We start from the raw sequence: 72089 nt of genomic DNA on the forward strand, positions 1-72089 counted from the left end.
GGGGTTCCTTAGCAATATAAGTCAAATAAGGCAACCATGAGGGGGATGGAGTACAACGAATGAACACCCGAGTTCATTAACACCTACAGGTGACGAACCTGCTAATGTTCCACAAGACTGTCTAGAAAAGTCCGTGGTCGTCATCTAAACTCCGCTAGATGATTGAATCAAAGCAACAACGAGGCCTCTCATCTGTTTATTACACACCAACTATTTACCCATGTTCTACCCAACATATTAGTAGATAAAAATATACATTTTTATACATAGTTTAAAAACCTGTATAGCATGCTTTAATCAATACATATTCCACATAACAGATGAGGCACACACACATAACACGTATTTCATAGAAAACAAATCAGATCCATGAGATAGAAGAGAGTGAATATACATTCACACATATAACACAAAATATACACATAACGCGTATTTCGTATAAAATACTTTATAATTATGCGTTAGAAGAAAGTAACCACACACTCACGCATATAAACAACAATATACTTAATATACTCGAACCATACTTGTATTATTATCGTGTTTATGAAAGGTAGTATACACTCACTTGATCAGAAGATGATCAGACAACACTACGACTTGCAGAAGTAGTAATCCTCAGCAGATCTGGAAGATCTTCACAAAAATCGAACTTCTTGCGGGCAGAGCTTCGGCTCGGGAACCGCACTTCTCGGGATCTTCGGGATCTCGGGACTTGCTTCGGGACTCGAGAATAATACCGGGGCTTCGGGGTATTTCTGGCACGCAAATCGATGCAAAACGGGAGAGAGAAGAGAGAAAAATAGCAATTGAGTCGGCTGCCCTCGCTTCCTATTTATAGGAGGCTGGAGCCTCGGAGTACGCGGGGCGTACGGCGTTACGCGGGGGGTACTGGTCCGAAATCGTCATTGCTTACGTATCCGAAGTGCTCGAGTGCGAGTGCCGACATACCTCGGTGTACGCGGGGCGTAGGCTAGTACGCGGGGCATACTTCGGATGAGTCTGATAACTCGTCTTCGGATAATACCGGATTTTCCAATTAAATTTAAATACAAATTATTTAATAAACTTCGGAAATTTATATCTTCTTCATACGAACTCCGTTTTCGACGTTCTTTATATACACGCGAAGGCGAGACTACGCTCTACAACTTTCGTTTAGACTCCGTCGGCTAATTTTAACTTTATTTTTATTATTTATTTTTAATAGGCCGGGACAGAAAAACTTCGTTATAAATTCATAACTTCTTCGTTTGACGTCCGTTCACTTCGATACCAACAACGAGATCTTCGATTCTCATTTAGATCGATTCGACTAAAAACCGCTCGATCTCAAATCGAGTATTTCAGGCTGCATACCGCTAAGCCGAACTTTGATAAATCATAACTTCCTCATACGAAGTCAGATTTGGGCGTTCTATATATATATATATTCGGAAACCTCGTTTCAACTACTACAACATTAACCAAAGATATCAAGTTTATTTTACACTTAAATTTCGACGCTTATTTTTATTCTTAATTAATCCAACCACATAATTAAGCAATTAAGCACAAAACACATAATACTCAAATAATACAATCTTATTATTTCAAAACGGGTTACAAAGGTTAACCTAGACTATTACATCGCTAAAAATGGCAAGCCCGGAAACACAGGCTTTACAAAAATCCCCTCTTGGTTAACGAGGTGTCCAAGGAACTGAACCTCTCGTAACCAAAACTCGCTCTTCGAGAACTTGGCATAAAGTCGTTCCCACCTCAAAACTCCCAGTAACTCCTGTAGATGCTCCTCATGCTACTCTCTGGTCTTGGAATATACCAAGATATCATCTATGAACTAGGGATGAAAGTGGGTCCAAACCCGAACCGGATGGACCCGGACCCGGAAAACCCGGAACCGGTTAACGGGATTTTATAGAACCGGAAACCGGACCGATATATAGGAACCGGTTCCGGTTCGGTTCTGGGTAAAGTGGCTCTAGAACCGGAAAACCTGAAAAACCGGAATTTTTTGGTAATTACTTACTACTTAGTGGGTTGAACTTTGAAAATTTTCATATTGATATCCCGACTTTGGGGGGCTATAACTTATTGAATACGAAACCACAATTAACAAAAGTAGAGTTTAAAATCATGTACAAACTCTAAAATACACTCTGGAAAAACCCGCATGTCAATCCGACTTTAAACGAATGAGATATGCTTGTGTTTATATTTTCACATAATACAAAGTACAAAAACAAATAGCTGAAAAGTTGAAAATTTTCAGTTTTGATATCCCGACTTCGGAGGACTGTAAATCATTGAATGTTAAACCAAAAATGACAAAATTATAGTCTAAACTCATGTACAAAATGTAAACTAGAAGTTGGAAAAAACCACATGTCAATCTGACTTCAAACGAATTAGATATGCATGTTTTAAAACTTTCACCGAATACAAAAAAACTAAAAAACTAAAAACTTCCAGCTTTGATATCTCGACTTTTGAGGACTGTAAGTCAATGAATATAAAACTAAAAATGAAAAATTTATAGTCTAGAATCATGTACAAACTCTAAACTACATGTTGGAAAAAACCGTATGTCAATTGGAGTTGAAACGAATAAGATATGCATCTTGTAAACGTTTCACAAAAATCGGTTCCGGCCCTAAAAGTGGTTCCGGTTCCAAAAACCGGTTCCGGATTTTAGACCCGGTTTACCCGGACCCAATGGACCCAAACCCAGATTACCCGGAACCCGGATAAAGCCAATTTTTAAACCCGAAACTGGACCCGATTCTATATATTCTGGTTCTAACAGGTCCGATTCCGGTTCGGTTCCGGTTCCGGTCCGGTTTTCCGGTTCTAAATCTCATCCCTACTATGAACACGATAATCGAGCAATCAAGCATCGACCTGCAGACCCAATTCATTAGGTCCATAAATACTAATGACGCATTGGTGAGCCCAAACGGCCTCACCACAAACTCGTAATGTCCATAACAAGTTCGAAATGCGGTCTTCTCCATGTCCTCCTCTCTAACCCTGACCTGATGGTACCCGGACCTCATGTCTATCTTGGAGAACCAAGATGCTCCCTGCAACTGATCAAGGATATCATCTATCCTCGGGAGTGGATAACGGTTCTTCACCGTCAGCTTGTTCAACTCCCGGTAATCAATGAACATCCAGTGTGAACCATCCTTCTTCCTGACGAAGAGTATCGGCGCTCCCCACAGGGAATTTATCGGACGAATGAATTGCTTGCCCAACAGTTACTGCAGCTTTGATGACAACTCTTGCATATCTGGTGGTGTAAATCGGTACGACGCCTTGGTGATAGGGGCTGCACCTAGCACTAGGTCGATCCTAAACTCGACTTACCTCCCCGGAGGCACTCCTGGAAACTCATTTAGAAATACGTCAGCAAAATCCCTGACCACTGGGACCTTTGATACTGAAACCTGATCTCTGACCCATGTATCCACCAGATACGCTAGATAACCCGCACACCCGTACTGAATGTACTGTCGAGCCCGGGCAGCTGAACAAAACCATGATCCCAGTCTGGTACCCTCGCCATAGACAATCAGTTCTCCCCCACTTGGGGTTCAAACCACCACTCGTTGACCCTTGCAGTCGATCATGACACTAAAGCGACTAAGCCAGTCCATACCCACGATCATACATACACCCCCATGGAAATCGGAATCAAGTCTATCGGGAAAGACACCCCGAAGATCTCCAACACACATCCCCAATAAACTGAAGAAGCAGAAACTCCATGTTGGTTGGCGATAGAGACTCGCAACGAACACTCTAGCCCTCCTACTGGCACACTGAACTCCTTACTAAATGTCTGAGACATAAACGACCGACTCACCCCCGAATCAAATAAAACCAATGCATGTAAGGAGTTCACTAAAAACGTACCTAATCACAAGCATAAAACATACATAATCAGTAAGATAAGGGATAGAAACATACCAGCAACCACATCTGGTGCTGCCCTAGCCTCCTTTGTTGTGAGCTGAAAGGCATGTCCCTGAGCCGTCAGGGGCTTCGCTCTAACCTGCCTCCCGTTAGTAATCCTTAGTGTAGCCGGTGCAGGAGCATGCGTCGACTTAGTGGCTAGTAGGGGACAATGGGCCTTCATATGGCCCACTTGCTCATAATGGTAACAAAGTCTGACTCCGGGAGCTGGAGTCTGCTGCCTGTAATCCCTGGCTAGATGACCCTGCTTGTCATATTTGTGGCACCCGCTCCCTGATCGGAAAATCCCCGAATAAGCCTTTCTGGACTTCCCACAAGTGTGGTCTGGATGTCCCCCAGATCTGGTATCAGCGGTCTTAGACTGCTTCGGTGCCGGCTGTGACTGTGCCAGTGCCTGTCGCTGCTCCCTCAACTGCAACTAAATCTCCAACTCACGCCGCCTAGCGGCCTCCTGTAACTCCAGCAGTGTATCACATCGCTGGGTGGAAACAAACTGACGGATGTCAGTCTTGAGCATGCTCAGATAACGTATCATCTGATCCTGCTCAGAAGCAAACTCCGGGCAAAACATCGCCCTCTCGGTAAACATGCGAGTGAGATCCATCACCGACTCCGTACCCTGACTCAAATCCAAGAATTCCTATGACAACCTCTCGCGCTCAACCCATGGGATATAGCGAGCACAGAACATTTTCCTAAACTGCTCCCAAGTAACCGCAGCTCTCTAGTCATCCGAATACGACCTATCATCAATCTCCACCAATTCTTTACCCTAGACCTCAGCAAGTTCAGGGCACATATGACCTTTTGTTCAGTAGGACATGAGCACATGAAGAAACATCCCTCCATGCCAGACAACCACCTCATGGATATTCGTTGCAGGGGGATCCGAGTGGACTTGGGAGCCCGAATCCGAGATGCGGGAGCATTACCCAGATCTATTCATTGCAGCAGACTTCGGGGATGAAGTCTAGGTCAAGTGGGGGAGAATTATAACATCCCGAAGTTTCGCAGGTACATTTCAAATCCTTCCTCTTTTATTAGCTGCCATTTGTAGTCCTTGGAGTTGGTTGAGTTGGGACATGAGAAGTATAAGTACTAAAGTTGCAACTTTAAGACAGGAAGGAGTATGTTGAGCGTACACAAGGGTACGCTGAGCGTACTAGGCGCGCCCTAGTACGCTGGGCGTACACTCATGTACGCTGGGCGTACTCATGTCAGGGGAAAACCATAATATTTAGGGTATGGGGACTATATAAACACCCTTATAGATCATTTCCTCTGATTATCCCCAGCCTCCACTGTCTACATTCGTTCTCCCTAAACCCTAGTTCTTCCTTTGTGTGTTTAAGCTTATTTGGTGTGTTTTTGAGTGATTCAAGAGGAAGACATTGCATCCAAGTGTTGGAGAAGAGGATCAAGTTTGTAGATCTAAAGTTAGTTTGTGCTCAAGAAGCTCCAGAAGGTATAAAGTTCCAAACTTTATGCATATATGCTTAGATCTCATCATTTTACTTTATTAGAAGCATTCTTGTCCCAAAAGCCGTGTAGTGTTGTGGACGAAAAGAGTTGTCCTTCCAGGCACTTGAAGGGACCTTGAGTGATAAAAACAAGGTCCCATTAGCTGTAGGTGTCCCATGCAAATAGAAATAAGGTCTTAATGGATTAATACCAAGCATTTAGAACTTTATGGACGTCCAAAGTGATAAAGTTCGAGACTTTATGAGTCCTAGGCACATTTGGTCGTTGGATCTAGAGTTTGGGCTTAAGTGCTTAAGCCATTAAGCACTTATTAGGGTTTTGGTGAAACCCTACGTACGCCCATCGTAAGGTTCTATACACCCAACGTACCGAGTCAATGACCCTGTTTTCCAGTCAACACGAGGCTCGTGTACGCCCTGCGTAGCCTTGGGGTACGCCCAGCGTACGCCTTCTGTGGACTTTTGGTAATTTGGGCTTTGGGGTAGGGCTAATTTTTGGGCTAGTAAGGTTTGGGCCTTTGCTGGACTTAGTAAATAAGATGTTTTGAGCCAGTTAGTGGTAGGGGATCATGGGGTTAGGACCAATAAGGAGGTTAGGCCCAATTTAGTAAATTGGGCCAATAGTGGACTTATATGTATGGACTTTCAAGTTAAGGACTTGGTGTGGGACCTTGACCCAACAAAAAGGGAATGGACTTAATGGGTTATGAGGACACTTAGTCAAGGGAGTAATGATGGGTATTAACTTAGTATTTATTATTATTAGGTGACAGTTCGGGATTTCCGGTGAGACAACAGTCAGAGATTTGCAGTGTCTCGGCACTACTTGCGAGGTGAGTTATCCTCACTATACTAAGGGGTCTAAGGCACCAAGGCCGGCCCATTGGATATGTGATCCTAGTAGTGTTATATGTTGAGTATGAGTTAGTGTTTCATGCTAGTGGTTATGCCAGTTAGGTAGGTATGTAGGACTACCTGTGTTGTTATATGTTTATTTGCATGTTCAGTAGTTATGTATTATGTTGATATGTTATGTGGGATGGGTTAAGGTGGTATTGCTCCGTGTGGTAGCCAACAAACCCTAGAGTATTCCAGATATGAGCTGAGGGTCCGATAGGCATTCCAGACTCATACTGAGGACTCGAGAGCATTCCAGATACGAGTTGAGGGACCCGGTAGGCATTCCAGACTCGTACTGAGGGCTCGATGGCAATCTAGATGTGAGCTGAGGGCCCAGTAGGCATTACAGACTCACACTGTGGGCCTATGGGTAATCCATTTTGTAAAGCGATGGACCCAGTACATGTTGTTATTTGGTTATGTATTATGTGCAGTGTATCGGTATTTTGGGGAACTCACTAAGCCTCGGGCTTACAGTTTCAGTTTGTTGTTTCAGGTACATTAGGAGATCGCGGCAAGGCGAAGGCGTGATCGTACAACTCCTCATATTTATTTTTATGTTTCTGGGATACTCTTATATTATACATTCTGAAAACAAGTTTTGTAATAACTAATGTTTTTGGATTGTTTGAAAAGTTTTAAATTGGCTTGAATTTTAGGTGTTACACCTACAACACTCGTCGCACATGATTATTCCTTCGAGTACGTATTACGTTCCATGCACGTGCGTCGTGTGCGACAGCGTCACGACCAAATAAATGAGTTTGATGTTTGTGCCCTTGACGAAATGATTGGTGGAGAATAGTCATTACGGTTCTCACCAATTTTTGGGTTCCTACCGGATCTAGACCCTATATATATATATATATATATATATATATATATATATATATATATATATATATATATATATATATATATATATTTGGGAAAAAGGAATGTGTGACTGTTAGGTACCTAATATTAGGCGTGGAACCCTTAAAACGTGGACGTTTTGGAATAATTAATCAAATCCCGTTTTTCCTTTTAACACTCAACTTATCCAGTCTCTCCGAATCACCCCTCCCTAAAGTTCGGATTTCTATTTTTATATATTAATATGATGATTACGATTAGCAAAAATATGATTCCTTCTTTCCCTCCAATTTCTATAGTTATCGTAATCTTGTTTTTGACTGTTCTCAATATAAGCACGTCTTATTTGGGAAAAGGGTCGATCGTCTTTGACATTCACAGCCAATCTGATTTTGTTATTAAAGTCATTCATCTCCATTGTTGTTTTATTCCTGGTAACATCTCCATTCTCTTTATTTTTATTATTGTAATCATAGGTTGTCTGTATCACATTGAGTTACGACCCACATATCTATTTCGCTGATCATTGAGAGTGTCATCTTCATCTAAAAAATTGAATGTTGCATCATACATTAGGATTTGGAGCTTAGCTATGATCATTTGTTATTTAGTTTGGATAATACTTGAAATCATTTCTCTTAAATCCGTGAATCTAACAAACAACTAACTTGTTTGTGAGTATTTAGGCTTTTTTTTTTATCACTGTTTGTAAAACTATATCTACCCTAATGGTTTGCTTTTTATTTTTATAAGTCTATGTTTTAAGTGGATTTTACATAGAAATTTAGTTAGGTAGACATACACTTTCTTAATCTTTTTCACATAGACCTCTTTGATATTTCTTTGGCTACTATTTCCTATTTTCCTTAAACAACATGCTTGTTGGTTTACTACAGACTTTTTTTTTGTGCTGCCGACAAAAGTAATGAAGCATCTTTCCCATGCGAAGCTCCACCGCTTAATGGCATGCAAATATCTTGTGATGGAGCTTGGTCAATCTAGGTTGAAGCCTTGGTCAATCGGGGTTGAAGCCTTTTCAAATTAAAAGGATGTAAATGCAATAAAAACTCCACATGAAGTTAATGTTACAAACAGTGTGTTGATATATTATCCAAGCAACAAACTTACGATTTTTTTCTATGTTATGTTTTTATTCATTTGAAATTTGGATTTTGGATTTTGATTGTTGATGATTTTTGTATTTAATTGAACATTCATATTTAAGTCATGTGTAATCTCGTAGTCATTCAATCAACATCAGAATTTGAAAAAACAAATGATGCTGACGTGAATCTTGGCAGTGATCGAGATGAAAGGCTTTACAAGACAAACATAGATATTATATGAGTTCAGATGCTTATTTTATGATGTGACTTATTTGATGGTTTCAATACAATAGAAAGGGTGGAGAATCATTGGTGTGTTCAAGATTTTTTTCTTATTAACGCATTACTTGAAGTTTTTTTTTTCTTTTTACAACGTCCTATTTTGTGCCTGATAAGGACCTACACTTGAAAAATCCATCTTTAATAAGGTGATATGAAACAAAAAAGCTTGAAAAGATAACGTTTTATAGAAAAATCGAAGTAGGATGTTATAATAAGAAAATATGAAAGTACAATTCATTAGCAAGAATTAAGCATCAAGGGACATGAAACTTGAGCAATATACATTCAGTTCCGAATAAGTGGCATAAAACTTGAACAATCCATACAGAGAAGATTGTAATTAAAAAAATACAACAAGAATGGAAGTATAAAAAATTGCAACAATAATTGAATTAAATTGCTTAAAAATTTGGTGTGCTTTGTTACTACTTCATTAATTTTTGTCTAGAACACAACATAAATTACAGAGAAAATTTTGGTCAAGAGTTACAAAATCTGAAAAAGAATACTATCTAAAAATTGCAAAAATGATCTTTTAATTACATTTTATCAAATTTTGATCAGGTGTGTATCATGGTAGTTATGCTTCACACATGTTGTCTGCCATCTTCGTTAACTGCTATGGAAACCAATTTGCACCAACTTCCATGGTTTCATGAGTCTTTTCTTTGCCTAAATAAAACACCATATCACCTAGAATTTGAGTGCCACATGTCTTTTTTGTCGATAATAATCCAAGCCCTTCCTTGTAGAACTTTTATTGTTACCCCTTTATGGATCTCATAGCACATAACTCTGTATGATGTATCCAAGTAGAAAAAATGAATTTTTTCTTAGTTAAATTAATCAACATATGCAAAGAAAAGCTTCTATAAACTTACAGTATGATCTAAGGATTCAACTTTCAGGTAATCAGTCCTATGAAGCCACGCGGAGTTAACATGATAACAAGCCTTGCTTTTATAACTTAATCAACTTACACAAAATAAATCTATAAGTTTTACAACATGTTATAAGATTTGTTGTTGTTAATAATTCTCACCCTATATACAATAAAATTGATGATAAACATCACATTCAGAATTTAGTTATAATTTGGAAAACTAGACTGCAAGCCAAAGAAAATTTGTAATGTCCCAAAAATTAAGAACAAAAATTTCGATTTTTATATTAATAAAACCATTATCCATAACAATATCATAAAACCATAGTGAAATTAGAGTATCTCAAATAACATCCGAAAACTGTAACGCCCTAAATCAGGTATGGCTTGAGACCCTCGAAGAATTCCATTTGTGTCATAAATGGTCCCTTGGAGTACGTTGGGCTTACCTATGAGTACACTTAGCGTACTTTGCATGAATGATCGCGGGGGCATTTCGCGTCCGCGGGGCGTATGTAAGGGTACACCGGACGTACGCAAGGGAAGGCCAAAACCCTAAATCCGGACTTGAACCCCTATTTAAATATCTTTTGGCCTCTTGGACCAAACCCTATCAGCCTTCTTAGCCCCATTTCGTCTACTTTCATCTAGGATAAAGTGTGAGTGAGAGTTTGAGCTTAATAAGAGGGTTTTGGTGAGCATTTTAGAATTCTTTCAAGAAAGGGAGTTGCTAGGCAAGCTTGGATCGGTTTGGTGCTTCAAGAATCTGCATTGTGGTCATCTTGCAAGACTTCTAGAGGTAAAAAGCTTGCACCTTTCCATCTAAATGCTTAGATCTAGCTAGGGTTTTCTAGGTTACCCCTTTTTGGTTGGTTTTGGACCTCTTATGGTGAGTTAAGCAACTCCATGGAGTGGGAATGACAGATCTGAGGTCCCTTAGTCATTTAGAAGCTTAAAAATGGGATATTGATGGATGTATTGGCCTCATGCATGGATTAAGGACCTTGGAAAGGTCTTAATGGAAGTGTTAGGTGTTTATGAGACATGCAAGGGCATAAGTTGGCAACTTTATGCCTTAGGATGTTTGAACAAGTCTAGATCTGACTTTTGGACGTGATGGATTCGAGTATTAAGCACTTAATGGAAAAAAGTGCTTAAGCTGTTTGTACGTTGGGCGTAACCAGCTGTACGTTGGGCGTAACCAGCTGTACGTGGCGCGTAGTGCCCAAACCTTTAGTACGCTGCGCGTACCAGGGTGGTACGTTGGGCGTACGCAACTGAATTGGACCCTAAGCTGTTTTGGGCCCTTGGGCCTTCAGGCCTCATTTGGTTGTTGGGCTTGATTGGATTCTGTGAGTTATAGGCATTTTCACCTGATTGGGCCATGGACTTATCGGTTGGGCCTTATTGGGCCAAGGGGACCATTAAGGATATTGGACTTGGACTTTGGGGCCCATTTACAAGAAAAGGGTAATTGGGCCTTGGGGGTAGAATTTGAAGATTGGGCCTTTATTTGGGTAATTTAAGGCCTTTTCATTATTGTTGTTATTCAACTCGGGAGGCTGCGAATTACTAGGAGGGCAGTATTCGTATTCATCGAACGGAGGTGAGTCTTCTCACCATACCTATGGGTCTACCGCACCAAGGTTGGCCCAATATATGTACATGTTATGTGTGTGTTATTCATTTATGAATTGTTATGTTATGTAATATTATGTTGGTATGGAAGACCCCGAGGGGAGCCCGTGGCATTGGATATAAGACCATGTGGGGTAGTCCATGACATTCCTAGGTAAAGACCATGTGGGGTAGCCCATGGCATTGGATGTAAGGCCATGTGGGGTAGCCCATGGCAATCCTAGGTAAAGACCATGTAGGGTAGCTCATGAAATTCTTGCTGGATCGTATTGCATGGTTTCTGTGGCATGTTTATAGCTTTAATTAGCTATCAGGATATGTGTATGTGTATGGTATGCTCTGGGAAACTCACTAAGCATTTCGGTTACATGTTGTTGATTTGTTTTAGGTACTTTTGAGCCCAAGGGCAAGGGCCCAACGTGATGACGTGGCACACACTCTATCTCTCTTTTTAATGTATTTGGGACCCTCTGATGTTTTAAAAAGGAAAACTAAGATGTAATGAATGTTAATTTGAAAACATATGTTTGGGAATCTATGGTTTATGAGATTGGTTTTGATTAACTCAAAGTGAAAAAAAAATCTTTGTAAAATTGGGTCGTTACAAAAACATTAGAGACATGTGAAATGCAGAACAATGTGGTGTGTGCAATGCAGTCATCCCGAGCTCTTCCCCTTTGAACCAAAAGTACCTGAAACATAAAATGAAAATCGCAATCACAAAGCTTAGTGAGTTCCCCAAAACACCACATACCATACATATCAAACATGTAATGGGCCCCCACCCAGTAAACATACAAACACATAAACACTTGCAAATATCACAAAGATAAATAACATACAATATAATCATCAGGCCCCGCACGGTAAACATATCAGAAAACATACATGCAGAGTTACACAGACAACTAGAATCCTAATCATAATAAACCATGGGCCAACATTGGTGCCTTCGACCCGCTAAACACAATGAGGAAACTCACCTTAAGCTGCTGAATCTCTCAAATAAAATCTCGGTCTGCTGATCCAAAAAATCCCCACGCCAGCACCCTCAAATAATATCCAATTAATAATCAGATCTTAACCCATATTCAAGAATATAAATTACTTGTCCAATATCCAGGGTAAAAGACCATTTTACCCTTTTCTTACTTGGCCCAAACCCAAGGCCCAACCCATTTGTTCAAAAGGACCAAATTCCTAAATAGCATCCTAAGGCCCAATATGGCCCAACTTCCTAATTGGGCCTAAAAACCCTCATGGACCTAATTCCAAGAATGCCCATAGTCTATCCATGGCCCAAAGTCAAAAAATTCAATGGCCCAAACCCTAAAATTCCAAAATATAGCCCAAACCCGTCAAAGTTAACCGATGGTCAAACTGCTGAGTACGCTGGGCGTACTCAGACTTACACTCGGCGTACTCCTTCTGCCAGTACGCTTAGCGTACGAGCTGGGTACGATCTGCATACTCCACAAACAGCCAAAACTACCCATTAAACACTTAATCGGTTAAGCCATCATGCCAAACTCTCAGACTAGATACTAAATGGTGACTTAACACGTAAAGTTGGCAACTTTACTCATGCATGTCTTAATAAGACCCAAAACTCAAAAAGAACCATAATAAGGAACCTAACACATGCATGGACCAAAATAACTCATAAAGGTTGCATTTTTATGGACAAGGGACCTCAAATGTGCTAAAATCTAACCTCCATGGCTTCTGGAGTAGACCATAATCTCAAATATGGCTTAAAAGACCCAAAAATGCATAAATAACACCCTAAGTTGGATCTAGCATAAAGAACCATCAAGATGAGAGCTTTTTACCTCAAATGGTTTGCTAAATGAAGATGACTCTGGATCTACAAGCTCAAGTCACTCCCAAGCAACCTCAAAGTGTTCTTCTTCTTCTACTTCACCAAAAACACCACAAAACTCACTTTCAAGCTTAAATCTCACAAATGACACCTAGGATTTCGACCTTAGGACATAGAGAGATGGAGGTTGTTCATTAGGAGGTCCAATGGTGTTATAAGTTGCTTAAATAGAGCATAAACCCTAAAATTTTGGGTTTGCCCCTGCATTACGTACGCCCCACATACGTGGGTGAACCCGCGATCCAACAATGAGCTAGTATGCTAAGCGTGTACTCATAGAGGAGCTAGGGACTCAAAAGATAGAAATTTTACATGAGGGTTAAAAAGGAACATACCCATAATCTTGAGAATTACAAAATTGAAGCTTCTTGGTGTCTACAGTCCTATTTCATTCCTAATATTTGTCACTAAATGAGCTCATATCACTGAATTGAGGGGGACATACGACTGTCCTGGTTCGTCTATATTTTAATTTAGAAGCACTACTCTTAAGATGGTTATGTATTTGTTGATGAAAAATAGGTTAAATATGGGCTTAATATCTTACCATTGATTATATACTACTAGCATCAAGAAAAAGTAATTATGATACCCTTAATGTAAATCCAAAGCAGGTGTATAATGTGGTGTTGCAGGGTATTTTGGTACATAATGATTCATGAAGACAATTGACATAGATATGAGCTACTAAAAATTACAATGAAACGAATTTTCTCTTAAACATTTCGTCAAATACCTTTAAGGCATTCCTAACATTATCAACTTTACTATAGTTGGTCAATGAAGAACTCCAAATTACATGAATTTGCATCAATTCCATTTGAAAGAAAAAAAAGCGTTGTACCATTTTCATCATAGGCACATATAATTTTTCTGACAATGGAAGCTAAAAGACATGGAGAAAGGCATCAATAGTTCATGAGTATAGGGAAATGCTCGATTTTTATTGCTCTATCGATCAACAATAATTAGTGATTAAATAATCGATGTAGATGAACTAAAACCGAAGATGTGGATTTGATAGCATTGGTAGGTTTGGAGGGAATGAATAAAGGAAAAAGAAAATTGATACAATAGAGTTTAGAGGATATGGATTTTTTTCAAGAAGAAAAATGGTTGCAGTTATTGAAAAGGGTTAATTACCATGAGAAAAAAACAAAAAATCTGGAAATTGATCGACATACGATTCAGTTCAGTCTATAAAATAGACAGGAATGCATAACATGAACCAAAAGAAGATATAATACCACTAAAATCAAGAAAAACATATCAATTAAGTTTCCTCCATAGCGATGATTTAAATATATGGAGAAACTTTGAATTAAAAATATGACTAAACTCTACAAAGATGGAGAAGTGAAGGAAGAGGGAAACAATTTCAGGGATTAAGAAAGGAAAAACACGACTGGGTCTAAATTTTGAAGTAAAACGACAACGTTTTTTATGGTTTTATACCTAATGTTATATATCCAACGGACACATATTTTCTATCCCTTTATTGAAATTAATATATCAATAAAACTATTTATTGAAATTAATATAATCGAGGGAGTTGTTAAATTTGACAACATATAGACAAAATATTACAATGGACTAAAAATAATAAAAATAAAATAAAGTAAGTACTTTTTTACAAATCAACTAAAGATAATGACAAAAAACGTAATTTACTATTACAGATACGTCAAACTAAAAAAATAATTATATCAATAGTTTAAAATTTTTGGTACCCTCAACAAGTTTTTCATTCTGAACACAAAAGTTCAACGAATACTTACTTCCATTTCACCTCTCGACAAACATTTGCAATTCCCAATATGCCCCCCAGAAAAATACAACAACTAAAATCTCTACCCTTTATCTTCTTTCACACCTGAAGCAACCCAAAGATTCCATAGAACGTGAGTGCGTAAAACACGGCTCTGCGCACGTTAGCATCAACACTCAATCCAGCGCCACTCGGCAGATTACCAGCGACGGTCCCCGGCGTCCCATCAGCGTTAGACGGAGGCTCAACGTAGGGAGGCGGCGGAGGCTGGCTAAGGTTTGGCGGAAGTCCGACGCCGTGACTGACGTTGATCCCGAACGCCATCCCATTCTCGCACTGAACGCCGTCACTGGCATCGGAAAAGAAGTAGTTCGGTCCCTCGATCGTCAACGGAACTGCGACGGTCAACGGCTGCCCGAACTGTTGGTTTCCTTGGCTGTACATAAAAGTGTCACTGTCTGAAGAGTTATCAACGCTACAGCTGCGGAACGTCGTCGTGTTGTAAGTCAAAACCACCGTCTGATTCGTGTTCGTGTTAAATACTACACGTGAATCACAATCAGATCAACAATAAAATCAATTCAACTAAACTAAACTCAAATGACAAATCAAAATCAATAGAAATTTTTCTCGATTCAAAATTACGCTTACTTAAGTAATCGCCGAGATCGAAGGTTTGATTGCCGGCCCAAGAAGCGTAATTTGCGGAGGAGGTGTTGGTATTGGGGTCGAAAAGCCAACCGGCGGGGCCTCCGACAGTGTGATTGGTGTATGCGGCGGCGCTAGTGATGAAAAGCGCAATTAATGTTAAATGCACCACCGGAGCCATTGGAAGCGGCTGAAATTTTTCGGTGGTCGGTGAATGGTAGCAGCGATCTGATCTCGAAATCTGTTCAATTTGTGATCGATAGCGTCATGTGATAAAGAAAGTTCACGTCGATAGAGAAAAAGTTGACCTTTTTTATACGTTTATTAAATAATATCAATGGAAATTATTATTAAATTATTAAATTATTTAGTCATTTCGTACTTTGCATCGGAGAATTCCTACGCGAAATTGCCAACAAAAATATAAAATTAAAATTTCCAAAGAATTATTTATAAAACACAATAAAAAAATAATGTTTAAAAATATATGTTGATTGGTATAATACAAAATTACACAAATGACAATTAATTAAAAAATAATAATAATAAAAATTAATATTAAAAAAGAAAATTTATAAAAGCAAATTATGTAAATAATAAAAAACATAACTTTACAATATAGTAAATACCAAAATTGTAAAATAAAATACCAATAATTTAATTTTAAAATTAAAAAAATCTCTAGTAAAATTCTAAAATTTTGATCAAATTTACGTTTTACTCTCAACTTATTTTTTTTAAGTCCTAAAAACCAATAAAACATTGCATTATGACTCTTTTCACCCGGTTAAAATCGATAACAAATTAATTTGAAACTATTTCGTAAATTTACTCAAAATAATGAGACTTTTTTAGTAAAAAAAACTAAAAAAAAAACTTTGGTATTATTATTATTATTATTGTTGTTGTTGTTGTTGTAATTTTATTAAAAACATAAATAAATATATTATTTTAAAAATTCCTTATTATTAATATTATTAAGTAAATACATGTATAAATACACATATATGAGACTACCCTACTTGGTAGAGATTTACCTCTTAAATTGGAGGTCTCGAGTTCTAATACATACGTTGATGATTTTGTGATATTATCTTCTAACCACTAATCATGCATGTAAAAAAATTTATAAATACATTTTAAATACATATTTATGTATAGAAAATATAATTATACATAAAAAATATGTAAAAAATAATAAATACATATAAAAAACATATTTATATAGTTTTATACCTTAAAAATGTTTTTAAAGTTTTTTTTTTCATTTAAATGTATTTATACGTATTATTAAATACATTATACATTTTTTTTTAAATAAATAAAGAATTTTAAAAACAAATTTGAAGGTATAAATTGTATAGATACGTTTACATGAAAAGACTGATGGGTTTTATAACTTATATTTAAAATTCATGTAGTGGAAAAACGTAACCTTTAAGTTCACATGCAACCTATTTAGATCTAAGTTTTCTCTATTGAATGTTATAATCTATGAACATCAAATAACTTTAGGAATACCTTATTATAATATAAATTCATAAAGGGTACATATCTTTTGATTATTATAGTAAATAATCAACAATTCCTTATTGGACAAACTTCAGAAAGCAAGCACTAGAAAACTCGTGTCTTTAATGGTTTGTACCCAAACCCTAGAAATAGAAGACTTGAGAGGAGAAAGGAGGGATGATGGAATTTTCGTCTTTTCTTCTTGAGAAAAGAGTAATCGAAAATTTAAGCTCAAAGGCTCCTTACATAGTTGAATTAAGAAACTCTAGAAACCCTAATTTGAATATAATACTAATATCTCAAATTAGGTAATTATCAACATTTCTAATTATCCTTAAGGATTAATCTAGAACTCAAAGAAGGCTCCATATTTTCGGCCTACCCTATATAATGCTAGAATCATTCTCTTGTTCAACTATTGAACAATTATATCGTAGGTTCTTGCACTTTTAATTAATCAAATTAATTCCAAAATTAATTCCAATTATGTAACACCCCGTTTTGAAAAATACTTTGGTTGTGGTTCCGGAGGCCTAGGGTAGTGATTCGTTCTTTTATGGGTCTTGGGATTTATTCGGAAGGTTTTAAGGCTCGAGTGTGTAGATAGGAGCGTAGGGCTTCTCGCCACACTTTCTTGGATATAAAGTTCGTCGGAAACGGACTTAGAATGAAGAAGTTATATCACTTAGAAGTTATTGGCATAAATGGTCCCTAATGGGAATGTTTGGCAAGCAAGGCCCATGCATGCAAAGGTGGAAATTAGGTGAGTATGCCCAACGTAAGTTGGTGTATACCTAACGTAGGAATGGTAAATGGTCGTGGGTGCTGGAGACGTACGCCCAGCGTACGCCCAGTGACACTAAACCCTATTTTTAGGGCCAAGCACTATATAAAGAACATTAAGGCTTGAACCCTAGCCCCTTATCAGCCTCCCCAACCTCAGAGAAACCCTAGAACGTCTCATCCCTTCTTTCTTGTGTGATTTTGACCTATAGAAGCACATCTTGGTGGTTTCAAGCTTGGAAGAAGAAAGAGGAAGTGGCAAAGAAGGACTTGGGGTAGCTTGAGCTCATAGATCTGGGAAAACATCATCTTTTGGCACCCAAAGGAGGTATAAAGGTCTTATCTTTCCTTTTTAGAAGCTTAGTTCTAGGGTTTTGGAGATTTGGACCTTTTTAGGTCCAAAGAATGGATCTTGTTCATGCAACTATGTTTTTGAGCTTAGGGTTGCCACCCTTGAAGCTCAAAGTGTTCTTTTAGCAGTAAAGTTGCAAGCTTGGAGGCCTTTATGTAGCCATGCAAGAGATTTAGCCTTTTCCATGAAAGTTTATTACTATTTCCAGTGTTGGGATCATTTGGTGGGTTGCAAGCCACCAAGTGATCGACTTTATGGATTAAGACGTTGAAAAGGACTTGGATCTGTGATTATAGCTTCTGGAATAGAGTATTAAGCACTTAATGGGAAAGTGACTTAACAAGGGAGTACGTTGAACGTACATGCAGGTACACACAGTGCACACCATTTAGCTTGTACGCTTAGTGTACATAGGAGTACTGATATTGCCATCTTTAAACATATTTTAGGCGATAATTATTTACATTTTTACTAATAATTTGGTTATTTGCATAGAATAATGGTACTTATAAGCTAAAATTATATTTTTCAGCCAAATAGAAGCATTTTCGAAGATAGGGATTGAAATTGACAAAACATGGAACTTTGGAGGCTTAAAGGAAAGAAGAATGGAAAATTCAGCAAATAACGTACTCACGACGTGAATAGTTCATGACTCATGACGTGAGTGAAGAATTTTAGAAGATATGCACCGGATGGAAGAAAAGTCCTTTCCGAATACGCTTATCTCATATTCACAACGTGAGACTTATCGGCTCACAACGTGAACGGGGAAAAATAAAAAACTATATAAACTCTTGGCCATTACGAATTGGGGACTTTTTGGCTGATAGAAGGAAGACCTGGAGACGATTTTCAGAGGAGAAGAAGTTCTGGAATAGGGTTTCAACACCAAGGGAAAAGAAGTTCATAGTTTGATTCATAGTTTGGTACACTTTTATTATGTTTTCGATTATGGATGTTATTTGCTTAGTTGCTAGTATATCCAGCTAAATCTAGCTGCTTCTGTTAGCTAAATGAAGCCGGAACTCATGGTCTTAATGCATTAGATTTGAATTTACTTGTTGGTAATATGCTTGTGTTGGATTGATTTTACCTAGTATGTTTGTTTGATAATTAATTGCTTAAAATTCTTGTTCTGTGTACTTAGTGAATACAAATCTACATGAATCTGAATACCTAATAATTTAGTGAACACTAGTTTATTAGAGCTACGATCAAACCAATCTTAGTTAAGCAACTAAATTATTAAAATTAAGTTATGCTAGAGAATTCATGATTATGACCATAATGTGTGTTTATCAAATATATCTTACTTACCTCCAATCTCATTTAATAATTGATTATGTGTTAACTATTGTGTGACCATACATAGATTTACATGGATTGATTAATGATTAGTATATTTAGAACTAAATTGTAATACTTTATTAATTGGTAACCAACAGTAATAGTCATAACTAATGTATAACCATTGATTTGAACTAACAGAAGTGTTTTGTTTATTGATTGAGTTTGTGTTAAAGAATTAAGTTCATCGAAACTTGCAAAATTAGATAAAACCCCTTTCTTTGTTAATAATTAGGTTAATTTAGTAGTAGATAAATTCATTAGTCAACACCGTTCCCTGTGATCGACACCCGACTTACCCAACTACTCTATAATTTTGACTAGGTACACTTTCTAGGTGCAATTTAGTTAGTAAGGAAGTTAGGTTATAAATATTAAAATTAGTAGGTGTAGCTATTTGCACGCATCAAGTTTTTGGCGCCGTTGCCGGGGAGCGGCTTAGTTAATTATTTATTTATTTACTTTAGATTAATCGATCCTTTCTGTGGGGTAAAACCCGCAAAAAGTTAATTTTTCCAGCATAGTTTATTTATTTTTTCTCTTTTCAGTCACAAAACTCATGACGTGAGCCTGTAGCCTCATGACGTGAATACTGTGATTTCTAGTTTTCTTTAATTTTTAGTTTGTCTTTCTTAGTTCAGTTTTACGTTTTATTTTGCAGGAGTTCATGAGCAGAGGCTCTAACACACCTTTGGTGCTACCTCTTGAAGATCTAGAGTCAGCCCTTCACAAAAAGAAAGATAAGAACGTGAAAGAAGATCAAACACCAAAAAAGACACCCTTGCAAGAACTTAAGTCAGTATTCTCAAAGATTTCGGGGAAGAAAACGGAAGAGTCGAGTTCATCTTCAAAGAACAAAAAACAAGGTTGAAAACTTAGATCAAATACCTATCCCAAACGAATCCGAATACGAATCCGAAGCCGAGTTTGGTCTTTATACAAGTGAACCCGAAGACGAACCAAGAAACGAGATGGCAAACATTGAAGAAATTTTAATGGGAGCTTACAAGAAGCGAATTAGAGACGATGTTGGTCCGGGTTTAGTACAACCAGCCATTCCTGCCACTACCACATTCGAGTTGAAAGTACATATCCTCACTACACTTAAGGATATTCCATTTTATGGGAAGGATCATGAGGATGCCTTTAAGCATCTCGATGAAGTTAATGACATTGCGGATTATTTCAATGTCCCAAATGTGAATAGAAATATTGTCTTAGTAAGGATGCTTCCCGTTACTTTTAAGGGAGCTGCAAAAGACTGGTTAAAAGCACTACCACCGGGTACAATCACTACATGGGCTCAAATGCGTGAGCATTTTTTAGATCAATTTTTCCCACCATCCAAGATAGTTAAACTCAAGAAGGCAATAGCCAACTTTGAGCAACAACCGGGGGAGTCATTATACGAGGCATGGGAGCGTTACAAAGGGTTGATAATAAATTGTCCTCAACATGATCTTAATGTTCAACAAGAGATGTCTATTTTCTATGATGGGGTCAATGTTATGACAAGGCAACTCTTTGATTCTCAAGGACCATTGACAAATAAAAATCCAAGGGAGGTCAAGGAGTTAGTTGAAGAATTCGCAAAACACTCTCGTGAGTACCACAACCCAAGACAAGATGGCACAAAAGGCAGTGGAGGCACGCAGTCTGAAGAAATAGCTGCTATAATGGCAATGCTGAATAATATGGACCGGAGGTTGACACAAATGGACCAATCAATTCATTCAATTCAAGTTGGGTGTGAACGATGTAATGGACCACACTGGACTAAAGATTGCAACTTGGATGAATATGGGAACAAGAAGGCTCAAATTTGCTACTCGAGTGGGGATAAGTATGATGAAGACTGGAGAAAACCAAAGAAAGAGTGGCTGCCTTATGATGAGTACAATAGGCAAAAAGAAGAAAAATGTAAGCAGACAGGCTGATGCTTCTACCAAAAAGAGCAACCACCAGCCCAGAAGAAAGTAGACTTAGAAAACATTTTGACCAAATTTATGGATGCTTCCGAGAAAAGGCATGATGACACCGATGCAGTGCTAAAGGAACACATGAAAATGATGAAAGAACAGCAAACAATGATGATTGACCAACAAGCTTCATTAAGAAATCATCAAGCATCAATCCATAACCTCGAAGTCCAAATTGGTCACCTAACTACTTTGGTGAGCAACAAATTATCCTCACAATTTCCCGAAAAGAACCCTCAATCCCATGTAATGATGATTAATACTGAAGAAGAGGCCATCTCTGAGTTCCTAGAATCCCTAGAAGTGGAGCCAAAGCCAAAGAAGACGAAATTCGAAAACTAAATTGTTGCTGAAAAACCAGACTCACATCATGAGCCCGCCATGCTCACGATGTGGGCTCAGTCTGAACAGAAAAATTCAGATTCCGTTCCGGTATATCGTCCGCCTCTACCGTTTCCTTCCCGAGCTGGTCTTAGTCCAGTGGATAGAGAGCATTTGGAGTTTATTAAGCACGTGAGGGGTATCCCGATTAATACTCCTTTTGACCAATCATTATCCAAAATTCCCGAATATGAAAATTTCTTAAAAGACTTGTTAGACACTTGTCAGCAACTAAAGAAGAATTCCAAGGTGATTCTAAGTGAGCAAAGCTCAAAAGCTGTATTGGGAGAGATACCTAAGAAGATGGGAGATCATGGCCACCTCACTCTTCCATGTGAGTTTGGAAACAATTTAAAGACTTATGATCTAGCTGATTCCGGGGCTAGCATAAATTTGATGCCATTTTCATTCTATCAAAAGTTGAACATTCAGAAAATGAAGGCTACAAAGATGACAATCCACATGGCCAATCGTTCGGTGACGCATCCAAGGGGAATTATAGAAGACATCCTTGTTAAAATTGGGAAGTTTGTTTTCCCAGTTGACTTTGTGATTATGGATATGAAGGAGGATGCAAATGTCCCAATCATTCTTGGTCGCCCTTTGCTAAATATTGTTGGTGCTTTAGTTGATGTTCGTGAATCTAAGCTTACATTGAGGGTTGGTGATGATAAGGAAGATTTTGGAATACAAGATGGATTTAAAGGATATGATGTTAAAGGTGAACCGTTCAATACTGATGAAGATAATGAACTTGAAGAATTAGAAAAACTCATGGAGGAAGAAATCAAGACAATTAATAAAGTTAAACGAACAAAACCAAGAGCATCAACCCCGTTTTTAGTTGAAGTCATTGCCTACATGAATCCAACTTCTTAGGTAAGTAAGGAGAGTGACGAAATATTGAGTGATGATGACAAAGACGAGGTGACTTCCAAGGAGACAAGTCCAATGGTGAAGGAAGAAAAGATTCATATGGAGTTGAAGAATAAAGAGAACTTGGAGAATAAAGGGACGAAAAGAAAGCTTGATATGGATGACGTGAAAGTTAAAAAGGAAAACTCGAAGATTCAATGTAGGAGGCACGGAGTCCGGATCACGACTTCATAAAAAAGAAGCGCTTCTCGGGAGGCAACCCGAGTTTGGTTTGGATTTTCTTTTCTATTTAGCTTTTTCATTTTTATTATTTTCCTAGGAAAATCAATCATATCATCTACAACCTTTTATGCATAATACAAGACTGAGTGTCGGTCCCAAAAATTAAGTGGTAATAATTATGAAATATAGTTAGTGAAACTTGGGATTAATTATGAAATTATATGCTTAGACAGAACTCACGACGTGAGCCTTGATGATTCATGACGCGAGTTACGGAAAACTTACGTAAATCTGTTAGTTAGCCCAATACATGCTCTAGCCCATTAAGTATAAATTAGAATGGACCAATTTCCCAGCCTAACTGATTATTAATGGAAAATTTTCAGCCCAAACGGACTCACGACGTGAGTGTGTGCAAATTCACGACGTGACTAGTGAATAACACGAGACCACAGATTAAAGACAGAATCCAATTGACCTAAATCATTTCTTTATCCCCCACGAAGTGAATGTGTTCCCTCTGGTCCCCCTTCTTCGCGATTGTGGCTGACATTCCTCATATTCTTCTTGTGCTTACGTAATTCACCATTCTAGGTAAATTAATCTTCTTCACATTGTTTATTGTTGACTTATTTACTAGATTTAGGGTTTAGGGTTTGCATTTCACTTGAATCTTAAAAATTGGTACCCTATATATGTGAAGTTTTTGTTGCATGTGTTTGTAATGAGTTTGAGATTACCCTAGGAGTAAACCCCATTGACATTGTTGGCCCAATCTGAGTTCTGATATGCCCAATTATGACTTCTGATTACGAACTCACGACGTGAATCCTTAGGGATTCACGACGTGAATCCTCGACATTCATAGTTTCATATTCTGTTTAATACTAATCTTTTGGGATGTTTTGTTGGTTTGTTTTCTGTTTATTTTTGTAGCAATGGCTCCCAGAAGAGAAGTTCCGACAGGGGTGTCAACTTTGCACCCATTCTACGTTTTTCCAACTACCATGCCATGGGATGTTTTAACACGTTGCAACAACAGGCTAGGGTGGTTGTACAACAGGGAATTTGTTGTTGCCCCTACAATTAATTGGGCAAGATTGAGGGAGGTCGGAGTCTTTGATCGTTTGTCTCCATTTCTCACGAAGATATTTTTAGGGAATATGTTTTTGTTCACGTGAAAGGGTTGGGTTAATTTATTCGGTATCCAAGAGAGGGTATATAAGGAACTATGCATGGAATTATTTGCAACTGTTGCATTCCATGAGAATGTCCAAGACCCTACGTTCCCGCAAGCCTTAGTTTTTAGACCCGGGGGTGAATTTCGTGAGTGCAGTTTGATTGAATTTTCCTGGAGAATGGGGTCATACACGGCCCAGGAAGCTATGACTCTAGAATTTGCTATGTTTTTGAGGGAGGCGGCTCGAGACTATGAAAATGGGGCCTCGGGGATCGATTTGTTGAACAACATTGCATCCGGAATATTCAATTCAGAGTGTCACCCGAGAGCAGCATAAGATCCCCCATTTATCGCTTGATACATCGATTTATCACTTTCTCCATCAATCATAAGCGCCATGGGGATAAGGTCACGAATCAAAATTTATTCTTTTTTTGGTGTATTTTGCAGCCGAGAGTGTGTTGCAACATTCCTTATTTTCTGGCCCGCTATTTAGCGGATTCTGCTGCAAGTTCCCGCCTCGAGAGCCCTATCTGTGGGGGCCATTTCATCACTCGACTGGCCCGTTCTTATGGCTTAATTGTTCCCGGCATTACCCACTCTTTGAATTGTAAGGAAGAGAGCAAGTTTACCATGGGATATATGGAAACTATGCGGGTTGATCGAAATTTTGGGTCTCATTGGGGCCTTGAGCATACTGATGATGAGGGGGATGATGGAGAGAAACCTAGTGGACAGCCTGAGCAACAACCACAGCCGAGGCCTCGGATGAGGAATGTGCGAGGACGAGGAGAGAGAGGACAGCCGGTGCATCAACCCACACCCATGGGAGGACCAAATTTTGGGGGTGATATGGCTGGATATTTCGATCAACTTTCGTTAAGTGTTAATTGGATTAGGAGGGGGGGCGGTGGAAAATCTGGTACAACATTTGCATGTGGAGCAACCTCCTCACCTGGGGTATCATTCCCAATTTGCACTCGGTGGAGTGTGTATAGAGGTCAAGGGGGAGATGGAGCCGATACAAGTGGAGCACAAGCTGAAGAAGATGATGATTGATTTCTTATTTAGTTTTTATTTTTAATTTCGTTTGGTTTTAAACTTGATTTGGTTTGTAAGACAATTTAAGTTATTATGTTACTTCTTTATTTTTTATGGTGGGAATTTTCCAGATTTGCTTATAATAAGTGGAGGGTGAATCAAGAGAGAGGATAAGTGTAGAGAAGAGTCATAAAATCATATACTAGCAACGTCTTAATCAATTAAGACATTTGTTTGAAGTTAAGAGGTGAAGACAGAACAGTTTTCTGTATGTCCAGTACTCACATCGTGACTCTCTAAAATTCACGTTGTGAGTCAAGTTTTCACATTTTTCTACTTTCCATGTTTTCACGATTTCACGTCGCGGTCCTTCTTAAAATTCATGACATGAATCATGTTGTTCCACAAGATGAAGCCCATTGATGCATTTTACTACATGGGTCACCACTTTTCTTCTTGGGATTGTTATGAAGATTACTTTGGCTCGGTTTCTTTACCATTTAATATGGCGTATGCTTTCCCACATTATTCTTCTTGTTTGGAGATTTACACCACCTTTGTTGAAGTTTGAAGTCCGGATTCCATATTTTATTGACGCTTTATATATCTCGCAATGATCAAGATCCAAGTTCCTATTTAGAAGGAGTCCATATTCAAGATGCACATTTCCTCCACACTTTTGGAGTTCGTTCATACCACTGCTATCCCAGGGGAGTCTGTTACTTTTTCTCCCTTCTATTGTTTTTGATTTACGCATACAACGAGGGCATTGTATGAAATAAGTGTGGGGTAGGGGGTCGAAAAAGTAAATTGCTAGAAATTAGTAAATTTAAATTTTTTAGAAATAGATTTGAAATAATAATCTAAATAAAAAAATTCTAGTAATAATGATAATCTAAATTGTAGTTGTTAGTATTATATGGGATGATCTGATGAGAGCTCAAATGTTTAGTTGAGCCGATACACGTTATAGTGCATTTGTGGCCTCCTTTATTCTAGTGAAATCATGGGACAAAAACATAACCTCGCTTAGTTTGAGGAATGCAATATGTTTAGCAGCCTGTACTTGAAATGTATCCAGGAAAACTAATATCCTTAACCAATAAAGGTTGAAGTTAAGCACCCCTACTTAAGCATGTAGGTTTTGAGTGGAAAAAGTGAGATATTTATAAAAAAAAAGAGAGAGAAATTACCAAAAAGTGAAAAATTGAAGAATTTTTGGAGATATAGAAGTATCAAAGTTGAAGATCAAAGATCAAAAATTCTGAAAAAAAAAATCAAAAGTTGATGATACCAAAAATTACAAAATATGGCGAATTCAAAGAAATTGAAGATAAAAAATCAAAGAAGTGAAGAATTCAAAAGCTCCGTAGTATGGTATCTTAAAAGTTGTAATTCTCTAGTTTATGTATGCTTGGGTTGCTTTACAAAAATACCTTGAGGTTAAGGAAGTTTTCTGCGAATGGATTCGGAAGGATGCATAAAACGAGCATTGTTCAAAAGAAGTGGGCGCGTGTTTATGAGGATTGTGAGTATTTAGAATTGAGGGGGGGGGGGAGTTACTTAGGAAACATTTTAGACACAAATGCATGCGTTGAGGTCTTGGCATAATGGCTGAGCTGGAATTGGATTGTTTTATGTGATGCTAGTAATGAAGGTTTAAGTTTGAATTCATTAGATTTGCTTGAGGGAAAGCAAAGCACAAGTGTAAGGTATTTTGATATTACCATATTTATACATATTTTAAGTGATAATTATTTACATTTTTACTAATAATTTGGTTATTTGCATAGAATAATGGTACTTATAAGCTAAAACTATATTTTGCAGCCAAATAGAAGCATTTTCGAAGATAGGGACTGAAATTGACAAAACATGGAGCTTTGGAGGCTTGAAGGAAAGAAGAATGGAAAATTCAGCAAATAACGTACTCACGACGTGAATAGTTCAGGACTCATGACGTGAGTGAAGAATTCTAGAAGATATGCACCAGATGGAAGAAGAGTCCTTTCTGAATACGATTATCTCATATTCACGACGTGAGACTTATCGGCTCACGACGTGTACGGGGAAAAATCCGAATCTATATAAACTCTTGGCTATTACGAATTGGGAACTTTTTGGCTGTTAGAAGGAAGACCTGAAGACGATTTTCAGAGGAGAAGAAGTTTTGGAATAGTGTTTCAACACCAAGGGAGAAGAAGTTCATAGTTTGATTTATAGTTTGGTACACTTTTATTATGTTTTCGATTATGGATGTTATATGCTTAGTTTCTAGTATGTCCAACTAAATCTAGTTGCTTCTGTTTGCTAGATGAAGTTGGAACTCATGGTCTTAATGCATTAGATTTGACTTTACTTGTTGGTAATATGCTTGTGTTGGATTGATTTTACCTAGTATGTTTGTTTGATAATTAATTGCTTAAAATTCTTGTTCTGTGTACATAGTGAATAAAAATCTACATGAATCTGAATACCTAATAATTTAGTGAACACTAGTTTATTAGAGCTACGATCAAACCAATCTTAGTTAAGCAACTAAATTATTAAAATTAAGTTGTGCTAGAGAATTCATGATTATGACCATAATGTGTATTTATCAAATCAATCTTACATAGCTCCAATCTCATTTAATAATTGATTTTGTATTAACTATTTTGTGACCATACATAGATTTACAAGGATTGATTAATGATTAGTAGATTTAGAACTAAATTGCTAATACTTTATTAATTGGTAACCAACAGTAATAGTCATAACAAATGCATAACCATTGAGTGAAAGTAGATTCGAACTAACATAAGTGTTTTGTTTATTGATTGAGTTTGTGTTAAAGAATTAAGTTCATCTAAACATGAGAAATTAGATAAAACCCCTTTCTTTGTTAATAATTAGGTTAATTTAGTAGTAGATAAATTCATTAGTCAACACCGTTCCCTGTGATCAACACCTGACTTACCCAACTATTCTATAATTTTAACTAGGTACACTGCCTAGGTGAAATTTAGTTAGTAAGGAAGTTAGGTTATAAATATTAAAATTAGTAGGTGTAGATATTTGCACGCATCAAGTACGCCTAGCGTACTCACCAGATATGGACTTTATGTTATTAGGCCCCAGTTTGGGCCAAGATTTGGACTTTGGGTCTTTGGGCCTTAGTGGGCCATCAAAAGTCAGATAATTTGGGCCAAGTATATGTTTGGGCTTGGGGTAAGTTCCATTAGAGGGATTGGGCCCAATTTAGAAAATTAGGCCATTAGTGGGCCACTAGTGGGCTTGAAAAGCCTACCTAGTGTTGGGCCTTTTATATTATGGCTTTGGGCCTTAGAGATGGACCATGTTGGACTAGGGGTAAAATGGTCATTTTACCCTAAGGAGGATTATTGATATGGTCTAAGTGTTATTTTGGTATTGATAGTTCGGGGAGCCGAAGTATCAGCAGTCAGGGAATTTCCAGTAGCAGTCACAAGTGTATTAGCCAGATTTCAGTAATGCTAAGTGGGTTTTCCTCCAGTAGGAACGGGTCTAAGGCACCAATGTCGCCCTGTTTATGTAGTTATAGTATGTCGGACTCCGGTCCGATGCCGGGGGTTATCCCGATGTAGCTTATGTGTTTCGGACTTCGGTCCGATGCCGGGGCGGTCCCAAGAAGTAGTTATGTATGTGTGATGTCTTTGTGATTCATGCATGTTATATGTTATGTGTTATGTGTTACGGGGTAAGCCCGATGTATGTTAGATTATATGCTATGTGTTATGTGTTCCAGGGCAAGCCCGATGCAGAGGCAAGCCCGATGTATGTTAGTTTATGTGATTATGTTATATGTTCTGGGCTTCGGTCCGATGTCGGGGCAAGCCCGATGCAGTTTATGTGATTATATTATGTGTTTTTGATATATATATTATGTTGTGTATATGCCAGGATAAGCCCGATGCCCGATGCGGTTGGATGTCGTGGTGAGCCCGATGTCGGGCAGGAGTCCGATGTCGGGTAAGCTGATGTCGGGATTCGTCCCGATGCAGTTGGGAGTAGTCCCAGAGTTATGCAGTATGGTATGTGGTATTTTGGGGGATCTCACTAAGCTTCGTGCTTATAGTTTTCGGTTTTGGTTTCAGGTGTTTCAGTTTTCAAAAGAGGAGCTCGGGAAGATTGCAGTGAACACACCATTTGTCCAGCTTGGGATGTTTATACTCTAATATATTTGACAGATGTTATCATATTCTTGAGATACACGATTTATGATTTTATATGTTGAAAGATAATTATGGTTTTATTAATGATTTAAAATGAAATTTTTGCACTGTATTTTTGGGATGTTTCAAATTAACTTCTGATTAATTATTAATTAAATAATACTATTTTTAATTAATAACTTAACCTCATAATATATTCATAAATTATTTTTTGCTATTTACTAATCTTAAAATAAACGAATAAATCAACCTCTCTGTCTCTCTCTCTCTCACAGTCTCCAAAAAGTCATTATGTCAATTACTAGTTTTGAGGGCAACCAAAAAAGGACTTTGCTTTTTAATTTAAGTATATACTAATTCAGTTATTGTCTTAGACACTTAATCTAACATTCTCCCATTTAGATAACTCTATAACTACAATTACAAGTATAACCTCTAAATCAAACAGCAAAAAATACTTTCAAAGCAACTGCTAGACTTTGAACTGATCATAAATTGGTCCTAACATAAGTGATCAAATATTCCCTCATTCTACAAGATATCGTATGGACATGATACATGGATCACAATCAATCTCTTGTCCAAAATTATGTTTCCTGATTTCCCAATTTTTGATGACCTCATAAGACTACTAATTGAACACATCAATTCAGTCCTGACTAAGCCCAACACTATAATGTCAACATCAAATCATCGAGGGCCCCAAAGATATTGCTTTTATTGTTAGGGCAAAAGGAACGAATAAATTCTGACTCATATGATTGTATCTTTTACTCACCAAATCATGCACGACACAAAGTTTTATAACATCACGTTACTGATGCGTTTTCGCAACACCAATGCACAAATCGATAAAATCCATGAAGTAATTCTTTGAGCGTGGGTCCAATACTCAAAATCTCTATTTTTCTAATTACTCATATGAATATTGTAGCAACCATTGTCATATCTAATCTCCATAGACAATCTACAATCAACTCATGACAGTCTTGATTCACTACTTACTTCCAAACATATGAGCTACTGTGGAATTTTGAATAATCAAATCATTCAGGAAGTAAATCATGAAAAATAAAACACAAGAATAAATAATTGAAAAAGGCAGTAACCATACTCATAAATAATCTCTATTACTTAATCACCAAAGTCAATTACATTTATTTTGTTACAAGTTTCCAAATATCAACTAACTACTAAAACTAATATCATCACTCAAACTAATCGTCATAGCATGATGGTTCTGCTTAACACTACTTAGAGCCTTCTGAAATGATCTGCACGATTATCTACTGAGGAAACTCTCTTCACTATAAGATGATCGTCTTCAACCTATGTCTGATATAATGGTACTTTCTGTCGATATGCTTGGATGTACCATGATCCTTAGGCTCTTTGGTCAAAGCAACTGCGCCTTCATTATCAGAGTAAGGTTCCAATGGCTCTTAAATGGTAAGGACTACTCCGAGATCGCCGATGAAGTTCTTCAACCAAGCCGCCTCCTTCGATGCCTCACTCACTGCGATGAACTCTAATTCACAAGTAGAATCAGCCACCGTATCCTGCTTAGAAATTTACCAAGTCACTGTTCCACCATTTAACACAAACACCCAGTCTGATTGAGAACAAAAGTTGTATCGATCTGTTTGAAAGTTGTTGTCACTATATCCGATTACTCTTAACATATCGTTGCCACCAAGGATTAGAATCATATCCTTCATCCTTCGTAGATACTTAAGAATGCTCTTCACTGCAGTCCAATGAGCTCTACCAGGATTGCCCTAAAATTGACTAACCACGATGAAAGCATAAGACAAATCAGGGTGAGTACACGTCATAACATACATGATCGAACCTACAGCCAAAGCATATGGGCTAAAATGATAAGAATAAGAAGGAGTAGAAGCAAGAGTGATCCAAATTGCACACGTTTATATTGGCTGCAAACGTATGGTACAATAGACTAAATACACACACATACGACTGTAAAATGCTATAGGAAATTGACACCTTTACACAATATATAAGGAACAGTGGCTGCAAACACGTTTACAGCCGTAAATGTGTTTATAGTCGTAAACTCGTTTACATCCGTAAACACCATATGGACTGCAAACACCACCCAACTGCAAACCCATACAAATACAAAAACAAATACTAACACAACCTATACAAAAGAATGCCTAGCTCAAGCCAACAAAATATGACCTAAGAGTCTCCCCCTTGGTTTGAGGCTAGCATGAACTCAATCTTTCTCAATGATCATCACGTCGGATCCTCCCATAGCCCCCAACCACATCTTCTTGTTTAGAACATTAGCGATCATACTTGTGAACTCTTTAGCGGCAGGCTCGAGAATCTCATTCTTGACGACTATTTGATTTTGAGCCATAGTGTGAATGTCACGTTCACCAAACTATAGTAGATCCTTCGCCTCAACAGCACAAAAGACACCAGTTGGGAATTTGATTACAGCAGTGGCTGTGGCCTCGTCGAATACCCAATACTCCATATCGTGAAGAAATCCATCTCGAAAATGTTGAAGAATGGGAATTTCTTTCATTTGTTTTGTAGGAGGCCACATCACAGTTCTCATGGCCTTGGTTGTTTTTGGGCCAAGAACATATCTAGCTTTCTTCACAAAGGATTCCACTATCTTCATTCCATCAAACTTCATCTTCACTTGATTCTCTAAAAGAAAGTTTGAAATCACTCACTCGAGGATCATTTGATGGATTGTTAAATGGAGCTTTAGAAAGTTTAGTAAGATCCAATCTTGTCCAAGAGCCAAAATCATTATTGTGCTTATAGTGTTTCATGGCTCCACTCTTCCTTTTTACCACCCAAATATTTAATTTGTCATGAAATCCCTATTGGATTAGTGTCTAAGTCCATAACTATAATTGATATACTTGACCCGACCCGGCATGGTCCATTTGGGTTGCATGGCATCATGCATTTGGATAGACTAAAATGAGAGAAATAACACTTAAGGTTTATTAATATATTATAAGTTCTAATATATTAATAAGATTATTTAATTAGTATTGATCAAGAATTAATCTAGAATTAATTAAGTGATCAAAAGAAGACTAATTAAATATATGGGTTGATTGTGTAAATCATCCATACTTATATAGTGGGCTAATGCTCCATGGATTATCAAGTTGAGTTAAAACCCATAGGATGCTCCATGGTGTATTTAAACTCATGGATCTAAGGAAATGGAAATCCATGACAATTAGGGTTTACCCTAATTATGACACACTATATAAGGATCTCTTTCTTGTCAAAATCGGCCATTATATGTGTATAATGGAGGGCAAGCCGATTTCATGAAGTGATGATTTCTCTCATGGTTATTCCAAGTGCATTTGATGTTGTGTGAACCATTTGAGGTGTCGCACTTGGGGTACTAGGCTATCAAGCTACATGGAATCAAGCACCAACAAAGAGGTATGTCATTCTACTAGATTTTATATTATTTGTACTTTATAATATGCTAGTTAGAACAAATACCTTGGAAATTGATATTTGCATGTATAATAGAGAAAACATAGATCCAAGGTATTTAGGGTTGCATGTACACCATAAGAGTGTTAGAATGCTCAAAACCCAACAGTGGTATCAAAGCCTAGGATTGTTTTCTGTATACTTGATGCAAACTGCTTGAAAAATCGAAAAAACTACTCACTGTTCGACTGGACTCGCCGAGTTCATGGGGATGACTCGAAGAGTCCATGACCAAATTCATCGTACTCGTCGAGAAGGATCATGCACTCGACGAGTAGGTGCGTGCTGGGCAGTTTTCCAGATTTTGTTGCTGGAAATGGGCGAGAATCATTATCCCAAACTGTTTTGGACTTGTAAAATCTGTTTTTCAAAGTGGTAATGATTGTGTTAACCCATTTCAAATGACTATTATCAATTTTCAAGTTCTATATGTGTGTATGTAATTCTTGAAAAATGTTGATAATGAATATTCATGCTTATGAGTTTTGGTAGATCATAGGAATTATGTGCAAATTGTTTGTTAGTATAATTTTTGATCTCAATGAAATTGTATGGATTCGATAACTTGTCCTCAAATTATGGATTACCAAGAATTTTATGTTTCCTTGTTCATATGAGTTGTTTAGATTAATAGAAAAATTATGTGATATTGTGTTTTCAATCCAAATTAATCTAGAGTAAGTTCATAAAATATGTTTTTGTAACTTGTCTTCAAGTTATATGAAAAGTCATATTTATGAATCTTAAAACTCATAAAAGGTGTCATAGGTTACATAAAAATGAAGAGTCTTTTTCATTAAATGGTTTTATGACTCCATAACTTGTCCTCAAGTTATGGATGTTAAAGAGTCACTTCTTTAAAAGATGTCAATAAAGAATAAGGAGTTACATAAAATGAAGAGTCTTCATTTTAATGTACATTAAACTCATAAGTTATGAATATGAAAGGTTTTGAATAGTTTCAAAACTTTCCCTCAAGTTTTGGAATTTGTAAAGTCACCCCCCATGTACAATTTAATCCCAAACCCTAGATTTTTAAGAGGTTAAAATTCAAACTTTATGGACTTCATTAAATTAATTAAAGTGTTTAATTAAAAGAGTTAATGATTTCATAAATACATGGTTTAAGTTTAATTAAATTAAGAGTATAGTTTAATTAATAGATTAAACCACCAAGTATTTTGAATGTTTAAAATACAACCTTATACTATTATTATAATTTTAATTGTATAGATATGTATAAGATAAAGTCAATCTTACCGTTAGTAGGCCTCATTCACGAAGCCGGTCTATAATGGGGGTATAAGGTTACTGCCTATAAAATAGCTGTTTAATGGGTGTCCACTCTCACCCACCGCTTCCTTGACTGGTGGAGGGTCGTTAGCCGAATGGGTAGGAAAAGATTATAATTCTCCCTTCATTAAAAGTATGATGATAAATACTAAGTAACTAAAAACTTATAAATTCCCAATCTTAGTTACTTAGGAAAATGTGAAATAGGTGCTAACCCATGAAATTACACTTTGTACCTTACCAAGTCGTAAGTGGAGTGTGTGTGGTTAACCGACACACTAATAAGGACTAGTAAGAGTGGCAAAGGGTAACTTGACTTTATTATAGATCGGTGGAGCATGTGTGGTTAAACGACACATCGATTAGGTGATAAAGTTAAGGGTACCAAGTCAATTTGCATGGTTATTCACACCTTGTTTGTGATCCTCGACATCCCAGCCTCAAACTTGAGAGGGCACAATCGAGATTCAAACATGTCATTGAAAGTTCAATGTATCTCAAAAGATCTAGGAGTTTCAAATCCAATTAAAACTTAATTATATTTTGTTTTTCATGGTGGAAATTGGTAAATCGTCATTTACCTACCTTCAACTATTTTATAACTCGGATTACAACATCCCTCTTCTGGTTATAAATAGGTTGTTGGGTCCTAGCCTTAATATTTCATATTGGGTGTTATATTAAGGACTTTAAGTCAACTAACTTGAATTTCTCCCTTATAGATGTCTAGTTTAGACAACTATGGTCTTCCCAAATCTTTAAGAACGAGCTTCCTAATGAAGATGATATCCCAAAAGGCAATCAAGGTGAAAGACTAATCCCTTTATTGAGCACTAATGGGATTGGAAATCATACTTCACTTCCTCCACCTCCTTCAATAATTCTCCCTATCCCACAAATTTCAAGACTTGAATAGTTCTAAGTCACTCAATCCCTATTGGCAGTCAAAGTCTATATGTGCTTACATCTTAGAGGTTAAGCCACATATTGACAAGCCGGGAGAGTAGGGTGTCAAAGTCTTGAGGAAAGTTGGCTATTGACTGAGTTCTTTAGTCACTTCCTAATAACAAACTATGACATGACCCTTAGTGATCTTACATGTTTGCTTGATGCTGAATCAGCAATGATTTGGAGCATTCGTAAAGCAAATTAGATTGGAAGATCTACTTCCCAAACCTATTTGGACATTGACATTGGTGACATTGGAAGTCCAGAAAAACTTTCTCTTCCCAATTGAAAGGGATCGGCCATGGTTAAGTTGTTTAACCTAACGGTAAAGAGAAAGGCTAAGTCTGTGATAGTCCCGTGTACCATTTCCAAAGAGTCTATATGTTTCTTTTGCCAATAGGAGGGGTATTGGTTGCGAAGCTGCTGAATTTACCTAAAACCTCATAAGGATGGTAAAGTCAAAAGTTTGACTCTACTTCAGGTAAAGTCCGTTATCTAACTCTATTATGTCTCTTTTGGAGATTCATAATACATGATGTAATATAATTACATTTTGATGTTTTTGAAGAATCGAAGGAAGCTTAAAGAAAAGGTGTGCTGATTCTGATCGCATGGTTCGCTGACCAGAATTTTGAGCCACTGCATAAGAGTTATGAGATATTGCTTAGGAATTGATAACAACAAAGTTTTCATATGAATTTGCATTGTAAGGATAAGTTTTTCCGCAAGTTTTAAAATAAAAGAAAAGTTTTGTTTTTTTTATTTATTTTAAGTATCCTTACGAAGGCATTTGTGAAAAATTGTTGTTTATATGTTTCCATTGATAAGCAATATTGGAAAATGAATTTGATTCTTTCGTTTGTGGTAGTGTCATAATTTATCAAATAAGGAAAGATTCTCATCACCCAAGTTTCAGTTGGATAGAAACTTGGAATCATGCAAGTTGTATTGTGTGATGAATGAGAATTTTCATCTTTGGTAAATTAAGACTAATTCCTTGTTCACATTCGCATGTGAGGTAAGCGAAGGACTACAGGATCGGGTACATTAGGTTGTGCACTAGTCAGGTCCACCACAAAGGTTGATAATATTATTCGTTATGATTTACTAAAGTTTAGTAAATATGATTATGCTTACAAGTTTAAGTGTAATTCTGAAACATTGGAAAAGTTTCAATGTACGGAAAAATGAATAAGAAGAATCAAATAAAGCAGAAAGATAAAAGTTTCTCTAATATGAAGAGATGGGAGAGTACATCTTGTTTTATGATTATCTTAGTGATTATGGAACGATATCACAATTGATCCTCCAAGGACACCTTAGTGTATTTGTTGGCTAAGGAGAGGAATCGTGAATTGAATGGTTAAATCAAAAGGTAAATCATACTTCGTTCCAAAATAAAATCTTAGAGTTATAATCCAAGATTGAGCCTTGAGTGAATTAATATTCAGAAAGTTCATAACACTTGTCAAACGTAGAGTAAGATGTTTCCTATTCTTGTACATTTGAGATTGGTAAGTTGTGATGTTTTGGATAAAACAAAAACCAACTAAGACCAATTGTGAGAAGTGTTTAACTTGATAAGAATCCGCACTAACTCTTGAATATTTGTTTTGTCAAGGAATGGTTCTTGATAAAGAGAATCTTATATGTCAAGTGGATAGTGGGAGTATTGAGATAGTTTAAAGAACTAATCAAGAGTTTTGTTAATCACTAGCCCACGACTTGAGGTCTGTAACATATCGTGTTGACATATTCTTATTTCTATGTCTATTCCAGTAAAAGTTGACTATGCTTGTGAGTTCTATGAGTTCTCTGTTTTTTGTATAACAACCCGGAAGCAAGGACATTATGCTTCCAGGTGGCAAGAAATTAAGATTGAACAAGTTCAGTCCATTTGAATTTGGTTTTGTCACTAACCTTGTCTTGTGATTATGGTTGTGAAAAATTCACATGGATAGGAACACTTACACCATAAAAATCTAAGTGTCATAAGGTTTTTTCTTCGATTCATGAAAATGATGGTAAGGAAACTCTTTCACTAAGTAGATTTTGAGTAGATAACAATTGTGAGAATGACAAAAAGGTCTAAACATTATGATTACGACATCCCTCTTCATAATTGTTTAGACACACAAGTGAGTTATCTAAGGAAATGTGTATGATTTTGATAAAGTCTTATCAAAGAAATCTCGTATCAGAAATCTAAACTTTGGTAAGAAAATCAATAAAGTATTGATTTCTAGAAGTCTAGTTGATCTCTGGATACATGTCAAAGCTAGTGGGAGCATAAGTGTTATGCTAGTAAGATAATAATCATTATGCTAGTGGGAGCATGATTATTATATTAAGTGTTGCAAGCAAGCAATGTTAATTATAGAAAACAAAAGTTTCAATTCGCTTTGAAAAAGTTGTTTTGCTATAATTAAGGGAGAGGATTTTATACTTCATTCCAATTCTACAAGCTTTGATTGAGATTTTAATCTACTTTAGTCAAGGATATATAAGAATGTTATGTTGGAATGGTTCAACATAAGGAAATTCTATATATGTTGCATTCTCAAAATTCAATTATGATTACGGCATACCTCTTCATAGTTCGAATTGTGAGAACATGGAAAATAAAAATTTTATAGCATGAATCATGTTCCATATGCTTCGGGTATAGGTTCGATTACATGTGCTATAATCCGGTCTAAATTTTCCAAATGCCTAGGGCATTAAGATGGAAAAATGAATAGAACTGGAAATGACTAAAATGATTAAGCAAATTGTCGAGGACAATCTGAGGTTTAACAAAGATTGGTTGTTCATGGATAATTAAAAGTACATAGTAAGGACCATATTGAAATATTTTGAAAAGAGGCAACTCTTGTTCAAAAGTGATGGTCAAAATGGGAATATGGAATTGTTTCCATAGGTGGAAGTTATTCTTTGAATCTGTGTAAGATTAAAGAAATTAATGCAAAGAATGATGTTCAAAGGAATGTACTTTGAATTTGAGACTTCATTTCCATGGAATTGCTTTCCATTGGAAATACTTTGTAATGTATGTTGCCAAGTCTTCATGACTTGTGTGCATATTCATTACAAGAGGATCGTTGCATATAAGTTTAGAATCTAACAGATTACTGTAAATGGAAAGAGTTTGGTATTCTTATATTTACAATAAGGGTTTGGGATTATGAAATGAGCATCATTGAAATGTTGTCAATCGATCTGTTTCACAAAGAGAGGACCACATGTAAACATAGTGTGCATACTTGGAGTATGGCATAGCTGTTTTTTGGACGAACATAATGTGCATGCTTGGAGTATGGCATAAGTATTGTTTCAATTCAAGTATTAAGTTGATTAATCGAAACATGAATAATGAGTAATCAATATGGTGCTTAGATAAAATGTGTTTTTATTTACACTCAAAGTGTTGGGGCCATACATGATTAGTATTATTTTCGTGTTTCACTTTGCATGTTTTCACTTCCAGAATAACTAGGTCATTCTTCCCAAATGACTAAGTTATTCAAACCATCCATAGTCGGTCATATGTTGGAAGTAGATATGAATCAACACTATCATGAATTTGGCTTGTATGATTTGCCTAATATGCATTAGACATAGCAATGGTTGCTGCAACATTCATGAGTACTCATAAGGCTGAGTATTGGATTCAACCCACGCTTATTTGAATCACTTCATGGATTTTATCACGAGTGATCATGAGACAATAATATCTTATATTCTTCAAACCTAGATATATGAGTTGTTGACTATGAGTTTGTTATACATTGATTACACGAAAACGCATTGGTAACTCGATGTTATAAAACGTGCCTTTGTGTATGATTCAACAAGTAGTCAGTACAAACATATGAGTCGAAGTTTATCCATTCCTTTTACCCTTAATGGGATAAAAGCAATATATGTGGGCCCCTTGATGATTTAGTGATGACAAAACGTAAGTGCTCGGCCAGGCCTGGACTGCTTTGATTTGTTCAATTAGTCAGTCCTCATAAATCAGAAATCAGGAAATAACAAATGGGCAGAGAGAATGATTATAATCCATGTCTCAGTCCATATGATATCCAGAATGGAGGAATATATGATGACTTATCTAATGGATGCGTTATTGATTTGTTTAGAGTTCGACAGCGGCTTTTGAGAGCTACGATTGCTAGTCGGGTTATGAAGTAATACTTGCAATAATAGTTTTAGACTTATCCAAGTGGGAGACTGTTGGATTAGTGTCTAAGTCCATAACTATAATTGGTATATACTTGACCCGACCCGACATGATCCATTTGGCTTACATGGCATCATGCATTTGGATAGACTAAAATGAGAGAAATAACACTTAAGGTTTATTAATATATTATAAGTTCTAATATATTAATACGATTATTTAATTAGTATTGATCAAGAATTAATCTAGAATTAATTAAGTGATCAAAAGAAGACTAATTAAATATATGGGTTGATTGTGTAAATCATCCATACTTATATAGTGGGCTAATGCTCCATGGATTATCAAGTTGGGCTAAAACCCATAGGATGCTCCATGGATGCTCCATGGTGTATTTGAAACCATGGATCCAAGGAAATGGAAAGCCATGACAATTAGGGTTTACCCTAATTATGACACACTATATAAGGATCTCTTTCTTGTCAAAATCGGCCACTATATGTGTATGATGGAGGGCAAGCCGATTTCATGACGTGATGATTTCTCTCATGGTTATTCCAAGTGCATTTGATGTTGTGTGAACCATTTGAGGTGTCACACTTGGGGCACTAGGCTCTCAAGCTACATGGAATCAAGCACCAACAAAGAGGTATGTCATTCTACTAGATTTTATATTATTTGTACTTCATAATATGCTAGTTAGAACAAATACCTTGGAAATTGATATTTGCATGTATAATAGAGAAAACATAGATACAAGGTATTTAGGGTTGCATGTACACCATAGGAGTGTTAGAATGCTTAAAACCCAATAATCCCCACATCAGTATTTCTGACCAGTCACCATATTTAGTTCTGAGCCGCTACTTTTGGAGCTCAGTCACGGTCAATTGAGGCCAGTCTCCACAAACATTCTTGTCATAATTCTTCATGAAGAGCCATTTCCCTTTCTTCTGAGTAGAGACTCGATTATGGGCCAGCTTCAGAGTAACTCTGGGATTAGCTTGAGCAGGTTCGACTTTAAAGCGGTCAACAATATGAGTGGTTCTGACAGGTGGAGGATCATCAAGTGGATCTTGTTGAGATGCATGGGCAGGGGCGCTGAGAGGAGTCTAGACTGCACTAGTTTCTCCACTGGGTGTTTTGAATTTGTCGCTAAATTCACTAATCAGCTTGTTCTTTAGATCAAAGTATCCAGTAGATAGAGCGCCAAGATTAAGCTGCAGAGCTAAAACTTGTTGTGATTTTTCAAGCTTTTCCTTTTCTAGATCAGAAACTCTAACGTCTAGAGTTCCTATCAAAACATCTTTCTCGATAATCTTCTGGTTTAATATTCCAACCTCTGCTCGAAGCTCAGAAATTAATGGACCAACTTTCACAGAGCTCCCTGCACCAATAGATATCCCCTTGCCTCGGGGTGCAGGGTCAGAATCTTGTTGAGCTAAAAACCTGGCAAGCCTCTTCGAGGCAACATCATGCACAGGTTACGGAGTTGATGAGCCACCATGAGGTAAAGAACTCCCGATTTCAAAAAGTGAGCAAGCAATGTTGGGCTCCTCATACACTATTTGGCTGTCAGAATGGGTTGGTCGGGTTGGAGTGTCGGCTGCAACAGACTGTCAAATACCATGAGCTTGTTCCCTGATAAGCACTCCCAGCCTTGGATCGACTCTTCTCCTTTTAAGTGGAGGCTAGGAGGCTGTGTCTAATGAAGATCACTCTCAGATGGCCTAATGGCTGGAGTAGCATCTGTTCAGGGAGGAATACTCGTAGAAGAATCCAGATTAGCAATAACATCGTCCATCTGATTGGTTGTTGGAGGTGGCACCTTGAGAACATTAGCATCTCCCCTGTCTCCGTTGAAGGATTTACAACATCATTGGCGTGGAATTCTTATGGTGTTTCCCATGATTGAATATAACTCCTGATGAATTGCACTATTTTATGGTTCCATTTTTTTGTTTTTTTTATTTTAATAAAAAATAAACTTGTTCAAAAATCAAAGAAAATCACAACCGAGAAAGGTTTACAACTGTGAAAAGTTTACAGCTGTAAAGGGTTTACAACTGAGAAATGTTTGCAGCTGCAAATGGTTTACACCCGATAAAGGTTTACCGCCGAATAAGGGTTTACCGTCGATGAGGGTTTACAGTCGTAAACAAGTTTACAGCCAGGAATGGTTTGCAAATGGAAACGAGGGTTTACATCTGTAAATACAAAGAGTTTACAGCCGTGAATTAGTTTGCAATTGTAAACTGATGAACATATTACAACCGTAAACGTCCAGATTTTTGACAAAACACAGATTTTCGATCCTTTTAGCCTTAAATTCACAATCAGTAGAAAAACCAAGCAATAGCAGCAGCAACATTGAAAGATTTGCAATAAAAGCTTGAATAACACCAAAAATGGATGTGCTTATAGCCGTAAACCAAGCTTGATCAATTTTGACACTAGATTGGCTCTGATGCCAATTGTAAGTCCCCAAAAAACTGTGAACCAACTAGTGATCATGAAAGACCCCAAATTTCGTATTTTTGAAAGACCCAAACTTTCATACTTCACAATATTATTACTCCAAAACATGCTACATGCATATTCATAAAACATATTATATTATACATTGATAGTTTAATTACAAAGATTGGATATAAACCAACTAAGTTTTAATATTTTACATAACTACCCAGGATATTGTAATTTATACAAACATGAACTGAAGTAAAAAAGTACTATTATAAACTATTCTAAATCTTCCAACAGTATACTACCATACTGCTTATTTATCTCCTGCAATTGTTTAACATTAAGAGGGTAAGCGGTGACACTTAGTGAGTTCAATAATAGATACAATATAACGTTTTGCCATATATATATATATATATATACACACACACACACACATATATATATATATATATACACACACACACACACACTTCAATATGGCAGAAACAAAGAGAAATAAGGAACAACAAAAGTATATGGGAATCATGCGACAAGCTTTCCATATTAATCAATGAGACATAACAATTTCAATACTTTATATACATCAATAAAACTTCAGCCCAAGTGGCACAAAAAATACTCAAGAATATCCTTTTTGCTAGAATATTTAGGCTTTCAGCCTTATCTTAGCATATTACCGAGGCCAAAGTGATGTCTATGTCATACACTTCATGGTCAACGGTACATACCAATACCCAAATGATGCCTATGTCATACACTTCATGGTCAGAGGTATAACCTTGCTATCAAAATAGCAGAAATAATAACACAAGATGATAACACGGAAAAGCACATAGCATATATAACACATAACATACAAATGTTCCTATTTATTGAACTCGCCTTGAAATAACCGGGGTTAAAATATTAATTTGGACAGCACTTCGGCTCTAAATATGACTTTCTTCATTGAAAACCAGGAGTTTTCTTGAAAACCGGACCCTGCGAAGATAGAGCTTCGAAACCGAAAAGACAAATTTTCCGGGCTTCTCAGGCACTTCGTGGCGTATTTCAGGGGTTATAATCGATACCGGGGCTTCGAGGAATTTTAATATGAAGAAACTATGGAAAAAGGGGTGAAAAAGTGTTAAAAATCCAACATTACCCGAGGAGGTCTCGCAGGCCTTATATAAGGACGAGGTTCAGATACGAAGCAAAGAGGGAGAGGCAGGTGGCAACGAGGCTCGGTACACGCGACAGTTGGAGCGAGACGTCATACGAGGCATCTTAGACGTCGCCTAGGACGCCGAAAGGCGCATCGGAAGCTTACCAGACCGAAGTTCGGTCCAATCGGAAGGCGACACGAGGTACTGTTCATGCGAGGTGACGTGGCCGGTTCCGGATAAGAGCCTTATCCTTGCGAAAATTCTCGACAAATGTGCCAAAATCTTCTAAAATTCATAACTTTCGCATATGAGTTCCGTTTTTGACGTTCTTTATATGCACGTGTAGGTAGAATTATGCTCTACAACTTTTGTTTATACTTCGTCGGCTAGTTTTGAATTTATTTTTAATATCATTATTTTTAACAAACCGGGACAGAAAAATCCGTTAAAAATTCATAACTTCTTCATCCGACATCCGTTTTCGTCAGACTTTTTACCGTTGTACTAATAATGACGAGACCTTCAATTCTTGTTTAGGTTGTGTCGGCTAAAAATCACTCGATCTAAAATTCAAGTTTTTAGCTGTCTACTGCTAAGCTGAAACTTCGAAAAATCATAACTTCCTCATACGAAGTCAGATTTTGGCGTTCTTTTTATCGAACTTCTCGTTTTAACGAATACTACGACTTTCATTTATATTACTAAGGCTAAAAATTAGTTTATCAAAAACTCACTTTTTACGTCATTCGGCGCCGTGTCGGTTTTGTCACGAATCTTCGATTGGTCATAACTTCTTCGTTATAACTCGTATTTCGACGAGGTTTTCGCCTACAAGTTTCTAACGAGATTATTTACAACTTTTATTAATAAAATTTTACTTATTTCAAATTTTATATTTTCGCTAAATTTCACTATTTGGCTTTTAATTGGAATCTGATAAGACTTCCAATAATTTCTGAGTGATTCTAAACATAGTTTTACTTTATTTCAAGTAAAAACCATCTGTTAGAACTCAATACTCAATATAACATAATATTTCATTATTTATTACAAAAACACGATTTCAAAACGTGTATGTTACAAATACCTCCTCCTTTTGAGGATTTCGTCCCCGAAATTACATCGATTAAAACAAATGGGGATATTTTGCTTTTATCTCATTCTTATTTTCCCAAGTATAATTTGGGCCTCGATGGTGTTTCCACTTGACAAGCACTAACTCTATTTCTTTATTACGTAGCTCTGTCGTTCTTTCATTTACGATCTCTTCAGGTTCTTCTACGTATCTTAATTTATTATCCAATTTCACCTCGGATAACGGTACTGTCTCATCGTAGATGATCAAGCATTTGCGCAGATAACTCACATGAAACACATCATGAATACCTGCCAAATCTTCAGGCAATTCCAAGCGGTATGCTTGTTTGCCAATTCTCTGGATGATTTTGAAAGGACCAACAAATCTAGGGCTTAGTTTTCCTTTCTTCCCAAATCGCATAATGCCTTTCCATGGTGATACCTTCAGTATCACGAAATCACCCACTTGAAATTCTATGGGTCGTCTCTTCTCTTTTCTATATAGGACTTCTGTCGATCCTGGGGCACTTTCATTCTTTCTCGTACGATTTGAATCTTGTCGGTGGTGTCTTGAATCATTTCAGGGTCTCCAAGGATCTTCTGTCCTACATCACGCCAACATAATTAGGGGTGTCAAGAAAACCCGAACCTGATTAACCCGACCCGAACCCGAACCCAAACCCGAATAAGGTAATTAGGGTCGGGTTTAATAGGGTCAGAACTCTTAATCGGGTTATTCGGATTAACCCGACTAACCCGGATTATTATTAGGGTCGGGTTTAGGGTTCATTTTTTCAAAACAATTCGGGTTTCGGGTCAACCCGAATAACCCGATTAAGAATTTATTACCAAAACTTTTTTACTACCTTGAATGATATGAATTCAAGATCCCATGAGATTTTACAACTAATACATATTTCTTATTTAAACAAACCAGATTGTAAAATTACTATGTATAGAGATGTATAAAATGACATAACTTTCCTCTCTTCTTAGTGCAGTAAGGTTGTGTTGTAATAGTTTTACGAATTTTATTCACTGTTTACATTACTAATATGGTAAAAGAAACTCCAAAAATTCATATCGTATACCAACTTTACATTTTAAGTCCCTATACATGTGGATTATATATTAAAATGGAACAACATAAATTCATCTTACATTTCAACTTTAACCCGACTAACCCGATTAACCCGACCCTACAAACCCGAAACCCGGTTAACCCGAACCCGACTAACCAGTACCTTATTAGGGTCGGGTTTCGGGTGAATATTTTTTCTAGAAAAACCCGACTAACCTGACCCGTTTAACCCGAAACCCGATCGGGTTAACTCGATTAACAGCCCTAAACATAATGGCGTACGACATTTGCGACCATATAATGCTTCATATGGTGGAATTTTGATTGAAGTTTGGTAACTGTTATTATACGAAAATTCGACAAGAGGTAAGTATCTATCTCAGTTACCATCGAACTCCAAGACACATGCATGAAGCATATCTTATACTGTTTGGACTGTTCTCTCCGTTTGACCGTCTGTCTGGGGATGATAAGCTGTACTGAGAGCAACTCGAGATCCTAATTCACGTTGCATACTCGCCCAAAAGTGAGAAGTGAAGTGAGTATCATGATTGGAAATGATCTTTAGTGGTACACCATGTCTTGCAACAATTTCATCCAAGTATACTTGTGCGTATTTCTCCATTGGAGCCGTTTCACGCATGACGAGAAAATGTGCACTCTTAGTCAAGGGTCGACGATTACCCAAATTCTATCATACTGTCTAGCAGTCTTTGGCAATTTGGTAACAAAATCCATATATAGCTCTTTCCATTTCCATACAGGAACACTAAGAGTTTCTGGAGTTCCTTAAGGATTTTGGTGCTCTGTTTTGACTTGTAAGCATACTAAGCATTCTTGTACATATCTTCCAATGTCGTTCTTTAATCCAAGCCACCAGTAATCAGCTCTTACATCATAGTACATTTTACTTGTACCAGGATGTATTGACAGCTTAGACTTATGAGCTTCATCTAAACTCTTCTGTCTTAACCCACCAATCTTTGGAATCCATAGTCAATTCTTAAATACCTTCAATCCTCGCGGATCATCAAGTAAAACATCAGCATAATGTACCATTCCTTCCTTCTTCACTTTTTCTGGCTTTAAGGCCTCAACTTGCCACTTCTCTAGTTCATCAAGAATAGTGAACTTCACCGTAGTGTGAGTAATAGTATAGCACATACTTTTACGATAAACCTTCCTACTAAGTGCATCCGCAACCACATTAGCCTTTCTAGGATGGTACAGGATTTCGCAGTAATAGTCTTTGATCAGCTCCATGGCTCGTTGCTGTCTCATATTCAAAGTTTGCTGACTGAATATATACTTGAGACTCTTGTGGTCGGTAAACAATTGGCATTTCGTACCAAAAAGATAATGTCTCCAAATTTTTAGGGCAAATACCACTGCAGCGAGTTCGAGATAATGGGTGGGATAATTCTTTTCATAATCTTTCAGTTGTCTTGAGGCATAGGCTATCGCTTTACCACGCTGCATCAACACACACTCGAGTCCCAATCTTGAAGCATCGTTATACTCGGAGAAATCATCATCACCTTCTGGGAGTGATAAGATGGGAGCATGAGTCAAAAGATCTTTTAAAGTCGAGAAAGCTTTTTCTTGGGCTTCACCCCATTCAAACTTTGCTTCCTTTCGAGTTAGACTAGTGAGAGGTACAACTATACGAGAAAAGTCTTTAATGAATCTTTGGTAATAACTCGCAAGACCCATGGAACTATGAATTTCGGAAGCATTACGGGGCACTTCCCAATTTTGAATGGCTTCAATTTTGGTAGGATCTACGGATACACCGTCACCAGAAATAACATGGCCGAGAAATTGAACTTGGCGAAGCCAAAATTCACATTTCGAGAATTTAGCATAAAGTTTCTCCTTTCGAAGAAGTTCTAATACTGCACGAATATGAAGGGCATGAACAGCTTCAGACTTGGAATAGATTAGAATATCGTCAATGAATACGATGACTGATTTATCGAGCATTGGGCGACATACCTGATTCATCATATCCATGAATATAACAGGAGCATTTGTTAAACCAAACGGCATAACAAGGAATTCATAATGTTCATATCGAGTATGAAAAGCAGTCTTCGGTACATCCTGCTCGTGAACTTTCAACTGATGATAGCCAGATCTTAGATCAACCTTTGAGAAATAGCTAACACCCTAAAGTTGATCGAACAAATTGTCGATGCGAGGTAGTGGGTACTTGTTCTTGATAGTCACCTTATTCAGCTCACGATAATCAATGCACATTTGCATCGATCCATCTTTCTTCTTGACAAACAGTACCGGAGCACCCGAGGGAGAGGTACTTGGTCGAATGAAACCCTTGTCAAGTAATTCCTGCAGTTGGATCATCATTTCTTTCATCTCGGCTGGTGCAAGACGATAAGGAGTCTTTGCAGTCGGAGTAGCACCAGGCACAAGGTCAATTCAGAATTCTACTTGCCTGTCTGGAGGAAGTCCAGGCAGATCATCGGGGAAAACATCAAGATAGTCGTTAACAATGGGAACATCATTTACAATTTTATTCTCCTTTCTTGAGATGTCAACTGTATAGGCCAGATAGATAGAACACCCTTTCGAAATGAATTTACGAGCTTTGAGGAAAGAGATTATTTTTAAGATCCTTTGCTCACTGTAGACATTAATAGGATCTTCCCCTTCAATAGGAATTCGTACCATCTTTTCATAACACAAGAGTTCTGCATGGTTCTTTGACAACCAATCCATGCCGAGAATAATATCGAAGTTGGGCAAGGAGATAAGGATTAGATTAGCAAGAAAATTATAGCCTTTAATTTCTATGACACAATCCCTATAGATTTTATCAGCAAGTAATGATATACTTCCTGCAGTGTCTACATGAAATGGTTGCGCGAGTGCGTAGCAAGAAGTTTGAAGAGAATGCGCAAATTCAATAGACACAAAAGAATCTGAGGCACCAGAATCAAATAAGATGTGAGCAGGTCTAGAGTTGACAAGAAATGTACCCGTCACAACATTCGGCTCCGCGCGTGCCTCCTCTGTAGTAATTTGGAATGCATGAACCTTAGCTTTTGGCACCTCCTCCTTTTTGCTTGGAGTACCCTTTGATTGTTGAACATGAGCTTGATTTCTCGCTGGTTGTTGAACAGAAGCTTGACTCTCTGTTCTTTGACTAGTAAGAGTATGGCAGTAACACTTCCTGTGGCCAGTAACACCACATTCAAAGCATGTAACACCTTTCATTGGACATGCGGGCCTTTTGTGGCCTATTTCTCCACATCCATAATAGACCACGGATCCTTCCTCTATTCTGCATTCGCCCGGATGGTTCTTTCCACAATTTCGACAAGCTGGCGACTGAAGAGAAAAAGATTGTGACCTGCCGCGGCCACGAAAAGCATTCTGAGATTGCACTTGCTTGCTAGGTTCAGATCGAACAGATTGAATTGGTGGAATACAAGAACCAGGAGCAGTTCTTTCAGTACGTGGATGTTTCGGAACACTAAGAGTGGCACCACGTATTTCTAAGTTATGCTCGCGTCGTCGAGCATATTCAACGGCTTTATCGAATGACAGAACATCCCGATTGGCTACAAAATCATGGATTTCATGTTGTAGTCCTTCTAAGAATAACTAAATTTTCTCATCTTCAGTTGGAATATACTTTGCAGCGAACCATGCTTTTTGATTGAACTGAGTTTCATACTCATTCACAGTCATTCCTCCTTGTTTAAGCTCGAGGAATTCCTTCTCCAATCTCCTCCTCATATCTAGAGGACAATACTTTCCTAACAAACGAGTTTTGAACATCTCCCAGGATATATTTTCCTGGTCATACTCGTTGAGAGCTTCATATGTTGCTTCCCACCAGACCAATGCTTCTCCGATGAGCATTGTAGAAGCATAATTAGCTTTGTCTTCATTATCCACATGAGAGATACGAAACACCTTCTCTATGTTCTGAATCCAAGTTAGAACAACTATGGGATTAAGGACACCAGAAAATTCTGTTACACCGCTACTCTTGAAAGTCTTGAATGAGGGATGTCTCTCATTCTCTCCCGAAGATTCTCTAGTGGCTTTCTCTTTGCCTTTATCATTATTCTTTTTATGTTCTTCGAGAGTCTGCCGAATAACACCAGGGAGTTTATCCATAAGTCGCACCTCACGAGGAGATGCTGGAGCGTTCACTTCATCAGGTTGAGGACCTCCACCCACTTCTGGTATAGCTACCTTCCTGTTCAACCATTCTTCTGAAATAAAGGAGTAACATAGTATTTTAGAATATTAGGATTCATTATAACCTAATACTTCACTAAAGTCTTTCTTATGGTTTGTATCCATATACTTATAATGATTCAGTTCATATATTGAACTTCCAATAGTTTAAGTCTAAATATCAATCCGTGACATTTAGTTCGCTTAAACTACTGCTCTGTTACCATGATTGAAAGACCCCAACTTTTGTATTTTTGAAAGACCCAAACTTTCATACTTCACAATATTATTACTCCAAAACATGCTACATGCATATTCATAAAACATATTATATTATACATTGATACTTTGATTACAAAGATTGGATACAAACCGACTAAGTTTTAATATTTTACATAACTACCCAGGATATTGTAATTTATACAAACATGAAATGAAGTACAAAAATACTATTACAAACTATTCTAAATCTTCCAACAGTATACTACCATACTGCTTATTTATCTCCTGCAATTGTTAAACATTGAGAGGGGTAAACGGTGACGCTTAGTGAGTTCAATAATAGATACAATATAACGTTATGCCATATATATATATATATATATATATATATATATATATATATATATATATATATATATATATATACACACACACACTTCAATATGGCAGAAGCAAAGAGAAATAAGGAACAACAAAAGTATATGTGAATCATGCGACAAGCTTTACATATTAATCAAGGAGACATAAAAATTTCAATACTTTATATACATCAATAAAACTTCAGCCCAAGTGGCATAGAAAATACTCAAGAGTATCCTTTTTGCTAGAATGTTTAGGCTTTCATCCTTATCTTAGCATATTACCGAGGCCAAAGTGATGCCTATGTTATAGACTTCATGATTAACGGTACATACCAATACCCAAGTGATGCCTATGTCATACACTTCATGGTCAGACGTATAACCTTGCTATCAAAATAGCAGAAATAATAACACAAGATGATAACACGGAAAAGCACATAGCATATATAACACATAACATACAATTGCTCCTATTTATTGAACTCACCTAGAAATAATCGGGGTTAAAATATTAATTTGGACAACACTTCGGCACTAAATATGACTTTCTTCGTTGAAAACCAGGAGTTTTCTTGAAAACCAGGCCCTGCGAAGATAGAGCTTCGAAACTGAAAATATAAATTTTCTGGGCTTCTTAGGCACTTCGTGGCGTATTTCAAGGGTTATAATCGATACCGGGGCTTCGGGGAATTTTAATATGAAGAAACTATGGAAAAAGGGGTGAAAAAGTGTTAAAAATCCAACATTACCCGGGGAGGTCTCGCAGGCCTTATATAAGGACGAGGTTCAGATACGAAGCAAAGAGGGAGAGGCGGGTGGCAGCGAGGCTCGGTACACGCGACAGTTGGAGCGAGACGTCATACGAGGCGTCTTAGACGTCGCCTAGGATGCCGAAAGGCGCGTCGGAAGCTTACTAGACCGAAGTTCGGTCCAATCGGAAGGCGACACGAGGTACTGTTCATGCGAGGTGACGTGGCTGGTTCCGGATAAGAGCCTTATCCTTGCGAAAATTCTCGACAAATGTGCCAAAATCTTCTAAAATTCATAACTTTCGCATATGAGTTCCGTTTTTGACGTTCTTTATATGCACGTGTAGGTAGAATTATGCTCTACAACTTTTGTTTATACTTCGTCGGCTAGTTTTGAATTTATTTTTAATATCATTATTTTTAACAGACCGGGACAGGAAAATCCGTTAAAAATTCATAACTTCTTCATCCGACATCCGTTTTCATCAGACTTTTTACCGTTGTACTACTAATGACGAGACCTTCAATTCTTGTTTAGATTGTGTCGGCTAAAAATCACTCGATCTAAAATTCAAGTTTTTAGCTGTCTACTGCTAAGCTGAAACTTCGAAAAATCATAACTTCCTCATACGAAGTCAGATTTTGGCGTTCTTTTTATCGAACTTCTCGGTTTAATGAATACTACGACTTTCATTTAGATTACTAAGGCTAAAAAGTAGTTTATCAAAAACTCACTTTTTACGTCATTCGGCGCCGTGTCGGTTTTGTCACGAATCTTCGATTGGTCATAACTTCTTCGTTATAACTCGTATTTCGACGAGGTTTTCGCCTATAAGTTTCTAACGAGATTATTTACAACTTTTATTAATAAAATTTTATTTATTTCAAATTTTATATTTTTGCTAAATTTCACTATTTGGCTTTTAATTGGAATCTCATAAGACTTCCAATATTTTCTAAGTGATTCTAAACATAGTTTTACTTTATTTCTAGTAAAAACCATCTGTTAGAACTCAATACTAAATATAACATAATATTTCATTATTTATTACAAAAACACGATTTCAAAACGTGTATGTTACATATCACACAAAGAACAAGCTAAAATGGTAAGATCAAGAAGGAGTAGAAGCAAGAGTGATCCCAATTGCACATGTTTATATTGGTTGCAAACGTCTGGTACAATGGACTGAATACACACACATACGACTGTAAATTGCTACAGTAAACTGATACCTTCAGACACAATATATAGGGAACAGTGGCTGCAAACACGTTTACAGCCGTAAACACCATCTAGACCGCAAACACCACCTAACCGGAAACCCATACAAATACAAAAACAAATACTAACACAGCCTATACAAAAGAATGCCTAGCTCAAACCAACAAAATATAACCTAACAGACTCGACTTATCTCAGTTATATCTTCATCTGTACTTTGTCTTTGAGTCTTACTCAACTTAGCATTACTCTAAATAGGTAGTTCCCCTTTTTTGGAATTTTCCATATAAAAACCTTTTTAGTATTTTATCCATATAAGTATTCTGACTAAGACCAATAAGTCTTTTCTTTCTATCCCTCATAATCCTTATCCTAAGACTATAGGCTGCCTATCCTGGATTATTCATGGTGAAACACTTTCCAAACCAATATTTCACTTCTTGTAAGGTGGGAATGTCATTTCCCATAAGGAGTAGGTCATCAATACAAAAAAATAAGGAAAGTTACTATACTCTTACTAGCTTTGACATACACACAGGAGTCATCCTCGCTCCTAGAGGTACCAAATTCTTTGACTTTATCATGGAAGCAAAGGTTCCAACTGTGAGAAGCTTGTTTCAATCGATAAATGGATTTCTCAAGATTACACATCCTATTAGGAAGCTTTTCATGCACAAAACCCTATGTATAGTTCATGTAAAAATCCTTACCTAACTTCCCATTTAGGGAAGAAGTTTGACATCTATCTGTCATATTTCATAATCATGAAAGGCATTTATGACAAGCATTATCCTGATAGACTTTATCTTAGCCACTGGTGAAAAGGTCTCATCATAGTCAACCCCGAAGGTCTGAGTAAATCCCTTCATATCCAATCGTGCTTTAAACGTGCGTACTTTCTCATCCATGTCGGTCTTCTTCTTGAAGATCCATTTGCAACGTACTGTCTTTCGACCAGGTTCATGATCAACCAAATTCCAAACTTGGTTGTCATATATGGACTGAATCTCACTGTCCATTGCCTCTTTCCATTTGCCAGCCTCAAGGCTCTCCATCGTTTCCTTGTAGTTAGCTGGCTCATCCAAATTTACCAGTGTACCATCACTGATAAACATGTCACCATCTGACCTTATATGGAAACCATAGAATGTAAGTGGCATGTTAACTCAACTGGATTGACGAAGAGGTAATGAATTGTCAATGGGCTCAACAGGAGTCTCATCCTTTGGTTTAGAGCTAGTGTCTTTTAAGGTTCCTTCATTGGTTGATTCGGAAATTTCATCCAGATCAATAGGAATCCCATTATCCTCTTTGAATATGATCTCTCTCTCTCTCTCTCTCTCTCTCTCGCTCGCTCGCTCGCTCGCTCGCGTGCGCGCGCATTCGTAGGACTCCTCTTCGAGCTGTGAAGACCACGTTCTCACTAGGTCTGTAGAACCAGTATTTGTTTTGGTAAAAAATCACACAAGTAGTAATCAACCAAAGTGAATGAGAGGTTGTGATGTTCAAGTTGTATAATAGTAAATGATAAAGAGAATGACACAATGATTTACAAGGAAAGCCCTTGATCCTTGCTAGGATCTCCGGCACAAAACCTTGGGAGGTGATAATGATCACTTGCCTTGATAATTTTATTAATGCAGAATGATAATTACAGGTAATTTTAGTAATAACAAGTGAGTAAATTTGTAGAGTAAGATCAGAGTAAAAAACAATGTGTTGTGCGCGAGATACAAGTGTCAATTTATAGTCTAAACTAGCCAACAAGATGACCGATATTTCCAAGATCCTCTATGACCAGCTTCACGAACGTTATTTGACTAAGTATTTTGGGTCTTTAGCATAGTTGAGATGATTCTTAGTTGAGAATTGGTCTTCCCTTGACTACTTCTGCACATGTATTAGTTATGAACAAAATATAATCATTATAAATGTTAATAAAAATAATAACGGTAGTAGCCGGGTTCCTAAGATAGTTGAGGATCCTAGATATTTGAGGATCTTGAATATTTAAAGGATCCCGACCCTAACAATTGCCCCCAAATTATTTATGAAAATATAAGAGTTAGTTTTGTAAATATTAAAGGAATAACTTAGAGTAGAGAGAAAAGAGGAGAAAGAAAGGTAATTTTCAGAATTAACCCTCAATGGCTAGGTAACTTTGAATTTCAACTGGCAGATGACTAGTCGTTAACAGTCAAATCAACCTTAATTCCTTAGTATAAATAGACATGATCAATTTCTTTATTCTTTACTCATCACGTTCTTCTCTTCTTTACATGTACTACTTTTCGAGTATCGACGATTTACCAGAAGGTAATTATTTCTACGTTTTGATTTCATTCAGTATGGTTAGAAAAATGGTTGTTTCCCGTAAAAGTATCTTATCCCTCCATGATGATAATTTTATCGATCAAGGGATCCTCTCTTATGAGGAGACGTGTTCTTTTGGGGATGATGATATTGAGTCTCTAAGACTCAATGGAGCCTTTCCTTCTGAAGCGTTTTCAGGCCCTTCGATCCTCTCATCCAACTTGACTTTGTTTCTTCCACTTGGGTGTGCTTTCCTGAGTACCCTTTCTCCTTGGGTTTGAGATATTTCCTGGTATTGTCTTTGAATTATTTAGGGTGACCGGGATAGGTGCAGTCAATCCCCAGATAAACCTCTCAATCTTTCTCCCTTCTGAGGTGATCATTCTGGGACACAAAAGAGATAGCTCACTAAACTTGGATATGTATGTTTCGATATCGGAGTTTTGAACCGTGAGGTTCCACAACTCTTGTTCCATCTTCTGAATTTCACCTCTAGGACAGTATTCTGCCAACATCATTTCCTTAAGCTCTTCCCGAAGCATCGCGTTCGCAACCGGGAGTGTTATGGCCTCTACGTGTCCATTCCACTAGGAGAGACCTTGATCAATGAATGTGCAGGCTGTGAACTTGACCTTGCACCCATCTGGACATCCGCAAATTTCAAAAACTGATTCCACCTTCTCGATCCATCGTTTCAGGGCTATTACGCCTCCCGTCCGATTAAAGGTCCGAGGCTTGGCGTTGGTGAAATCCTTATAGGTGCAAGTTCTTACAGTTCCCTGATTTGTTCCTTGGTTCGTGCTTCCGGTTCCCTATTCGTTGCCTTCTCCGTTGCTTCCGTTGCGAATTTGGGCAAGTGCTGCAGTGACCGCAACGAACACCACTGCTTGGAATGCAACCAAGTTAATTTCTTGGGGGGTTGGTGTCTCGGGGTTTCCACGGTTGGATCGTTGAGGCATCTTTCAATCATGGAGAAGAGAGATGGTGAGTATATATTGTTGGAATAGTGTCTAACGCTGCAACTATATTAGGCAAGTATTTGACCCGATTGTGCATGGTCCTTTTGGGTTGCCTTCACCATAGCAACTTGATAGGATGATTTATTATGAGAGAATAAATATTATTAATATATTATGAGAGTAATATAAGGAATAATAATATTGTTGTTTGATTAATATAAGTCATAGATTAATTAGTATTAATTTGGTGACTTAAAGAGATTAATTAAAAAAGAGGGTATAAACTATCAATTGTTTGATAGTTACACTTTGGGCTGTAAATCCTTCTTCGATAGAGGATGGACGAATTCTAGGGCTTAGGATAGCCTCAAATTCGTCCAAGGATTATCATGGAAAGGATTTGGATTGCTTTAAGGAAAGATTATCCAACTAGGGTTTAAGGGTGAAACCCTAGGAGCCTTACAAGTATAAATAGACCCCTAGGGCAAGGGAAATCGGCACCTCTGCTAAAACAAAGAAACCCTGGCCAATTTCTAGCCACTCTCCTCTCTCTCAAATCATCCTCCTTGCTAGCTGGTTTTTGTAATCCATTAGAGGAGTGACAATTGTGACTCTAGAGCTCCAAGACAACAAGATCAAAACAAGAGATTCAAAGGTAAACTTCTAGATCTGATTTTGTATTGTTCTTATACCTAATTAGTCATTAGAAGTCTTGGATTCAAAGCATGTTTAATTAGAGAAACCTAGATCCAAGCATTAGGGTTTTTATGTGCACATAGGAATGTTCATATGGCCAAAACCCATCAGTGGTATCAGAGACTAGATTGGTTTCTATTAAATTGTTGCTTGTTTGTTTGAATCTTGCTTGAAAAATTCGATTTTTATGTTTCTGAGTCATGGACTCGGCGAGTCCCATTGTGGACTCGGCGAGTCCCATGGTGTACTCGGCGAGTCCAAGCGTCAGGAAGGGCCAGATTCGGGATTTTTTTGATATTTATCTTATGGAAACTTGCCTTTATCATATTAGATCAATCCTAATCCGATTTTTTGATATATATGACTATAATCTTGATCTAATTAAAGAGATTTATCAATTAATAAAATATTTAATTTCTTTATGTGATAATTAGTTGATTATTTTGATTAAATTGGTAAATTATTATGCAAGAAATCTTAAATAAATCAAATATAGATAATTATGGAATTAATTGTTAATTGAGATTATTTGTTATTTGATCCTCCATGTTTTAAATGTTTAAAACTTGTCCTCAAGTTTTGAAATTTATGTTTTGTGATTAAAAGTTTAATTTAGACAATTTAAATTTCAAACCGTAGAATTTTACAAGTTTAAAAACAACCCTATACTAATATAATATTACAAGATTTATATATATATATATATATATATATATATATATATATATATATGTATGTATGTATAACTAAAATGCTAGTCTTACCGTTAGTAGGTCTCATTCACGAAGCCTATCTATAAGTTGAGTATAAGGTTGCGGCCTATAAAATGGCGCTTAATGGGTGTACACTCACACCCACCGCTTGCTTGATCGGTGGAGGGTCGTTAGCCGAACGGGTAGGATAGGGCAACCTCATCCTCTCATTAAAAGTATAACATGAAATACAAAGTAACTACATGCTTTTAAAATTTCCCAATCTTATTTACTTTAGGAAAAGTGAATTGACGCAATCCCATGAAATTACACTTTGCACCCTTGCTAAGAAGTTAGTAGAGCGTGTGTGGTTTACCGGCACACTAATTGGTTCTAAGCAAAGGTGGCAAAGGGTGATTCATTGTTTATCATAGTTCGATGGAGCGTGTGTGGTTTACCAGCACATCGAATAGGTGATCGTTACAATGAAGGCACCATGTGAATTTGCATGGTAATTCACACCCACTTTGTGATCCTCGGTATCCCAGTCACAAACGAGAGGGGCATATCGAGATTTAAACATGCCATTGAAGAGCTTCAATGATCTCATCCAAACCTTGGAATTCTCAATACATTTAGAACTTAAAGTTATGTTTTCATGGTGGAGAATTAGTGAATCGTCATTCGCTTACCTTCAAATTGTTTGCATGTTAGATTACGGCATCCCTTTTCTAGTATGTAAATATTCTTGTTGGATCCTAGCCCTAATTTTTCTTATTGGGTGATAATTAGGGATTCATATTCTAATATATCTTTGTCCTTTCTATTTGTAGATGTCGAACGCAAACAACGTTGCTGCTAGTTCATTCACATTGATGAGCCTTTGTCAAAAGGTCACCTTCGATGGAACGAACTTTAGCGAATGGATAAGATACATTCGCACTATTGCTCGCTATGAGGATAAGGAGTATGTCCTCGATGAGAAGCTTGAGAAGATCAACCCTGAAATCGCTACTCCGGCTTAAATGACTGCTTTTGAAACTCACGAGCGAGATGCAAAGAAGGTATATTGCATCATGATAGCCACTATGAACTCCGAATTCCAAAAGTCCTATGAGGACATGTACCCGTACGAGATGCATCAAGACTTATTGGAGAGATACCACCAAAACGCGAGACAAGAGCGTTATGAGATTTTGTAACATCCCCCTCTAGCACGTATCACAATATTGTCCGTTTTGGGCCACTCGGCACGAGGACTTCCCAGGGGGTCACCCATCCTGGTACTACTCCCGCCCGAGCACGCTTAATTGCAGAGTTCTTATGGGATCTGCTGCCCTCACGGCTTTAAAACGCGTTGTGATAGGGAAGGTATCCACACCCCTTATAAGGAATGCTTAGTTCTCCTTCCCAGCCGATGTGGGATCAGATCTAACCCACTTTCACCCCCCATTATAGGGTTCGACGTCCTCGTCGAACACATCGACCCATGCCCTAGCTCTGATACCATTTGTAACATCCCCCTCTGGCACGTATCACAATATTTTCCGCTTTGGGCCACTCGGCACGAGGACTTCCCAGGGGGTCACCCATCCTGGTACTACTCCCGCCCGAGCATGCTTAACTGCAGAGTTCTTATGGGATCTGCTGCCCTCACAACTTTAAAACGCGTTGTGATAGGGAAGGTATCCACACCCCTTATAAGGAATTCTTAGTTCGACGGGGACGTCGAACCCTATAATGGGGGGTGAAAGTGGGTTAGATCTGATCCCACATCGGCTTGGAAGGAGAACGAAACATTTCCTTATAAAGGGGTGTGGATACCTTCCCATTCACAACGCATTTTAAAGTCGTGAGGGCAGCAGATCCCATAAGAACTCTGCAGTTAAGCGTGCTCAGGCGGGAGTAGTACTAGGATGGGTGACCCCCTGGGAAGTCCTCGTGCCGAGTGGCCCAAAGCGGACAATATTGTGATACGTGCCAGAGGGGGATGTTACAGATTTTCACTAACATGATTTCCGCTAAGATGGGTCATGGAGAGTCTCTTACCGTGCACCTGCAAAAGATGCAAAGGTATGTCGACCGTCTTCGCAAGTTGAATGTTGACTTTGGGGAAGACTTGGCGATCGACATGGTGCTTCACTCTTTGCCTCCAAGCTACAATCAATTTAGGATGACCTACCACATGAATAAAGAGGAGGTCACGCTAAGCAAACTCCAAGGTCTCTTGAGGGTTGCTGAGAGCAACTTCAAGGACAAGTTTGTTGCACCAACTCCCAATCCACCCGCTGCTCCTGTCTTGGCTATTGGACAAGGGAAGGGAAAGAAGAGGAAGGCTTCGTCTAAGAACTATCGCAAGGTTAAAGCCCGAGATGGTGCCTCTTCTAGTGGGACCAAAGTTGATCCTGCTAAACTCTGCCCTAACCCAAAGGAGGCAGGGTGCCACCACTGCCACAAGATAGGACATTGGAAGAGAAGCTGCCCAGAGTACCTGCAAGCCATCAAGGAAGGAAAGATCAAGCCGTCTTTCGCAGGTATATACACAATTAAATCTAACGATTCATCTCATGCTATTTCTTGGGTTCTTGATACCGGTTGTGGTTACCACATTTGTTCTAATGTGCAGGGACTAAGAAGAAATAGGGATGTGGAGGCTGGAAGAATTAATCTAATCATGGGGAACAGAAGATCGTCGCCTGTGACCAAGATTGGAGTATATTCTTTAGTGCTTAGGAATGGTTTAAGTTTAGATTTGAACAATTGTTGCTATTCGCCAGAAATGGCTAGAAACATCATTTCATTTCATGGTTTGTTTAGACAAGGTTTTAGATTTTCTTTTAATAATGAGAATGGTTCTATTTTGGCTTATCTAAATGGTGTCTTTTTATTTTGAAGCTATATTGTGACATCCCCAAAATCACGGCCAGAAAAGACCGGTTTGTTTATGCTTTGTTTAAAAATCAGAGTTACATTTTAAATGAAAGTGTTGCGTAATTTGTCCCAAAACAAAAATATGATAAAGATTTATCAAAAGCATTTTCCATAGAAATGTATTTCATTAAAAGACTCGGGATGTCATGTTCATACAGATCAAAAGCATAAACAGTACAATATAAGCCTTACTACATTATTTCATATCTACAGGCCTATATCCGTAATCCCTCGTCCAAAACATCACACCTATGCTCATGCGCCACTACCTTTAATACATAAAACTGAGTGGGTCAGGCTTAGGAGCCTGGTGAGGACATAGGGTTTTCAACCCACAATAAATAAGTTTATTAATTTCATCGATCAACAATAACCCGATTTCCCGTTCCCGTTATCCTCACTTTACGTCCCTAAACACCTATCATAAGGGACCTAGCCTAAGGATCATCATCGGGACGAACACTACTGCTAAGGGGATTCCTCAGCAATAAATGTCCTAAAGGCAACCATGTGGGGGATGGAGTACACCGGTGAACATATCGTTCACAAACACCTACAGGTTGCGAGCCTGCTAGTGTTCCACTGGACTGTCTAGAAGAGTCCGTGGTCGTCATCCATACTCCGCTAGATGACAGAATCAACAACATCAACATCGAGGCCTCTCATCATTTTATCACACATCACCTATTGCATCTACCCATGTTTTACCCCAACATTTTCGTAGATATAAAATACATATACAGTTTAAATCATTGAAAACATGTATAACAACGTTCATCTAGCATAGATAGCAAGTATTCAGATAATATGCACACATAGCACGTAATTTATATAAAATACTTCATATCTATGTGTAAGTTGAAAGTAACTATGCACTCACTTGTTAAGGTGATGATTCCAAAATCGGGCAGCGCTTGCTTCTAACGATTCTATTTTCCTTCGACGAAACCTAGCATTATTATCGCTAAATTTTAGTCTAATATTTACCGTGACCAACTATTAGTCTTAGTATTATTATTATTATATAAGCGTTAAACAATATTTTCCAACCACTATGTACAGACATGGGCCAGACATAAAACACCGGAGGGCAGGACCATTTTGGCATATAGCACTTCTGAAATCCAACAACCCTATGCGGCCCTTTAAACCAGATTCCCCGTACCGCGAGTAGTTAAAAAAAAAATATTATAACGACACTTATATAAGTTATAATAATAGCTCAAATATTTATTATAAGTTCATAATAACAATACTAATTTTAAATATAAGCTATATTAAAATAAGGTAAGCATAACTTACTTACAAGGGGGTTTTAGCTAGGAGTCGGGCTCTGCAGGGGCAGAACTTCGTCGCTGAATCTTTCTAAGAAAGATTCGTGCAGCGCTTCAGCGCTCACCTTACTATACTAAGCTACAGAAAGAGAAGTCGAATCACGAGGGACCGAAATGCTCGGGGGATAAGGAGAGAAAGACTCTTGAATCAAGAGAATGGTGCAAGAAATATGAGAGCCCAAGGCTCTTATTTATACTAATTGAATTTTCAAAAACTACCCTCCATAATTACTTAATGACCTTTTAGTTATATAAACAACTAAACACCCCTCTATAATACTATTATAAATGGATTTAATGATATTTGTACTAAACTAATGTCGAAAGAACTCAACATTAGTCTTATAATGACCGCATCGTCGATACCTTTCTAATGATATATACATATGTATATATATGTGTACGTATACATGATTTATACTTTATTTTAATACGTAAATATGCTATTATAATTTGTAACTCGTTCATACGAACTCCGTTTTTGACGTTCTTTATATCCACGCGTAGGTGAAGACGTACTCTACAACTTTCGTTTAGACTCCGTCGGCTAATTTTGACTTTATTTTTAAAGTTATATTTTTAACAAGCCGGGACAGGATTGGTCTGTTTAAAATCTCATAACTTCTTCATACGAAGTCAGATTTGGGCGTTCTTTTTATCGATGTTCTTAGTTTAACATATTCTACGACTTTCGTTTAGATCACTAAGGCTAAATCTCGCTCTATCGTAAATTCACTATTCATGCTTCCCGGTATCGTGCCGGTTCTGTCGTGAAACTTCGACGGGTCATAACTTCTTCGTTATAACTCGGATTTCGGCGTTCCTTATATGCACGGAAACCTTGAGACATATTCTACAACTTTATGTAGAGATATCGGGATTATCTCACACTTTAATTTTGACGCTCATTTTTATTCTTTATTAATTATACATTTATAATTAAATAATAAACACATATAATTCACATAATACTCAAATATTTCATCTTTATTACTTCAAAAAGAGTTACAAGAGTTGACTTAGACTATTACATTGACAAAAATGCTTAGCCCTGAAACCCGGGCGTTACATATACCATGTAATGGAATTTATGAAACTGTTATGATTGTTGATAACTTAGGAAATGATGTTTTGAACATAGATTCTTCCAATAGTATGGATAGAGCATCCTTGTGGCATTGTCGTCTTGGACATGTCAACAAGAAGCGCATAGCCCAACTCCAAAAGGATGGAGTGTTGGAGTCATTCGACCTTAGGTAAGATGACACATGTGAATCTTGTTTACTTGGAAAGATGACCAAGTCACCCTTCACAAGTACGTGTGAAAGGGGCGAGGGTCTATTGGACCTAATACATACCGATGTATGTGGACCGTTTAGGTCAACCACGAAGGATGGGAATCGCTTCTACGTGACTTTTACCGATGACTATAGTAGATATGGGTATATCTATTTAATCAAACAAAAGTCGGAAACTTTTGAAAAGCTCAAAGAGTTCAAGAATGAAGTGGAGAATCAATTGGGCAGGAAAATCAAGATGCTTCGATCCGATCGAGGAGGAGAGTACCTAAGTCTTGAATTCCACGATTATCTCAATGAGTGTGGAATAGTTTCACAATTGTCGCCACCTAGGACACTACAATTGAATGGTGTGGCAGAAAGGCGTAATCGAACCTTGTTGGACATGGTTCTCTCTATGATGAGTCGTGCTTCACTACCTATCTCTTTTTGGGGGTATGCCTTAGAGACTGCCGCCCATATCCTTAACCGAGTCCCTACTAAGAAGGTTTCCAAAACACCTCACGAGATGTGGACAGGGAAAGCTCCCTCGTTGGCACATATCAAGGTTTGGGGTTGCGAGGCTTTCGTAAGACGAGATACTCACGACAAGTTCGAACCTCGTAGTGAGCGATGTATTTTCATCGGCTACCCGCAGAAATCCTTTGGATATCTCTTCTATAAACCGAAGGATAATGTTGTCTTCGTTACGAGGAGAGGAGTTTTCTGAGAGCGAGAACTCATAGGCCAAGGAGACAGTGGGAGGCAAATTGAGCTTGAAGAAATTCAAGAATCGATAGATGAAGGAACCTCTACCGCTAGAACTCAACCCGAGGAGGAAACTCCAGTTGAACCGATTGACGAGTCCTTACCTCTTAGACGTTCCGAAAGAGTTAGAGGTCAACCCCAGTTTTATGGTTTTCATATTACTACCGAAGGGGACACGTATATTAGTGATGGTACACTGATAAACCTTGATGAACCTAATAGCTATAAGGAAGCCATGGCAGGCCCGAAGTCTGCTAAATGGAAAGAGGCAATGGATAGCGAGATCCAATCCATGTATGATAACCAAGTTTGGAATTTGGTTGATAATGTGCCCGAACGTAAGACCGTTGGGTGCAAATGGATCTTCAAGAAGAAGACCGACGTGGATGGAAACGTACACACATATAAAGCGCGATTGGTCGCGAAGGGCTTTACTCAAACTCCCGGAGTTGACTATGACGAGACCTTCTCACCAGTTGCGAAGATAAAATCTATTAGAGTGATACTAGCGATTGCCACATTTCATGATTATGAGATTTGGCAAATGGATGTAAAGACCGCTTTCCTTAACGGAAAGTTAGCTGAGGATATTTACGTGGCTCAGCCAGAGGGGTTTGTAGATCCGAAGTATCCGAATAGATTGTGTAAGCTTGAGAAGTCCATTTATGGACTTAAGCAAGCGTCTCGCAGATGGAATCTTTGCTTCGATGAGAAAGTCAAAGAGTTTGGATTTGTACGAAGCGAAGATGAATCGTGTGTATATGTCAAAGCCAGTGGGAGTATAGTAAGCTTCCTCGTTCTATATGTCGATGACATATTACTCATAGGAAATGACATCCCGACTCTGCAGGAGGTTAAGTCCTGGCTCGGGAAGTGCTTCGCTATGAAGGACCTCAGAGAGGCTTCTTATATTTTGGGAATAAGGATAGTAAGAGAGAGAAGTAAGAGAATAATAGGACTTAGTCAGAACACTTACTTAGAGAAGGTACTAAAACGTTTTGGTATGGAAAACTCGAAGAAGGGAGAATTACCGATACAGAGTAATGCCAAGTTGAGTAAGGCTCAAAGTCTGAGTACCGAAGCTGAAATAGCAGAAATGAGCCGAGTACCATACGCTTCCGCAGTTGGCTCAATCATGTATGCTATGACTTGTACTCGCCCTGATGTAGCCTTTGCCTTGAGCATGGTTAGCAGATATTAAGGGAACCCTGGCAGAGCTCATTGGATTGCAGTGAAGAATATCCTTAAGTACCTTCAGAGGAGGAAGGAATGGTTCTTAGTCCTCGGAGGGAGTGATAACTTGAAGGTGTGAGGGTATAGTGACGCCAGCTTTCAAACCGACAAGAACAACTACCGTTCGCAGTCGGGCTGGGTCTTTACCCTCAATGGAGGAGCAGTGACTTGGAAAAGTTCCAAGCAGGAAACCATAGCTGATTCAACGTGCGAATCAGAGTACATTGCAGCAAGCGAGGCGTCGAAGGAGGCAATATGGTTGAAGAACTTCATCGGTGATCTTGGAGTTGTATCCGCCATAAAAGAGCCCATGGAGATTTTCTGTGATAATGAAGGAGCGGTTGCCTTGACCAAGGAACCGAGAGATCATGGTAGATCACGACACATCGACATAAAATACCACTTTATTAGACATCGTGTAGAAGAAGGACAACTCGTAGTGAAGAGGATATCATTAGAAGATAACCCAGCAGATCCGCTTACGAAGGGACTGAGTAGGGTTAAGCACTTACAGCATGCTAGGAGTATTAGGCTGAAGGATGATATTAGCATAGATTAGATAGTATTAGAAACGTGTAATAGATAAATGTAATTAACATTTGATGATTAAATAAAGGAGTTTTATTTATGAGTAATGTTACTGTCTTATGTTAATTGTTTAACTATTGTTTCGTTTCGCATGTTTTGACTTCCAGAATAATTGAATTTATTAAGAATAATCGAATTATTCAAATTGTCCACAATCGTTCATATGTTGGAAGTAGATATGAATGAAGATTGTCGTGAATTGGTGCGTAGATTGTCTAAATGGTTTAGACATGGCAAAAGATTGTTGCGACGTTCATGAGTGCTTATGAACTGGTTTTGAGCATTGGAACAAACCCGCGCTTGCTGGAATCACCTTATGGAATATGATATATAAAAGGGTGATCGCAAGACGATAATATCATATAGTCTTAAAACCTAGATATATGGTTTGTTATTTGTTAATTGATTGTACATTGATAATGTGAAAACGCATTGGTAACTCGATGTTATAAAATGCATTGTTGTGTATAGTTGATTAATGAATAAGTAAATGCATATAAGTCGAAGTTTATCTGTAACTTTTATCCTAAGAAGGTAAAAGTGATATCTCGGCTGCTCGATGATTTGATTTGACTTATGTGTCGGGCCCGACCAGAACTGAATTGATGTGTTCGATTAAGTTCTATGTCGAATAAATCGGAGATCGAGAAACCAAAAATTCTTGACTAATCATTCCATAGAATTGTCAGCATGATATCTAACAGAGGACTATACGATCCCTTATCTAAAGGACAAGATTGACAAGATCAGAGTTTGACAGCGTCTTTGAGAGCTACGATTGCAAATCGAATTGTACTTGTGCATATAGTTACTAGACTTATCCAAGTGGGAGACTGTTGGAATAGTGTCTAAGGCTGCAACTATATTAGGCAAGTATTTGACCCGATTGTGCATGGTCCTTTTGGGTTGCCTTCACCATAGCAACTTGATAGGATGATTTATTATGAGAGAATAAATATTATTAATATATTATGAGAGTAATATAAGGAATGATAATATTGTTATTTGATCAATATAAGTCATAGATTAATTAGTATTAATTTGGTGACTTAAAGAGATTAATTAAATAAGAGGGTATAAATTGTCAATTGTTTGATAGTTACACTTTGGGCTGTAAATCCTTCTTGGATAGAGGATGGACGAATTCTAGGGCTTAGGATAGCCTCAAATTCGTCCAAGGCTTATCATGGAAAGGATTTGGATTGCTTTAAGGAAAGATTATCCAACTAGGGTTTAAGGGTGAAACCCTAGGAGCCTTACAAGTATAAATAGACCCCTAGGGCAAGGGAAATCGGCACCTCTGCTAAAGCAAAGAAACCCTGGCCGATTTCTAGCCACTCTCCTCTCTCTCAAATCATCCTCCTTGCTAGTTGGTGTTTGTAAGCCATTAGAGGAGTGACAATTGTGACTCTAGAGCTCCAAGACAACAAGATCAAAACAAGAGATTCAATGGTAAACTTCTAGATCTGATTTTGTATTGTTCTTATACCTAATTAGTCATTAGAAGTCTTGGATTCAAAGCATGTTTAATTAGAGAAACCTAGATCCAAGCATTAGGGTTTGCATGTGCACATAGGAATGTTCATATGGCCAAAACCCATCATATATTGCATTCCTCGGTTAAAATGCCACCGACCCGACGAATCGATAGGGGTGTTCTAAGTGATTCCATATATTAACATACAAAGTTAAACACATAACAGATAAAAATTTCATAAATAAACATAGAGCATTTTCATTCATAGTGATCATTTTTAATACATGAAAATTTTCCAGAAGGCATATAGTACATAAGAGTATAAAATCCGGCAACATGACAGCCCTATGAGTAGTGTAGTCACTTAAAAATAGAGTTGATAGTACATAGCATAGTACACATAAGAGTAATCTAATACTATTAAGAGATACTACTAATCCTGATCATACTGAGAAGTGCCTAATGGTGGTAGAGAAATCATATCCCAAAATGTTTTACCAATAACTGAGCCGTCTCGGTCATCTCTTCAATGACCTCATCCTTTTCCTGCTCAGCTTGCACGGCTCGTGCCTCCATAGCAAATAACTGCTGCTGAAGTGTGGCAATCTCTGCTTTCAGAGAACGATCCTCATCAACGGGGTCCCCTGGTGGAGTAGGGTGGTCCTGGTGTGCCTCATCGGTATGTGGTTCGTCGGGGGCTTCATTTGCGTCCCCATCCTCCTCCATGTCTTCGTCAGTCCTATCAAACTCATAGTCTATATCGGTGTACTCGTCAGGCCCAATGTCAGGGGCTCCCCCTTGTTCTTCTTCAGGGTCTGTTAGGTGCATTTTGTGCACCTTTTTGCACAAATTTTAGCCTTTTTTAAAGCATGTCCTTAGCATAATTTAATTGTTTTTATTGCATTTTAGCATATTTAGGTTAATATCTTGAACAACCTTATTTGCACACTTTTATGTCCTTTTCAGGTAAACCGAAGCTTGGAACGCGCTTTGGGAAGTGTCGGGAAGCATTGGTGAAGATTTCGGGATGATCGGGCGAAGAACGAAAAAGTTGGAAAAATCAAGTTTGGAATTGGAGTCAGAGAGGTACACGGGGCGTGTTGAATTTACACTGAAAAGTGGGCACGGGGCGTGTTTGACCAAAATGGGAGCTGTTGACCATGCTGAACACGGGGCGTGTCAGTTTAGTGCAAATCAACACGGGGCGTGTTGTTGAACACGACCCGTGTCTGTTTAGTGCAAATCAACACGGGGCATGTTGCTGAACACGACCCGTGTAAGTTTATCCTATTTTAACACGGGTCGTGTTCGACCCAAAAACCAACTTTTGGCAGTTTTTCCTATCTTTCATATTACAGGTTGAGGGTCATTTTTACAGACACACAACATATCAGAGCACCATTGGAGAGGAGAATTCGAAGGTTTTTGCAAGGGTTTGTCCGTTAATCATTTAGAAACATTAATTCTTGTTTTTGTAAGTTGTAATTACACTTAATTTCATCTTTTAGACTTGTGATCTTGTTCTATCCATGTGTGGCTAGAACCCTAACTTCTCCAATTTCATGTTTTGACTTCTTGGTAGTGAGTTCAATCATATGACATGATGTTTGTTCTTAATTTCTATCTAATGAATTTGATTTTGCTTCAATCGAATGTTTGATTCTAATTGTGACTCTTATTGGCCATTTGAATTAGGGTTAGGTCATTCAAGTTATCTCTTTTACAAAATCCGTAATTGTTTTGTGAAATTAAACAAGTAACAAGCATTAAATTGATCTCTATTGAATGAATTTAGTGTAAATCTTATTCATACACTTTTACACTCCCGAGCTTATGAGGAGTATTGGGTGTTGTTGGGAACATTCACATAAAGCTTCATGCAATCTTATAATCTAATTCTAAGAGCTTGTTTAGATTAGGTTAATAAGGTTAGGGTTAATCAAAGAGCTTGTTTTGGTTAATTAATGTGGTGAATGGGAAGTGTTAGAGCTTGTTAACACTTTCAAGTACCAACTTAGATAGAATTAAACAAATATCATGTTATCTTGGAATCACATTGTTAAGTTGTCATACATGAGGTTGGAGTCCTTACCATTTCTGGATTTAATTCACTCTTTTAGTTGATTACTTGTCTTTTTAAGTGTTTGTGTTAATTATTTTATTCTAAACCCCCCTCTTTACTGTTGGTGACCATAGTACCTTGCGCAAAAGGGTATATACTGATTGTCCCGTGTCTCTGTGGATCGAAACTACTTGCCTTGTACTACTTTTTAGTGCAATATAGTGGGATTCTTTTGGAGTATATTGTACCCCATTATTTGTTGGGTCTGACACGCCTAACAAATTGGCGCCGTTGCCGGGGACACGGTGTTACTAATTGTTTATGCCAATCATTTTGTGAGCATGTGCTTTCAAAAAAAACAAAGTCAGGTAGAAGATAAGTTTTCAATTGAAGGAAGTGGCGAGAATGTTAATGTGTTGTAAAGGCCCACCTACTTAGAACAAAGCACATTCAGGGGCCAAGTCGAGCCAACGACTTAAAACAAGGGCAGCTTATCGGGAGGCAACCCGGGGGTATTTTTGTCATTTCTTAAAAAAAACAATTTCCATTTCTTTGAAGTTTTTGGTTTTTAATGTTCCAAATGCATTTAAGCATGTTTTTAAATCACCAAATGGACCTCGGGATGCAAAACCATTTCGTTTGAATCAGAGAGAATTTTTGGGTTCAAAAAGTGGGAAGAGGCAAACATTTTCGCAGTCAGAGGGGTACACGCCCGTGTCATTTTTCCCTTATGCCCAACACGTGCCGTGTTCAGCCATTTTCAGAATTTTAAACCCCCAACACGGGCCGTGTGTTTTTACACTAAAAGAACACGGGCCGTGTTCGTGCTGTAGAACAAATGTGTTTTAAGTATAAAAATCGGCTTTTATCACCCCATACACCCATAACTCAGCCTCAAAACAATTTCTCTCTTCCAAGATCCCCTAGGTCTGAAATTTTCACAATTTTTTTTGTGCTTTTGGGCTTGATACATCATGTAGGCAAGCTTGGGGAGGTTGAAGAGGAGGTTCCCACCAACTGCAAGGCTCCAAGAACGATTCGGTAAATTCTTTCCATATCTTTAATCGTTCATATTTTGTTTTAAAAATTCAATATGTGTGCACTTGTGACTGTTTTAGACTCTTACCCAATCCGACTACCATCCCACACCACCTTCCAGTGATTAGATAGGTTGTTCCGTCCTCTCCAAGCATCGGGGACGATGCTTATATCCAAGCTTGGGGAGGGGTAGAGTTGTACACTAGGTTCATTCATGTATTTTCAAAAAAAAAAAGTTTTTATTTCAAGTTTTTGCATTTTACCAATTTTTGCATTTCATATTCATGCATGCATAAAAAAAACAAAAAAAAAACAAAAAAAAAAAACAAAAAAACAAACAAACAAACAAACAAAATGTACGGGATGATGACGCTCTTTACATACAATTGCTCCATGAAATGAAAGAATTCCGAGGCGACCGAATAGTTACCGGAAGTGTAGAATCAGCTGTCATAACTAGGGGACCCAAACACCGTAATTCGAGACCCTAGCCTTAGATAATAAAAATAATTTATATTGAAACGTTTTTTGGGCGGCAATAACAGCTTTAGGATGATTTGCTTTTGAATGTTTAAAAAGAATCTTTATCGACAACTTTGAACCCACAGAACACGGACCTATTTGTTGACACGAGTTGACGATAAATTCAAAATATACAAAACCGAGGTGGAAAATAAAAAGTATGTAGTCACCTTCATTGATGACTGCAGTCGGTTTTGCTATGTGTATTTGTTACATTCTAAGGTCCAAGCATTAGATAAATTCAAAATATACAAAACCAAGGTGGAATTGCAATTCCACCTCGGTTTTGTATATTTTGAATTTATCTAAGGCTTGGACCTTAGAATGTAACAAATACACATAGCAAAACCGATTGCAGTCATCAATGAAGGTGACTACATACTATTTATTTTCCAAGGAAGGAGTGGAGTGAAAATCATGTAGGTCACTGTGTACAAATTCCAAAATATCCGAATTTCTAGTGACACTAGGAAATGGTTGTTTTGTCACTTTTGTATGCATGCATGTTTTACATTTATCAGAAGTCATGTAAAAGGCTGGAATTAATCCATCTTTTGACATTTCATACATCCTTCTAAAATTGACATGACCTAATCTTACATGCCCAATCATATATTTATCAACATTAGAAGTAGAAGATATAAATGCAAAATTTTGAATAGGTAATAATTTGTCAATGATATTCAAATGAAACATTCTAATATTTAAATATCCAAAACCAATAAACATTCCACCTCGAGATAAGATGAACTTATTCGACTCAATAAATTGTTTAAAACCATCATAATTCAAACAACTAGAACTAACAAGATTCTTTTGAATCTTAGGAACAAACAAAACATCAAAAAGCCTAATAGTCTTTCTAGAAGTAAATTCAAAACTCAAGAAACCGACACCAAAAATAGGTATAAAAGAATTGTCTCCCATTCTCAGCACCAATTCATCATCAAGTGGTGTTAATGTTTCAAACAGCCGTTTATCCTTGCCTACATTGTTCATTGCCCCGGAGTCGATCCACTAAGCAACATCATCATCCTATACATAGAACGATTCAGTAATAAGTGAAACATAATAAACATAATTCTGATTAGAATTATCAAAGTTAGTCAAAAGCTTACCTCCTTTAGCTTGGCTCGAAGACCCGTTCATACTTCCATTGGCTTTGTTGTTTCCAATGCCATTGTTGTTATTGTTGTTGCATAAGTTCACATGACAATCACACTTGAAATGCCCCACCATGTTGCACCTCCAACAAACCAGTTCCTTTTTATTTTTGTTGGAGTTATTTGGGACATGCTCCTACTTATGTTTGCCATTTCCTTTATGGTTCGGGTTCCTGGCCTTATTTTCAACCATATGAACAGAAGGCTATCCAGATTCAACTATCCCTTTGGTTTTATCAGATTTGTCAATTTCCTTCGCACGAAGAGATTCTTTAATATAAATATGGCTAGCAAGTTGAACCAATGACAATTCCTCATTTTGGTGTTTTAGGTTATGTTTGAAATCCTTCCATGATGGTGGAACTTTGTCAATTACACTTGACACGATAATGGATTCATCCATTTTTCATACTACGCAGTTTAAATTAACCATAAATACCAAGGAGTTCATTGTATTGTTCAGTGACAAACCTTGAATCAACCATATTAAAGTTATTAAAGTCACTAACCAGAAACTTCTTTCTAGAAGTGTCCTCAGTGAAGTATTTCAAATGAAGGGTGTCCCATAATTCCTTAGCAGTTAAAGCATCACCATGGATATCAAATAGAGCATTAGACATACCGTTCAAGATGTGACCTTTGCAGATGTAGTCATCATTGTCCCATTTTTGCCTTTTTCATTATCTCTTCAAGTATCTCATCAACACCTTCCTCCACCTCAGTGGTCTTGGAGTAGTCAGCACGCATGTTGCTTTCAGAGTGGTTAGCATGAAGCGCATCTTCTTCTTCCAGCGCATGAAATCGACGCCTTCAAAATTCTCTAGTTTTTCGAACTTCGTGGTCATCTCGCAGATTGAATCACCCATCTCCAGAAACAGAGAAATATCAGTTTGATTGTTAGAAATTGGGTAGGGTTTATAGTGGAGATTTGGATACCCCTTGGATCATTTAAAAATTCTCCGAACTGATATTTCTACCTTATGTCCGAGTTATAAGAAACTTAGCCTAGGATAATCCCAGGGGGACACTTACGAATCGGGACACAGAAACCGTAAGCCAAATTTCTAGAGAATTCTAAGTTCGTATGAAGAAAACAAGAGTTAAAAATGTGATGTCTTCTCCTCAAAAGGAGAGTCGTTTTGTATAGAAAACGAGATGTAGGTTTCTTTTTTTTTTTTGGATTTCTCGTCATGGGTTCCTTTGGAAACAAGTCAAGAGAATCCGAAATTAATGAGGAAATCAATGGTTTCCAGAACTAAAGATCTTATTT

The 72089-nt window shown here is 37.6% G+C and overlaps 2 protein-coding genes and 1 non-coding gene across 3 annotated transcripts; 1 reads left to right on the forward strand and 2 right to left on the reverse strand.

Moving 5' to 3' along the window:
* Positions 1–14656: 14656 nt before the first annotated feature.
* Positions 14657–15713, reverse strand: LOC145101657 (early nodulin-like protein 18). Its single transcript, XM_079038906.1, has 2 exons — positions 15425–15713; positions 14657–15315 (listed from the first exon to the last, which is right to left on the reverse strand). Exons 1-2 carry the CDS (start codon positions 15600–15602, stop codon positions 14873–14875), a joined length of 621 nt encoding a protein of 206 aa, XP_078895032.1. The 5' UTR covers positions 15603–15713; the 3' UTR covers positions 14657–14872.
* A 5060-nt stretch (positions 15714–20773) lies between these two features.
* On the reverse strand, positions 20774–20880 carry LOC145103431 (small nucleolar RNA R71). The gene has a single exon (XR_013706524.1). It is a non-coding gene; the product is annotated as a small nucleolar RNA R71 (small nucleolar RNA).
* Positions 20881–21787: 907 nt separating this feature from the next.
* Positions 21788–22657, forward strand: LOC145098412 (uncharacterized). Its single transcript, XM_079036046.1, has one exon. It carries the CDS (start codon positions 21788–21790, stop codon positions 22655–22657), a length of 870 nt encoding a protein of 289 aa, XP_078892172.1.
* Positions 22658–72089: the final 49432 nt, after the last annotated feature.

The sequence above is a fragment of the Lactuca serriola genome, chromosome 4 (assembly GCF_051521515.1).
Source record: "Lactuca serriola cultivar US96UC23 chromosome 4, Lser_US96UC23_V15, whole genome shotgun sequence".
In the NCBI taxonomy this organism is placed as follows: domain Eukaryota; kingdom Viridiplantae; phylum Streptophyta; class Magnoliopsida; order Asterales; family Asteraceae; genus Lactuca; species Lactuca serriola.

Excerpts from the sequence above, each read along its gene's own strand:
- LOC145101657 (XM_079038906.1), bottom strand. The coding sequence starts at position 15,602 with ATGGCTCCGGTGGTGCATTTAACATTAATTGCGCTTTTCATCACTAGC. Across the intron at positions 15,316-15,424 it reads CGATCTCGGCGATTACTTAA|TATTTAACACGAACACGAAT; the intron begins GTAAGCGTAATT and ends ATTCACGTGTAG.
- LOC145098412 (XM_079036046.1), top strand. The coding sequence starts at position 21,788 with ATGTGGGCTCAGTCTGAACAGAAAAATTCAGATTCCGTTCCGGTATAT.